Source organism: Eschrichtius robustus, chromosome 15 (assembly GCF_028021215.1).
Source record: "Eschrichtius robustus isolate mEscRob2 chromosome 15, mEscRob2.pri, whole genome shotgun sequence".
In the NCBI taxonomy this organism is placed as follows: Eukaryota; Metazoa; Chordata; class Mammalia; order Artiodactyla; family Eschrichtiidae; genus Eschrichtius; species Eschrichtius robustus.
In genome coordinates this window covers 15,976,046-16,048,134 of record NC_090838.1, presented here as the reverse complement: position 1 = coordinate 16,048,134, position 72,089 = coordinate 15,976,046, and the positions used below count along the sequence as shown (strand labels likewise).

Below are 72,089 nucleotides of genomic sequence, written 5' to 3'. Positions count from 1 at the left end.
TGACCAGTGGAAATCTAACATGACAATTTTAAAATATCCATTTAGTTTATGATGCTGTATTTCAAATATACATTTAAATGGTAATGGGAAAGATGATTAAAGTTGGCCCAGTGACATTTTTCAGATAGCTGAGAAATGAGAAATATAGTCTTCCCTTCACAGCTTTATGTTTCATTGGTATGAATTGATAGGTTCTTTTGCTGAAGAAGTGAGCCAGTGGTCCATGTACCAGAGCATTTATATTTTCAATTCTAAACCACTTCATTTTTCTAAACCCCAAAGAATTTTACTAGAGTGGAAGTTATATCTCATTACATACAAATCATACAAAAAGAATTAAAAAGTAGGCTCTGTTCTTTTGCTCAGAGTAGAACAGTGTTTTATAAAGTGTAGCGCTAGAAGGAATTTCACATGACACAAAGGAGGAATATTTTCTCACTCTGACCAAACAGATAGTAGAAATTGCTAAAAACCACCTATTGCACTAAGACAATGTGAGTTGAGTTTTTTCCTTGTTTATTCACTAAATGTTTTGAGGTTTGTGAACTTTTGCAAATGGTTGTGCAATAGAAATTATCTTTCTTAATCTTTTAAAATGCATGCCAGGTAAAAAGGAAACTTCTTGAAACACCAATGTCCTGTTCAAATCCAACTGTGCATCTAGGAAGCATTCCTATTAACAGTGTGCTGTAATTCAAACAATGATCTTTCCATGAACAATGGAAACTTCATTGGAGGTTTAAAAGTCTTATTTGTCACACTGTACAGGAAACTGAGGCTTGAGAAGGGAACAAGTTGTTAATGATAGATGAGAACTAATAGGTATGAATCTCCATCAATCAAGACATATGATTAAATATTTGCCACCAAAGGTGATGAAAATGCCCACACTTAAGATACAGAAGGTGAAAAAGATGTGTTCAACAAATTTATTCATTCAACAAACATGTCGTGTTTGAAATGTTTGTGGGATATCCAAGTGGAGATGTTTTGATGTGCCTGGCATTGAGATGACAAAAATGAAAACACAGGACCTCTGCCCTTAAAATGCTCAGAGTAATGAAGAGATGGGCGGACAAATGTTCAGTTACAACACAATCAGATATTACTATAATGGGAATACATACAAAGCACACAGGTAGCATTAAGAGCAGCAACTAAATTTCTTGGGGACATCAGGGAAGGCTGCAGAGAGGACTTTAAGTTTGTTTGTCAAACTAATGGGAGGAGAACATTCCAAGCAGAGAGAGTGGCATCTTCAAGGACTCAGAAAGATGAAAGACCTTGAAATATTCAGGGAACTACACGTTGAATTGTGTGGCTGTAACTAGGGTGCAAGAAGTCTATTGCAGTAGTACAGGCAAGACATGTCCAGATCAGTGGCAGCAGAGAATGGCAGGAGAAACAAGTGATGGAGATATTTAGAAAGTAGACTTGCCTAGGTTTTGTGAAGAGGGAGGAGGCTCTAATGACTCCTAGGGTTCTGGTTTGCACGCACGGAGGACACCGTTTACTAACATAGGGAATGTACGTGGCGAAGAGATTTAGATTCAAGGATGGGTGAGGTAATGTATTCATTTTTGAATATGTTGTATTTGAGATGCCTGCAGGACATCCAATTGGATGGCAATTATATATGTAGGTGAGGATCCCAAATAAGAAAACTGGGCTGAAAATACAAATGAGAAGCCATCAGCATATAGATAGAGGTTGAAGCCACAGGACAGGTGAGATAGAGAGTAATAAGAACAGAGCCCAAGAGAAGACAGACACTTAAAGAACAGATAAAGCAATAGTTGGGTAAAGTAGGTTGCAAAGATTATACGCAGGATAGGAGGAGAGCTAGCAGATTGTAATGACACGAAACTCATCAGGAGAGTAGGACTTCAAGAAAGAGGCAACACATATCAATATGGAAAGCTGAAGTTAAGTCAAGCAGAATAATGATTGAGATGCTGACACCGGATGTGTTAAATAAGTTTTGGCACCCTTAATAAAGCAGTTTTCATGGGTTTTAGTGGCGGAGAGGGTCTCCACCAGATTGCGTTGAGCTGAGACGTGAATTGGAAGTGAGAAAATGGAGGCAATGTTTATGTGAACTGCATTTTGGAAAAGCTGTGGGAAAATCAAGGAGGAATAGAGGGTGGTAGTTAGTGATTCAGTATCAAAAACATTTTTTAAGATAGTCAGGATTTGACAAGTTTTATATATGCAAACAACATAGCATGTTTTATATGCAGTTTTAATCATTTTAGATATGCATTCTTGGTTAATTCTCAGAATTCTGAGATGATAACAATAATATTTAACATTTATTGAGTGCTTCCTATGTTCCAATGTAGGATATGGACACTTTACATGTATTACCTCATTTAATCCTCATAACAACTCTTATGAGGTAACTGGTATTATCACCCCCATTTTGCAGATGAGAAAACTGAAGGACAGAGAAATAATGTATAGCTCCAGGCATACAGTTACAAAACAGCAAAGTCAAAATTGAACCAGAAGTCTAATCCCAAAGTCTGTGAAGTAATAAGATAGTTCTTATCACCCTTTTAAAGATGAGAATACTGAGTCTAAGAGGTTAAACAGTTTGCCTACTGTTAGGTCAATCGATGAGTTTCAAAGCAGGATGGGCACAGGATGCCTGATTCCAAAGCTTGGAACAACCATGTTGCTGATGGAGCAGAGTCTGGAGATAAGAGAGAGAGGGCACAACACGTGGAATAATTCTGACCCGGCGCAGCCAAATAAGTAAATAAATATTAAAAAAAAAAAGAACCTCAAAAAGCGGAAGAGGATAACCACACAGGTGAAGCAATTAGTCTGTTACCTGCAACATGTGAACAAATCCAGGAATGTACAAATCACAGGATTGGAAAGAAACTCTTTGAGGCCAACCCTGCTGCTTTCTTAATACACCACAAGCAAAGCCAGACAGGCAGATGTGTTGCTTGCCCAGGGAAGAAGGTCAAACACTTCTCTGTAGGCTCTCAAGGCACCAGCATAATATTTACTCCAGCATCCTCTTGGACATTTATCTCAGGGAAATGAAAACTTATGTTCCTGCAAAAACCCATACACAGTGCTTATAGAAGTTTTTTTCTTAATAACCAAAAACCTGGAAACCACCCAGATGTCCTGCGAAGGGTGAGTGGTTAAACATACTCTGATAAATCTTCACCATGGAATACTACGCAGCCATAAAAAGGAAAAATTATTGATACACACAATTTCTATAGATCTGTAGCTAATCATGAGGAGTGAAAAAAGAAACAATCTCAAATGTGTGTATACTGTCTTATTCCATTTATATAACATTCTTGAAATGACAAAATTATAGAAATGGAGAACAGATTAGTGGTTGCCAAGGGTTAAGGAGGGGGGGACTGAGCAGGAAGTAGTTGCAGTGATTAAAGGGTGCAAAGGAGTCTGTGAGGGAACAGATTTGTGTCTTGCCTGCGGGGGGTGCTCACACAAATCTACATACGTAATAAAATTGCACAGAACTATATGCACACACACCACACACAAATGCGTGCAAAACTGGTGAAAGCTGTACATCAGCGGATTGTAGCAATGTCATTTTCCTGGTTGTGATACTGTGCTATAGTTTTAAAAAATGTTCCTATTGGGGGAATCCAGGTGAAGGGTGTACAAGACCTCTCTGTATTATTTCTTACAACTGCATGTGAATATGCAATTATCTCAAAAATTGTTTAAAGCTACGTAAGTAAAAGCCTTAGAGATTGCTACGTAGGCTGTCTCTTTTTTTACTTGGATCACTCCAGAATAGGTCCTGGGGAAAAACTGTGTGGTACACTAACATAGGAATATAAAGTTATTTGGACTTTCTTAAAACTAAGACAAATACATGTTGATCCGTGTTTGTTGAATAAATGCAGGATGAATGAATAAAGACAGGACAAGTTTCTTTTATCATTTCCTGCCAACTTTTTAATAATGTTGGTTTCTAAATCAGTGACTCACCCATACTCTAGACTCAAAGTTCTGTAATCATCTCAACTCCAATGACCTTCACCTATATTCCATCAACCCACATCCATGGTCACACTCCAAACCGTCTCTCCCTCCAGAACCCCAGAATGATTCTCCTTCTGAAATCTTAAACTCAGAAAGCCAACATCTGACCCTAACTTCCAGTAAGCTCTCTTTTTACCCTCATCAAATCTTCAATCCCTTCACCCCCTTTCTAATCTGTCCATGCTTCACTATCTTTATGCCCTCTCATCTCTAGATTCCAGCTCATAGTGAATCCCTCCAAAGACTACCCTACCCCCCTTGGTTACCTGACTTTTTTGTTCTTCTTCACATCCCTCAGTCAATCCCAAATCCTGGCTTACTCTGGCTGTCCAGTATCTGTGTTTCAAGGCTGTGTATCTCTGCTGGAGAAAATTCCCACTGAGTTCTCAGGGTCATTTCAAACATTATTTCCAACTTCAATTAGACACTCAACTCTCCTTGAGAGTTTATCATCCTATTCTCAGTTTCTTTTCCCCACTGAGATATCTATTTTCAACCTTTACCACATCCCCTTCCCCCTCATTTCCCAACTCCTTTGGGAAAATACTCCGTCAGTTATTCTTTTTATACCATCGACTTTCTCCTTCATAACCTCAGAGCATATCCATGTTTCCATCTTGCCAAAATAAATTCTTCTCTGTGCTCTTCTCTTCAGATCACCCTTTTTTCGCTATAACCAAACTTTTCAAAAGAGTCTCCTCCTTTTTATCTCCCATTTACTTCCCAACTTGCTGTGATCTGGCTTTAGGCCTCACACTTTTTCCAGAAAACAAGATTTCAAATAATTTCCTAATTTCCACAACCAATGGACATTTTCCATCCTTTGATCCCATTGGACCTCTCTTTGAAGCATTGGACCCTTCTTAAAATCCTCACTTCTCTTGGCTTCTGTGAGGCCACTTGTCATAACATGGAAGATTAGGAGATTTCTAGGACCTCAGCCCCAGGATAATGTGGAGGGGGGCATTGAGGAGCCAAGAGTAAGCAGTGCCAGGACTTGAGGAGCTGACAAGGATATAGAGCCAGTCTCCAGAAAGGTCAAGATCGTAATTCACAATGTTAAGTGGTGGTTGTCTGACAAACAGATTTTATGCCAAGAGTGCTGCTTATTTTAGGTCAAACCATATGAAATTTTCAATATTCAGTTATTTGTGACCTACAAAAATGGCATGTCATACGTGGTTCAAACTAATAGTTAGATGCTAGTGTTTTAATAGGTGCTAGTATTTTATTTCCAGAGAAATTCCATCCTGGTTGAAGCAACAGAAGAGGGCAACAGAAGAGGGACTGGCAAGGGCTAGGCAGGGCATCCGCTGTGTAGTTTCCAGTAAGTGGAGATCCAGTGCAAACCGTGGTTTTGGCACACATAATAATTGTAACAATATATAAAGCTAATATTTGTATCATACTGCTGCCTACTTTTGTCAGATGCTGTTTACCTATATTAATACATTTAATCCTTATAACAACAGCAACCTTATAAGGTAGGGCTGTGGTTATCGCCATTTTCATAGTAAGGAAACCAAAGCATAAGAAACTCAAATGACTTGTTTAAGGTCGTACAACTGATAAAGTGCCAGAGTATGGTTCAAACTGGGCAAGCTAGCCTTGAATGCCACATGCTTAACCGCTGTGCTACACTGCTGCTCTGACACAGAGGTGTAGCTTAGGGCATGGGTTCCAGGGGCACAGTGGAACCAGGACAGCAAGACCCGCTTCTAACTTGATCGACTAGTGGGGAGGAGGCGCCTCCTGGGCAGGTCACATGAGCGCTGGGCCAGATGAAGCAGAGCCTGCACATGAGCCTGCAGTGCCCACATTTACCTGCGAAGGGTGTGAGCAGGCAGGGGCAGGCACCAGTGCTCTCTTCTGTGTCTCTTCTTACTCCTCTGAGCTCTTTTTTCTGTTTCCTTTTCCCTGTTCATTCTTTAAATGTTCTTATTTCTGCTGGATCCATATCTATATGTAAAATCCCTCACTGAATCTTCTTTGTTTTATAGGGAGTCTAGAACCTTTAGCCTATCTTACAAAAGCCTTGGCAGTCAACAAATACATGTCAAAAAGCATATATGTAGGTTGAAATGAGTCCCTGTAATGGACATTTTTTAAATGATGTATTAGCGTGGGTTTGAAAAGGTAGTGACTTTCAAAAAATAATTAACGTAAAGTTACAGAGGATGAGAGCAGAGGGAATAAATAACCATAGAATAAGATTATTTAGTTAAACTCCTGTGATTTGGGGATGAGGTAAGAAGAAGATCCTTAGAGACTCAGAGACTTGGGCAAGGTCTGAAAGTCCATTTTTCTTCTCTTTTTTTCTTCATGGCTGTATCTGGGAGAGTCACAGCCTTAAGCAGCTTTGGGACAACCGATTAGATTAGTGGAGAGTTAGATGCATTTTATCCTCTAGTATTAACCTTTCATGAAACTAAAATTTTGGAGAATATCTCTCTACGTAACAAATCACAAAATTACGAATCCCAATTCTGAATTCTTCAACATAAGAATATCCCTTATCAGACTTCAGTGCGAGGGTTTACTTTCCACCCCTGACTGGAGACCAGAGACCTGGGCACCCCATCCACTCCCACCCTGTTCAGAAGTTTCTAAGACAACTCAACTTTCAGCCTAACCATGGATATTTTAATTGTGTTACAAACTTTATAATGATACTTACGATGATATTTTTACAAATTGTGTGGGAAAAGAATTACTTGTTTTTCATAAATGTTAAAGCTAGATGAAGGAACTGCCTACCCAAAAATAATTTGAGAGTTTCCAGATTTCTGAGAATCTCCACTAAAAGTATAAAGATACCAAATAAGAAGCTGAAACTCAGTTTACAAAATGAGAAGTTAAGTGTTGCTACTTCAAATGAAAAGATAAATCCCACCTAATAAAGAAAATACCATGGACATATTTAATAAAACATAAATATCACAAAAATGTCAGTTGGCCATTCAGCTGGCATCCAAAGGAACTTATTGCAAAATTCCTCAAAGGTTTGGATCTTTCATCATAGCACTTTATCTCCCTTAACCACCTCCTGTGACCCCAGTGGTTGCTCCACCTCTTCTAGGGCAATAATATTTGGTCTCATAGTCTGGCTATTCTTGTAGGTCTTACTTCCTCTATAAGAGTGTAAACTAGCAGAAAAACTTCTTATTCATCTTGGGAAAATATCTGAAGTAGACGTTATGTGTGCACATCAGTAGATCACAGACAGTTGGGAGAAGAAAGGGAACTGAATATGAAAGGATATATTGACAGACCGATGACAGTAACTGATATTTATGGACTATTTACCATGCACAAGAACTGTGCCTAGTACCTTATCGGTATTAACTCATTTAATAATCGTAAAATCTTATCAGGTAGGAACAGTCTATTATGTATTATGATCCCCTTTTTACAGATAAGGAAACAGAGGCACAAGAGATTAAATAACATGCCCCCAGTCACATAACCCATAAGTGACAGAGCTGTAGTGTAAGCCCAGACCTCTGGCTTCAGAATGTGTGCTCTTAACCATTCTGCTAATGCACTTCCTAAAAAGAAGAGATACATGAGCAAAGGAAGCATCTGGTCCACAGCTCTGAAAAAAAATGGTGGGTTTCTGGGTCTGCTGGAATCAGCTTGTTCTACAAGAAAAAGTTGCTCAGTAGATCATCCAACCTGGAAGCCCAGCTTCCTTGTTGTTGGTTATCTAGAACAAAGTCTGGCTAACCAGATGAATTAATTGAACACATAAAGATCTTTATAAAGGGAAGTTACAAATACTTCAGCATGTCATCATGAGCCCATACAAACTGATTTCATACATGATGCAAATACCCAGTTTTCTTAACTAGATCCGTATCTTCTTTCTTTCACCACCCAGTATAGGATTGAGAGTGCTGAAAATAATCAATAAATGCTCTTTTGCTGATTAATTGATTTACTGACTGACTGATAGGAGGAAGCCTTATTCTTTTTGTTTTTGAGTCCCAGCTTCATTTATAGTCAGGTGCTTCAGCACCCCACTCTCAGCAGCTCATAGAACTAATAAACAAAATCAGCAAGAATATAGAAGAACTCATCAACCAACAGGATCTAATTAACATTTATAGAAAACTACAGCCAGCTCAGTAGAATACACATTTTTTCAAATGATCATTGAAACATTCACTGATATAGACCATATTCTGGGACATAAACCTCAACAAATTTAAAATAATTGAAATCCTACAGAGTACATTCTCTGACCATAAGGAAATCAAATTTCCTTTGGGTTCAGTCAAGCTACTCAACTAAATAATATAATGTTATATTTGCCTTATTTTTGTCATGTTAACCAAATGTGCTATTACTGTGCCTTTCTTCACAGGCTGGTTGATGTTAATGGTGTCACTTTAAAAATCTCATAAATATTTCTTCCAGCATTTTTTTGAGAAGCCTGGTATTTCACATAAATGAGTCTTTTCTAATTTGTAGACTTTTGCACCTATTTTTTCCTTGCAAGAGACGCTTTTATTTCTCCGTTCTCCACCCAAAGCATTCGCAGTATTAAAGCATTAATCTGCCCTACCTAATCAGACCAAGGTCGCTGGCTGCACTGCTCCTGAGCTAAGGGGATTGCTGGCCCACAGGTACAAGGGACTCCATAGTTCTTTGGGAGACTGTCTTTAATCCCCTAGAGATGAGTTTATTCTGCTAGGAGAAAAATAGCCCCTAAAGAACAAAAGTCAATAAGCTTTATTACTCGTCTTCTGAATTATTTTGCTGCTGTTGATAGGCTGTCTTAATTTTCCCAGACCAATTGTTTTCTGGATTTGTCCTACCCTTGGAATTACCACAGGATTTCCTGGCTGCCCAAAGGTATGTTCTAGGGGCATTATTATCCAGCGATATCCTTCTACTGCAGTAATCCCATGGCCAAAAGCCATCTCAGGACTCTGAGCCATTAACTCAGTGAGGCAGTTCCAAGACCATGTGGACCATAGCCCCTAGTCGGCTACTCAGCTAACAGGGTCTTCTTGAAGCTTTCCAGCGTCCCTCTCAGGAATCACAAGGGTCCATATCACTGTCAATTGTAAGGAAATCATGTACTTTTGTTTACAGAACCCATTCAGACTATTATGGACTCAAGTGTATCCCCCCAAAATTCATGTGTTGCTATGAACAAAATTGTGTTCCCCCCAAATTCGTATGTTGAAGCCCTAATCCCCATTGTGATAGTATTTGGAAACAGGGCTTTTGGAGGTAATAGGTTTAGACAAGGTCATGAAGGTAGGGCCTTCATGGTGGGATTAGTTCCCTTATAAGAAGAGACACCAAAGAGCTACCCCCTTCTCTCTTTCACTCTCGCTCTCACTCTCGTTGTTTTTCCCTCTCTGTCTCCCCCCCTACCTCCTACTCCCGCTCCCCTGCCATGTGAGGACACAGGGAGTAGGCAACCATCTGCAATCCAGGAAGAAAGCTCTCACCAGAACCCGACCGTGAGGGCACTCTGATCTCAGACTTCCAGCTTCCAGACTGTGAGAAAATTAATTTCTATTGTTTAAGCACCCCAGTCTATGGTATTTTGCTACAGCAATCTGAGCAGACTAAAGCATACTTTGAAGTCCTAACTTCCAGTATCTCAGAACATGACTGTATTTGGAGATAGGGCTCTTCAAGGGGTTATTAAGTAAAATGAGACCATTAGGGTGAGCCCTAATCCACTAGGACTGGTGTCCTTACAAATAAGAAGAGGAAATTAGGACACAGACAGGCACAGAGGGAAAACCATGTGAAGACACAGGGAAGAGGAGGTGGCTGTCCACAGCCAAGGGGAGAGGCCTCAAAAGAAACCAACCTTGCCAGCACCTTGATCTTGGACTTCTAGCCTCCAGAGCTGTGAGAAAATTAATTTCTGTTGTTGTAAGTCACCCAGCCTGTGGTGCTGTGTTATGGTAGCCCGAGCAAACTAATGCACAGGCTATATTGGGAGTCATTACAGCATATTCACTTATATGCCAGCATCTCAGTCCATAAAGTAACTCAAAATATAAATCAATTCAGAGATAATGAGGTACTAAAATGGTGGCGAAGATAAAGCACACATGAAAGAGGAGGAAGAATAGGACAGACAACCTTCATAGAGAAAATGGAGATTAGGGCTGAGGTTTGGTGACCAGGGCGGGAGAGAGAGTTCACTGAGGGAGTGAGAGCAGGAGTGAGAAGGAGCAAAGTGAGGTGAGGGGGTGGGAGGAGAAGCAGGTCACATACAGAAGCGCTTCCTCTCCCTCCGTGGGAGGATTTTAGGGAGGGGCGTATTAGAGGGGGGAAAGCAGGGCAGCTGCTGCTCTGCCCTAAAGGTGGTGGTGTGTTTATCCATGGGGTGGCCTTGGAAGCTGCTTGCGTTATCTGACTCTTCCACCCCTGTACCTCCCTCCTGTCAGGAAGGTTCTAGCTTCTGTGCGCAGTAAGGGTGTACATAGCTCCTCTGCCCTCTAACGAGGAGACACAGTTCTGTTATTAATGAAGTGAGAATGAAGTAATTATCTGGATAATTCAGACATCCATCACCGTATTCAACTAAGAAGTCCAGGTAAAAAAGGTGTAAGAGTCAAGAGGAATATATTGATTTGAATTAATTGCCTCAATTTACCATTTTGTATAGGACTTGTCCAAATTAAGTTACATCGATGGCCTTTAGCTTTGCCTGTGGGTCAGCCAGTGATAGAGAATGCTGTCAGCCAGTGTTCTGCCAGGGGCTCCAGTCCCAAGAGCTGGTCCGTAATAAGAAGACAGACATATCATTTCATGCTGACTCATTCTCAGAGATACTTCCTGGTTGTGATAACAGTGTCTCACATTCCAGAGTGTTAATCCATAGGAATAATCGTGCAAGGCCATTATGTGCAAGATAAGTATGGAAAAAGAACTGAGGTGTCTGAGCCAGCTTCTTGTTTATCTACTTAGTACAAATGCATGAAGGCATTTAGAAGGGGAAAATTGCAATAAACAGTATTTACATTAAGAACACATCCAAGGAGCAGCGACCACAGGTGTTTCACCACGTCTTTGCTTCTTCCCTAAGTACATTTCATCAGAAATCAGGATGTTATCAAAGGCAGCCCCTCGGAAATGCCGCCAAGCCCCATCTCCTTCTCTGGCAGTGGTTTGCTACAGTATTTCTATGTTGCCTCTCTGAGTGTCCTCTCTGGGAGCCAGCTAAGGCTCAGAACCCCCATGCCTATTTCTCTACCAAATTCCCTAAAAAGTCCTGGGTTCCCTAATCCTCTCATTAAGATTCAGGATGGTGGAGTATGAGCTCCTTGGGATATGAAATCAGAACACCTGATTTTGAGTTCTAGCTCAGCTAGTTACATGCCAGGTGATCCCAGAAAGTCATTTAACTCCAAGGAGCCTCAGGTTCCTCACCTGTGATATCTAATATAAAACTCACAGGGTTATTAGAAAGATGAAAAGAAATAATGGATACCAAAGCCTTTAACAAACCTTAAAGCAACATGCAATTGCAGCTCTTGTTAATAAGACACTAGCTTATTTCCCCAGATAAAGGGCAACTTAAGTGTATGTGCCCGGGGTCACTGAGATGAACCTTATGCTGCTCATTTGATCCTCTTATACATTCATAGTTGCCTCTTCTAGGGATCACAAGGAAGACATTGCATAACTTATGTAGACTTTAGCCCTTGCTTCCTTATTTGTAGGAATGAGGGTTAAAAATACCTATTTTGCAGGTTTTATCTTTTGAATATTAAATCAGATAATTTATGAAAGTTAACTGTAACAATGATTAGTACATTTTGAGTTCTTGATAAATGTTAATGTTTTTTAACATTTATAATGATAGGACTGTTGTTCTGTTACCACTCAGGAGGGGACATGACTATCTCCCCTCCTCAGCATCTGGCACACTGTTACGGGTCTACAAGAGCCCCTGTCTCAGTTTGTTGGTTTATTTGTTTGTTTTCCATCCTAACTAACTCCCCATCCCCACCCTCCAACTCCTGATCTTCTCCCCTTCCTCCCCAAAGCAACCATTCCAATGTGTTTGATGTCACTTTATTTTATTTATTTATTTGTTTGTTTGTTTCTAGTTCTGTATATTTCCTTGTAAAACATGTGAGCTGTTTTGGGTGCAGAAAAGCCTCATTTCTCTAACCACTGGATACTTTCTGAAGGAAAAAGGAAGCATGGTTATCAGAGGATTGTGGACTTGAAAAGGAGCTTTTGGGATTTTAGCTTCAGAGACCAAAAACATCATTTGTCCTTCTGAGAAGACAAGGGCTCAGGGCCTGTCCCCTCGGTGACTGTGGCTCTCGGTCACTGGTGACCGGTCACTGCCTGGAAAGCACCAGGGAGGAGCAGCGCCCAATAAGGGACTGATCCGCTCATTGAGCAAGAGGACTGACATCATCCTCGTCAGGAACGGGTTACGCCCTGTTAGCAGAGAGGTGGGAGAGGTTACTCAGAGTCAGGTACAGGCTCACAGAACCTAGAAACTTCCGGGAGCAAGGCTTAGAAGGTAACTTCTATATACAAAATTTAACTCTAAATAGATCAGAGACATAAATATAGCACCCAATACTATAAACCTCCTTGAAGAAAATATAGAAGTAAATTTTCTTGGCCTTGTTTTAGGCAGTGTTTCTTAGCTATGACACCAAAAGAACACGTAACAAAAATAAATAAACAAAGTGGACTTTATCAAAGGAGATGTGGGGATATATGTATATGTATAGCTGATTCACTTTGTTATAAAGCAGAAACTAACACACCATTGTAAAACAATTATACTCCAATAAAGATGTTAAAAATAAATAAATAATGAAAAAAAATTAAAAGTGTACTTCAAAGGACATCATCAAAAGAGTGAAAAGACGACCCACAGAATGAGAGAAAATATTTGCAAATCCTATATCTAATAAAAGGCTTGTATCTAGAATATGTAAAGAGCTCTTACAACTTAATAATATAAAGTCAAAATAACTCAATTAAAAAGTGTAAAACCCAAAGGATTTGAATAGACATTTCTCCAAAGGAGATATACAAATTTCCAATAAGAGCACAAAAATATGCTCGATATCCTAGCCATCATGGAAGTGCCAATCAAAACCACAGTGAGATACTGCTTCACACCCACTAGGATGGCTGTAATCAAAAAAACATACAGTAACAAGTGTTGGCCAGGATACAGAGAGATTGCACTACTGATGGGAACATAAAATGGTGCAGGCACTTTGGAAAAGTCTGGCTGTTCCTCAAATGATTAAACATAGAATTACCATATGACCCAGCAATTTCACTATTAGGGCATATACTTAGGAGAAATGAAAACATATGTCCACACAAAAACTTGTACACAAATGTTCATAGCAGCATTATTCATAATAGCCACTAAGTGGAAGCAACACAAATGTCCATCAGTTGATGAATAGATAAATAAAATAAACTGGTAAATCCAAACAATGGAATATTATTTGGCAATAAAAAAGAATGAAATGCTACAGCCTGGGTGACCCTTGAAAATGTTATGCTAGGTAAAAAAAACCTGTCGCAAAACACCACACATTGTATGATCCCATTATATGAAATGTCTAGAATAGGCAATTTGTGGCTGCCTAGGGATGAGGGAATGGGGAATTTAGGGGGTGCTGGCTAATTGGCACAGGATTTCTTTTTGAGGTGTTAAAATTTTTCTAAAAATCGGTTGTGGTATTGGTTGTACAATTCTCTGAATACACGAAAAAACATTGAATTATATACTTGAAATGGGTGTATTTTATGGTATGAATTTTATCTCAATAAAGCTGATAAAAAAGAAGTCCTTTTCCAAGGTAGATCTCAAAACAGCTGAAGGTGGCCATTATTTTTTAAAATAATTATTAAAAGCTAAGTGCCACTATTAAAAAGAAGACAGAGATACTAAACAGCACATTTCTATCCACTTTCTGCTTTGAATACCAAGACACCAAACCAGATTGGGTTCTGGGGATGGCCTGACTCCTCCCCCCATGCTAATAGGAAAAAAAGGATGTACAGATGAAAATAACATCAGCCAATCTGGCAGTTATTTGCTCTTGACTTCAAAATACAGATAAAGACAGTATCCGAGAAACTTCCATCCCCAAACTGGCACCTTTCTCAGCTTTCCCTGTGATGGATGGTCTGACCTGGACAGAGGACAGAAATAGAATAAACCTGAGATATGACCACAAGGCATTGCTGTCCATACACAGGATCCATCTGGTCCTCTGCAGATAAACAGGCTGGAGGAGTGTCCCTTTTAAGGACTTTTAATTGCTATGCTGACTAGGGCATCGTGTAATTTCACAAAATTCCACCATTTAGGCAGCTTGCTAATGGGTGCCCAGGTATTCTCAGTCTGATGAGATCCCCGTATTAGGAGATGAGTTGGATGCAGTGACTTTAATGGCCCTTTGAAACCCTGAATCTCTGCAATTCTATGTAATTAGTAACATAACAATGTTTATTCTGAATACAAACCCACAAAAAAATCAATTGGTTTTCACTTTTAATGAGCAATAGATTATAAGGAAATGCACTGATATCAAAGATTCATTTTCAGTAAAGCAATCTCCAAGCGATTTTATGTAGTCAACGTAGATTTAGTGCAATTGGAGTATAATGAATATTCTAAATTATAAACTAGGGGACCCACGTTCTTGCTCTACATTTGCCCTTGTTTGGGAAAAACAACAAGAACAAAAAAGAACCTCAGGCTGTCGAGACCTCAGTTTCTCTGTCCATAAAGTAAGAATATTGTCTAGAGTCTGCCTCTAAGACCTTCAGTATGGGACTTCCCTGGTAGCACAGTGGTTGAGAATCCGCCTGCCGATGCAGGGGATACGGGTTCTATCCCTGGTCCGGGAAGATCCCACATGCCGCGGAGCAACTAAGCCCGTGCGCCACAACTACTGAGCCTGCACTCTAGAGCTTGTGCTCCGCAACAAGAAAAGCTACCGCCAATGAGAAGCCCGTGCACCACAACTACTGAGCCTGCACTCTAGAACTTGTGCTCCGCAACAAGAAAAGCTACTGCCAATGGGAAGCCTGTGCACCACAACGAAGAGTAGCCCCTGCTCGCTGCAACTACAGAAAGCCCGTGTGCAGCAACAAAGACCCAACGCAGCCAATTAATTAATTATTTTTAAAAAGACCTTCTGTTTGTCTGACACTCTGGGAATCCCTGTTCCTCCATTTCCCTTCACAGCTCTGGACAAGGAGAATCCAGCCCAATAATCATAGCCTTGTATACTAGCTAGAGTTTCAATGCCATATGTTCCCTATTTAATGCCAAGTGTCCAATGTGCAGTTTACACAGTAACTCACAGTTAAATCAAAGACTGAATTAGCCAGCAAGCTCTCTGTCCTGAGCACAGCAAAGTGTGCTCCCTGCTGACCCCCATCCTGCTTTTCCCCGGCCTTCTCCATGGACTCAGCTGGCCGGCTGGGTTACAGACTGTCAGGTGCGTCAGACGGTGTCAGCTCCCTGCCGTTGCCCTTTCAGTGGTGCCACTCAGTGCAGTTACCCAAATCCTGCCCATCACCCACCCAAGATCCACGCAAGTCCCACCTCCTCCAGGACCTCTGAGACCCACGTCGGACCACTGAAGTCTGGCTGTGCAGACCCCGCTCTGGACGCTTTATCTTTTCATTTTTTTATTAGCTGTGATGTGTATTCAGGCCCTTCTCCTCACCTGTAAGCTCTCAGAAGACAGAGTGCTCAGAGGCTCCCTAAATACCTGAAGAGAATCAGCAGTCACGTGGGGATGGCGAGGCTTGTCTAGCTAGCCAGCCCTCTGTTTATCATCAGCGCCAGTCAGCCCTTCGAGGCTAGTGCATCCTGAGCCTTAGTCCATGAGAAGACAAAGGAAACTTAGAAAATAAAAAATCAGCGAAGAGCAGCTGACCAAAACCAGCAAAAAGTCTTTCAAAGGAAAAGCTAAGGCATACCTAAGGAAGGCCAGGCAAGGATGAAGCCTAAAGTTAGACATGAGGAAGGACTTCCTGAGAGTCCCCAGTATCCCCAGGAGGGCATGACCTCTCTTTATTTGGAAATCTGTTTAAAATGGGTGAAGGGTTATATTTCTTGCACAGTATTATGAGTGCAGGTCTTTGAGGTAGGTGGCCTTCTAGAAATCCATCCTGCTCAATGATTCCAAATCCTTAGCCACAGCTTCTCATCATAGTGAGGTCCGAGCACAGGATAATTTATGTGCTGTTTTCTTTAAGTTCCAAAGTCTTCACAGAATCAAAGTAGTCAGAGCTGCAGTGGGTTTAAAAGGTCACCTAGTCCTGTCCACTCATCACACAGGTGAGGGACCACACTCAGAGAGTCTGAGACTGTCCCGTGATCCCAGCTCCGAGATCCTGCCTCTCTCGTGCTGATTCAGATTCACCATGCAGTCTAAATTAAGATATAAGCATATGCAGCGGCACCCGAGAGTAAAACTGAGTTGCAGGTATGAAAAAAACCTGTCTCACAAGGACCGTCTCACATTATAATCACAGCGTTTACTCCTTTGCTACCATCTGCCTTGCCTAGTGCGAGGTGCTGGTGAGGGAGAGGGAAGAGGAGTACAAAGGTGAAAACGACGCACACTTCTCATCCTCCAAGCTTCTCTCTCTGGTTGGCAAGATAACATGTAAACACATGAAAAATTAGATAATATCACCAGAGACAAATATAAGTTCAGGGCAACAGCAGGTCTGTATGAAGGCCCTTCAGGATCACTTGCCCTGTGAAGAAACTGACTGATGAGAGACCAGGGTCAGACGCCATGAGGTCTTACTGGACTGGAGCCAGAGAAAGGTTCCTCAAAGGAGGTGGGGCTGGAGCAGGCCCTGGCAGGGTGGAGGGATGGGACCTTCATGGTCAAGGAAGTGATAGCTGCACACACATAGAACCCGACTGCACGCTGAACGGTGCTGACTTCGGACTTTTCTCCCCAGTAAGAACCGCTGCTCAACATTCTGACCTTATCTCTTGGATAGCAGAATAACCAAGTAGGAAAGTTTCTTTTTGCTTCCTCACTGGAGGTTAATCATCCATCAGTAATGTCTTCATCTGGTTGACACTGGGCCCATCCCACCATCTTCCACTTGTACCACTCACCTCAATGCACTCTTTTTTCCTTGACATTTATCATTTGTGTATGTGTTTGTATATATGTCTGTGTGCACTTGTTATTAGCATGCACAGACCACACTGGGCATGACTCCATCTACAATTCTTGAAGTTTACTTTCCAGCATCTGGGCATCATTTGCAATTATAATGCTGTCATAGGCAGAAAAGAGATAGGCTGATTAGTCATTGTCAGTACTGGTCCTTATTTGCCAGATGAGTTATTTGAACAGTATAGCTGGGAATAATTTGCATCAGATTGTATTTCCTTGTTTTATGTCACTGTAAAGATTTATTTAGCATCATGGTCACTGTACATAAATATCCTGGAAGCAGTGGGGTATAACTGAATGGCGTAGATTCGTTTGTATTCAGCAAATATATATTGAACACCTATTTCAGTATATGAACTACACTGAACTCAGGATATTGGGCTGCTGAGGGGCTTTTAACAGTTTCCATAGGTCCCTGAACTTGACCAGGACCCTTCTGGTCACCTGCAAATAAACAGAATGCGTAGTTTCACTTCTAGAGACTGTTAACTGAAATACTCGGCATTATCTAATTCCTTGAAATTCCATTAATCAGGTGACTTTCTAATGGGTACGCAGAGCTTAGTGATTACTCAGACTGATGGTTCACTTGATGGGACTTTGCATTCACAAACTGTTAAGTCATAGCCACTAGCTGAGATTAATCTTTGTGATAACAGAACGTGTCTCTGCTAGAGTCACTAGTCTGCTTGCTGTAGGAAGGCCTCCATTCACCCCCAGAAAGGACAGTGATTTCAAATCCCCAGAAAAGTTAGGAATCATCAGAGACAAATGGATGTTCTATCTCCCCTATGCGCAGCCCTCAAGGATGCCCTATCTTGTTTCTGCTCTCTTTCCCTAATGCGATTTCCTGTTTTTGTTCTGTTAATCTCTGTCTCTATATCCGTTGTGGTTAGCTAGCTCAATAGCTACCCTCCAAATATACTTCCACTCCAACGCACACACATAATAAATGATAATTTATCATTCACTGTCTTTTTTGCCAGGCATCATGCTATCAATGCAATTATTTACATCATTGTTTCACTTAATTCTCACAAAAATTCCTATGAGGAAGGTTGCTGTTTTTAATCCGGTTTTAGGGATGGCTAAACAGAAGCTTAGGAAAGTGAAGTCACCCAAGGTTACAAGCCCCACAAGAAACCCAGCTAGGACACAATCCCAGGTCTTCTTGAGTCTAACACTCATACTGCTTTCCCTTACATCAGCTGACCTCGTTCGACCTGGGTTTTCTCTGTTCAATGAATACCTTATACTAGAAGATTTCCTGACTCCTGACACCATTTGATGTCTCTGTGAAGACAGGTCACTGTCCTTTGAAACTTTGAATGTGTTTAGGAGAGGGAACTGAGAAATGTTCTTCTTAAAGGCAAAGAGATGAAGGGTGATATCTGTGTTCACAAATAATGCTGTGTTTTAAAATAGCTTTTGACAAAAGATCTAAGTGGATTTAGTAATGTAAGAAAAGTCTACGCACTAATCCTTAACAGTATTTCTGTAAGTGTACCCAAGTCAACTCCACGATCCAACACTTCCTCTGTGGTGCTTCTGTACCTGACCTTGTCAGAGGATGAGTACTGCTGGCTGCTACCCAGCACTGGGGTGACTTTTCAGAGGAAATCAGGGGAAGAAAGAGAAGCTGAGCCCGATGCTTCCAAGTCTCCGTTTAGAGATGGTGACAGTCAGCTCAGGGGCATCTAAGCAACCCACAAGTTTTCCCTGCATCCAAGTTAGCAGATTCATTTTTTGATTCCCAAATCATAAAAATGATGTTCTCTATTTTTTTACATCATAATAATTCAATATTTGTGTACATTGTGAAATGATCACAATACCAACATCTGACACTATACATCCCCCCGCACAATTTTTTCTTTTCTTGTGATAAAGACTTTTAAGATCTACTCTCTTAGCAACTTGCAAATACACAGAATAGTGCTATGAACTATGTTCATCATGCTGTACATTACATCCCCAAGTCTTATTTAATGTTCTCTACTGACACTGACTATAGGACAGTGGCTTCATTTGTCATCCAACAGAGAAATCCTGGCCTTGTGCTTATAAATTGAAGTTAACCATCTCGTTTCAGTTTCTTTATACCTAAATATTTTTACCCACATGCATGGGAGCATGACCATTTCCTGATGTACTAGCAGCAGCTCCTCCCGTGGAAAGACAGTCCACATAAAATAGTTCAAATAAAGTATTCAGAGAAATGGGGTTTGGGGGCAGTTACTTTTTCCAGACCTTTTTGAATTCAGTGGTGTAGGTATGAGCAGCCTTGGGTTGAAACCTCTGTAATATCCACTTTTAACAATATTAATATACCTTGGATGCAAAGCAGCTGATCACTGAAGGGAGTTTAGCTGCCCACAGGGAGTTCCTGGCTAAGGAAACTACATGAATTGAGAAGTGTGGCGACCCAGGTGCCAGGAACAAGGCAAACATCCTCCTGCAAGTCTCTGCTAAGGTAATGGGGGGTTCTTATACACTGTTACTGTCTCAGAACGTGACCCTTCTGACCATCAGTCTCGGCACCAGAAGATTTAAATGACTTCACAAGTTTGTTACATCTGGATACATCTCATAAGTAACAAATTATAACAACAAATACTGACTTCTGCCTCCGGTGCTTCGTGTCCCCATCAGTCCATAGCCCCTCTTCATTGCTCCAGGGTCCCCCCTCCCACTCCTCCCTTTGCTCTCCTCCAGCAATTATACCCCACACAGTTTAGCATTGCTTTCAGCCTACCTTCATTGCTCACCAGCAGTTTCCTGTCTACACACTTTGTCTACCCAACCAGATTGGAGGTGCCTTGTGGACATGGCCAGTCCCAGACATTTGTCCATCCCATCACAGCACCATCCCATCATTCACCCTTTATAATCGCTTCTGGGTCAGTAAGTCAGTGTTGCCTTGGCAAAAGTTTCCTGTGGAAAATGGACAGTACCTAGAAAAGAAGGGAAGGATTCATGGAGACGTTTCCGGGATATTTAGGAGGAACATTATGCATCCCCCCACTACTCTACTTCTCCTTGCTGCCCTCCCCCATCCGTGAGGAAACCCAGAAGCAGTTCACGTAGGGAAAAGCCTCCTCTCCTCAATTTCTGAAGAAGAAATTGGGCCACTGGGGGGAAGACAGGGGAGGCTGGTCTTCTCCAAAGGCCACACCTTACTGGGGTTTCTAGAAGATTTAGGCTCCTGGATTTCTGCTTTGACTGAGACGTGGTCCCTCAGGTCGAGTGGGGGTCAGTCCCTCACCAGACCTCCCTCCTTCCCCTTGCTGTCTGCTCCCTCCAGATGGGCTGAATCCAGGGCAGGTGACCCAGAGCCACAGGTGCTGATCCGGGTTACAGGCCCCCATGCAAACTCAGAGTCCACTAAAGGCGGAAGGAAGGGGTGGGAAGATGTCTCCACCAAGACGCTGTGAAGGACTGGCTCCCCAGTGGTTACAAAGCGCAGGGAGCAGGGGCGAGTTTGGTTCCCGTGCTTGGTCATCTCCCGGAGGCACCCCTAGCGCAGGGCAGGCGCCTCGGGTGCTGAGCCCACTGGCCCGGGGCCCTGAGACCCCGGGGAAAGGACAGGCGAGAGGCAAGGCCCCAGTGGCCCTGGCTGAGTCCAGGCTGAGCCCCCTCGCCGCCCCTCCTCGGTCCTCAGAGCCGGGCCTGGTGCGGAAAAGCAAACAGGCCCCGGACGCTGCCCTTTGGACCTTTTGCAATTCGCCCGGCGCTCTTTCAGCTGCAGCCCTGGGCGGGCGGCCTCGTATAAATCGGGCCCGGGCGCCGGCCCCGCATTCCTCCCGCGGGTGCGAGTGCGGAGCGGGTGCGGGTGCGGAGCTGCTGCCTGTGGGCGCCGGTCCCTAAGGAGCCAGCGAGCAGCGCGGAGGCCAGGCCCAGCCAGCGGGCGGGAGGGAGCCGCCGCTCAGGTCGGCCATGGGCCCCCCGAGGCCGGCGCTGCTGCCGCTGCCGCTGCTGCTGCCGCTGCTGCTGCTTGCCGCCAGCGCCCGGGCCAGTGAGTGAGGCCCACCGGCCGCTGGGGCGCCAGGCCGGGGCTGGGGGGCGGGAGCCAGGGCACGAGCGGGGGCTGGGGCAGCTCGGGCCTGGGTCAGAGGGAGGACGGCCACAGGGTCGGGAGACAGGGGCACAGGACCAGCTGGGTGGCTCCTCCAGACTCAGGTAACGGGAGGGGCTGGGGATTGGGTTCTTCAAAACCTGCTTCCCTCCAAGATGCTAAAAGTCCTCTGCACTTGTCGTCCCTGTCAGACGCTGGGACCCATCTGGAAGAACGGGAAAACCCACAGTTGTCGTTCTCCCTTTCTTACAGGAGACACCGTGCCGGAAAATGTCAGCCCGAGCTGTCCAAGTAAGGCATTTCCCGCTGGGGCAAGGAAGGGCACCCCCCCACCCCTCCCCCTGCACCTCAGGCCACTTAAATGCTGTGATGCTGTGATTGGTGTACCCTGCTCTGGGCCCAAGAAGCCAGTTCCTTGAGCCTCTGACCCCCTGCAAGGGGTCTCCGCTGTCTTCTACCCGCCCTTCCCATCTGTCCTAAAAGTTCAGCCTGGGAGTAGGGTGGGGAAGGGACCGTCAACTGTTGGTCCATAGACACTTTAAAGAGACATCCGTCCTGTTTGTCAGAGGCTAATCATTAATTTGAAGCGCAGGAAGGTGAGGAAATGCTGACTTTAACCTTTGTGCAGAAATCCAGATGCCCACCCTTTTGTATTTACCTGACCCCTAGGGGTCAAAGGAGCTGGCCTTGCAGTGGTACCCTGTGTTCTCCCAAGAGCCGGAGGCTGCCCTCTGATGGAGCAGCACTGCCATCTCGTGGGCGTCTGGCATCACTGCATCTGGGCTCATGACCCAAATGTTCTTTTTCTTAAATTGTTCAGAAAATGCCTCTCACGCACTGTGGAAACCTCCGGAAATTCCTTCTTGGGGGTTTCTTAAATCAGCCGGATACCCTTAACGCTTAATGAACTTAACCTCAGATGTTTGGTAGAATCAAAAAAGAGCCACAGAATTATGGTATTTTCAAGCTGAAAAGGCAATGAGAGATATTTGCTTTTATGCTATCAACTCAATTTTCCAGGGAGTCTTTCCTATAGACTTTCTGAGCCCCATTACTTGACACTTCCTGCCTTGTGCCTCAGATTATATATTCAAAGATTACCAGCTAATTTAAATATTAGCCTCAGCAAAATCATAATGCAGAAGCTAAATCTATAAAGGAAAATTAAGTATAAGGCAAAATCAATTAAAAATAATTTGAGTTTAATTACCATTTTTTATTATCTTTGCCACTATCCCTCTCTGCCCAGGATTGACTGTCCTCGGGCAAGTTATTTCTGCTATGTAGCTGACTTATTTCTCCTCATTGCAGAAGATGCAACGCGATTCAAGCACCTCAGGAAATATGTATACAACTATGAGGCTGAGAGTTCCAGTGGAGTCCCCGGGACTGCTGATTCAAGAAGCTCCACCAAGATCAACTGCAAGGTATGAGGGGAGATAGAGGGCCACTGGAGGACCCTGGAGCCCAGGGCTGAGCAAACCCGGCTTGTGCCAGGACTGTCGTAATCTCCAAGTGCTGGACTGGCCCTCAGTTTGAAAGTCAGCCACTTTGCTGAGAAGTTGTCTGCCACAGAAAACAAATTTTACCCACCAGGTTTATTTTCCCATTAGCTTCCAAGATGTAATTAGAATATGTGATCTAGAATATCAAGATTGAGACCAGAAGATTTAATATGTTGAGAGATGTCCAGCGGGTGGGCCAAGGGAGGTGAGCATCCCAGGAAAGCATTCTGGAGTGTGGTTTTTATCATCTAAGTCAAATAGTATCTGCTACTAAAGACAAAACGGAAAAAAGAAAAATTTTTATGTGCAATTTGTTCTCAAATAAAACTTTACTTATTGTTGAGACTGACTGTACCATGTTCCTGTGGAACAGATCTAAGGGCCACTATTGGGGTTCGTGTGGGAAAGAGAAGTCAGGCTGGGCCACCCTCTTCTTTCTAGGGTCCCAGCGTCTGTGCTGTCAGATAAGGTAGCCATTAGCCACGTGTGGCTATTTAAATTGAATGAAAGTAAAAATTCAGATTCTTAGTCACACTAGCCACATTTCAAATGCCCAATAGGCACCCATACCTAGTGGCTCCCATATTGGATAGTGAGAATATAGAACATTTCCAGCACTGCAGAAAGTTCTTTAAACAGTGCTGGATAACAACTAGGGATCTGTTTAAACTCCAGCTGCATGCAAAGCTCTGAATAGGCCCTGATAGGTACAATGGTCTTGAATTTTTGGTTTTTCTATTTACATTAAGGAAACATTTGCTGTTGAAAGCAATGATAGCTCTCCTCCTGCCTCCTGGTTTTCTTCCAAACCCTCACTCCTAGGCTGCATTTCTTCTAGCCAGTTGTACGTCTTTAAAGGGAGTACATTTAGAACCAATAAAAAGATATCATCCTTTGCATGCATAGGGGAAAACTTCAGAAGCATGGTACCCTAGGACATGGAAAAGGCCGGAAAGCCCTGGGCTGAGGGGGGATCTTGTGTTCTTGATGGAGATTCTTAATGTGCTGTTACCCTCTGTTGTCAGGTTGAGCTGGAGGTCCCCCAACTCTGCAACTTCATCCTGAAGACGAGCCACTGCACCCTGAAAGAGGTGTATGGCTTCAACCCTGAGGGCAAGGCCTTGCTGAAGAAGGCCAAGAACTCTGAGGAGTTTGCTGCCGCCATGTCCAAGTAAGACGTGGGCCTGTGCATTTAAATTTCTGAGCTCTGAGTGCCACTGCACGTGTTGTGCATGAGCGTGTGTGTGTGTCCACTGAGGCATGAATGTGTATGTTTATGTTGGGCATGTATGTGAGTATAAGTATTGGTATTCTCTATTCACCATGGATCAGGGAATTGCTGAGTTTTCCCAACAATCAAAAAGAGGGAAGCAGTATTTACCCTCCCCTACTGAAGTTCCCCTAATTATCATTTAAATGTGGTTCTAAAAGATCTCACGCTTTAAAACTCCTTGAGACAGTAAAGCTGAGATGGTTTGTTTAAACAAGTGAATTCACGTTTAAAGAATGAAACAAGACTACGCCTCCTAGTCTTCAGACAGGGTCCCGGCAGGACTTGCTGTGGCCAAACATGGCAGTGCAGGGCCTGCTCAGCAGAGGACACCAGCTTCAAGGGGTCCAGGGAGAGCTGAGGCCTGAGCTGGTCTCCCTCCAGGGCTGGCATTTTGCCAGTGCGCACTGACCGGGCCATTCCTGTCGTTTATGACCGGCATCACTTCTGACTGATCAGTGCTCACGTTGTACTGGTTGTTAGATTTTTTGAACATTATCCCTGCCTCATCTCCAGATCACAGTCTGTAGTGTCCTGAGTGTGTGCAAATACGGACAGTCATGGATTTGTTGATTTGGTAACATCGGAAACTCCCCCCGTGCCCTTCTTTCAGTTTGTTTAACATTAGACTCGGAAGCCAGAATAGGCCTTGATGCTTCTGTCTCTTACCAATACATCTTATTTTATCCAAGACTTAGATGAATCTGAGGGAGTGGGGTGCAGTGACAGAAGGGAGTCATAGTTCCTTTTTGGTCCTTACCCTCCTGCAAAAAAGGACTCCTGCTTTTGGCCACCTCAAGGCTTTCCTGTGAGCCTGCATCAGTGTCTGGAATTTTCTGAGAGGATGGACAGCTGTGGGAAACATGCCTGGTCTCCTTTTCTTTATTCTGACTTAACTAGAGCAGGTGCTGCCAGGCCGTGTGAAACCCCCTAAGGAAGTCCCCAAAGAAAGGTCCCTTAGATCCGAGTTGACCCAGGCTTTAGACATAGCCTGAGATCATATAAAAGAGTGAATGAATGTCCAACAAATGTATGGAAAGAAGCTCCAATTCGCCAGGGGTCAGGAAATGCAATTAATGTAACAACGAGATATTTATCACCTTATACCCATAAGACTACAGAAATTGAAAACAGCTATAGCACTTGTTGCTAACAAGCCTATGAGGAAAAGTGTACCCTCGTGCACTGCTGGTGAGAATGAGTGCCATTAGTCAATATCTACTATAATTAAAAATACTTGTAGCATTTGACACAGCAATTTCAAATGCTGGGACTCTAGCCTATGAAAAGAAAAGTAGTAATGTGTGACAATAGATGCATAAAAATGTTTATTTCAGTGTTGTTCGTGCGGCAAAAAAAAAAACCTAAAAAATCCAGGAAGAGAAAGTGAATGCCATCAAACAGGGGACTATGAATAAAGTATATATAACCATAGAATGGAATGTTATACAACTTTCTAAAAAGAATCTGTTAGAGCGCTACCAAATGACTCAGAAGGATTTTCATGGAGTATAAATTAAATGAGAAAAACAAGAGAAAGACAAGTATGCATAATACCATCCCATTTGGATAAAACAAGGACCAACAAACTCTTTCTATGCAGGTGTTTTCACTCCCACGCTTCTATACCGGGTTGTCTGAGTGTGGAGATACAAATGGGATGCCCAGTAGGTTGTTCTGTGGGGGAGTGTGGCTGCAGAGACCCGATGTGGGTAGAAAAGAGAGAGAGGATGAGTGAGCCAAGCAAAAAAGGAAAAGAAATGAAAGAATACCAAAAGCATACACATATTTGTATGCTCTTGAAAAAATATATATAGATGTGTGTTGCTATGTATGAAGAAAAAATGTAAAAAGAAAATAAGTAAAAAGGAGGCTACAAAGCCACCCAGCTTATGTCCATCAGGCTCATGGTGGAGGAAGGACACTCAGTGACCACACTCTCTCTGGGACAGGTACGATCTCAGGCTGGCTGTTCCTGAAGGGAAGCAAGTTTTACTTTACCCAGAGAAAGAAGAGCCTAAACACATCCTGAACATCAAGAGGGGCATCATTTCTGCCCTCCTGCTTCCCCTGGAGACGGAAGAGGCTAAACAAGTGTTATTTCTGGTGAGAATTCAGAAAGCTGATAACAGTGGCCCTTTGAACGCATCTTCACATATTGGAGCCGGGTCCCACTTGTACATCAGGTGGATCGTTGACTCAGCTGCATGGCTAGTTACACGGGAGGCCCGATACTGGTGTGAAGCACAGTGCCCAGGGCTCGCCCCAGCCTCTGGGCTCATTGAGGGCTCAGCCCACGCAGCCTGAGCAGGTTGGGTCTAATTTTATAGCAGTTTCTGGGGAGTCCCGACCACCCTACTCCTTTGTTTGATTTTGTTCTGTTTCCACAAGGTATAGCCTCTGTGTTGTTTTAAACGCAGAAAATAATTGAATCTACTTGCCAGCCTCTCTTAAGAATTTCAGGTTTTGATCGGAGAGAGAATTCAATTTACTTCAGTCCCACGAACACTTTTGAGCCCTTACTATGTTCTGAGTTCCATACTGCGCTACTCGCGGAGAACTCACTGCTGCATCCTGCAGAGGCCTCTCCTCAGGGAGTTCCCAGGACCTGGGGTGAGAACCAAGACGCACAGAACACAAGGCAGATTGGAATACGAGCCATAAATGAACAGTTGAGAAAATGCTCTGCGAGCACAGAATATAAAACCAGCACTGGCTAGGTCCTAGGAGGGCCAGCAGGTATGCCTCAGAACCAGGATCACCCGTAAGTGGTTTTCTCACTCCGGCTCTGGCCGCCCTTGGAACCAGCAATGCCCACGCTCTGTCAAAGAGGATGAAGCTTTCTCCCAAAGCCACGTTGCATCCGCCTTTTCTCCCTGGCTCCTTTCCCAGCCCCACCCCAAGAACCTAAACATGTTTCCCCATGTTGAATACACCATTTGTATCTTTTGCTCCCATAGGACACCGTGTATGGAAACTGCTCCAGTGACGTTACCGTTAAAACAAGGAAGGGAAATGTGGCAACAGAAATATCCATCGAAAGAAACCTGGAGAGCTGTGATCGCTTCCAGCCCATTAGCACGGGAGTTAGCCCCCTGGCTTTGATCAAAGGCATGGTAAGTTTCACATCAGCATTGCTATTCACACGCCAGCAGCCTCTTTATTATTAAAATGATGGAATGTTAGAGCTATACGGGATCTCAGAGGAAAACTTGTAGGCAAAGAAAACATAAGAAGCAGTAGCAGCTGTGAAGTGTTTATGTTTGGTGGGGCAGACAGGCGTGTGTAGGGTACCAGGTTGTATATACTTTGTGCAGGATCATAGGTCCACTGGGGTAGAATAAGAAGAGTCTATAGCTTGACTCAGCTTTGGGTCTGGCGAGTTGTTGCATCCCCTTGTCAAAATGTCAAGTACCAAGCTCTCTTCTCTAACTGAATGTATCTAGTGGTACAGAACCCCCGTTCCCCCCACCTTCTTCCCTGAAGGTAAATACCTATGGCCGAAGACTCTGGTTCAAGCCCCAGGGACTGATGAAAATGCTTCTCCCCTGATTTCATTCACAGACCCGCCCCTTGTCAACGCTGATTGGCAGCAGCCAGTCCTGCCAGTACACCCTGGACCCTAAGAAGAAGCACGTGTCAGAAGCCATCTGCAAGGAGCAACACCTGTTCCTGCCTTTCTCCTATAAGTAGGTCACCCTCTGCAGCCTTGATTCATTATTTATGGGGCCAGTAGGAGCTGAATGCTTCTCAGGAGCCCTCTTGCAGGCTAGGCTGTGCCTGGGAGGGGGTTGTGAAGAGGTACAAAGCAGAGCCCATCCCTGTCCTCCTGTCTCAAGCTAACAGGCAATTTGGTAGGAAAGTCTTAGGCATGCAAAACAATTTGGAGCCAACAAAAGATATCTGAGACCCAGACTTTAAGGGCTATAGATCAGGAAAAACTGGGGATCATTACAGCCTGCCCTGGTTATAAAGGCTTTGCAGAAGATTTGGGAATTGGCATAGAGATTTGTGTATCCAAATCCATTCTGAAAACTGGTCAGTCAACTAATGTATATTGAGTAATTGCTATAGTCTTGGCACTGTGCTGTGGGAGGTGCAAAGGACTTTTCAAAGCACAATGTTAGTCCATTCCCTCTGGGCCCTCCAGAATGGTGGAGGGTGTAAGGTACATATGTCCTTCTGGTGGAAGGACAGCCAACGTGACCAGAAGGAGGTGGTACTGTTCACCAGGGGGATCAAGGACAGTTCGCTTTTTTTTTTAATTGGATTATAGTTGCTTTACAGTGTTGCGTTAGTTTCTGCTGTACAGCAAAGTGAATCAGCTATGCATATACATATATCCCCTCTTTTTTGGATTTCCTTCCCGTTTAGGTCACCACAGGGCACTGAGTAGAGTTCCCTGTGCTATACAGTAGGTTCTCATTAGTTATCTATTTTATACATATTAGTGTATATATGTCAATCCCAATGCCCCAGTTCATCCCACCCCCCCTCCCCCCTTGGTATCTATCTGTTTGTTCTCTACACCCGTGAAGGACAGTTGGCTATAACTATGGGTTGAAAGGTGAGCAGAATTTGGGTAGAAGCAGAGGTGGGGGAAACATTTAACATGAAAAGAACAGAATGGTCTGGGGAGCTGGCCATCGATGACATGATGTGCCTCCTTTGTTACCAGGAATAAGTATGGGATGATGGCACAGGTTACACAGACTTTGAAACTTGAAGACACACCTAAGATCAACAGCCGCTTCTTTGATGAAGGTAAGACTTTATGTGCACGTGGTTGCCAGGGCTGGGAAATCTGCCCACGATGTACCAACCATGGCTTAGCTCCTTGCTGGGCCCGATGAAATGTCCGCTGGTGATGAGGTCATGGGCTCTAGTGTTCTGGCTGTGGGCCATTCTACTGAGAAAGCACATTCACTTCAGAATGTCAGGTGGCAATGGGATAAAGGAAAGGGAAGAGTTCCCCAAAGCTACCTGGGGTTTTGTAAGTAGGAAACTGGTTTCCTAAGTCAACCTTTGGTAGATCTGACAGCCTCATACACCCCATGATAAGGCCTGGGGCCTGGACAAGGTGGGGCAAGTGAGAGAGACCCTCAGGGTCAGGGATCAGTCTTTAGAGCTGAAAGGAACTATAGAGACCTCTGGTCCAACCCCAGCCCTGCATGTGTCTTGTATGTGAAGCTGTCGTGTGCCTTACCTCGTTGTTCTCAGCAACCTGTGATGTCAGGTGGTAGCAACGTGTGCTTTTATACCCATCAGAGGTGAAAGGGACCCAGAGAGAGGCTTAGTGATGTGTTCACAGTCACAGACTATTAGAGGTGGTGAAAAATAGGCCTCCAGGTCTACTCTAAGTGGACTCCTTCCACTGCACCATATTTCCATGCTGATTCACCTGCCTCCCTGGCACAGGTGAGAGCAGGGTGATGGAGGGGACACAAAATCGTCTTCCCCTCCCCCACAAACTGCCAGTAGATCCCGCTGGAAGAAAGGGTGGGTGAGCAGCAGTGAGTCAGCTTCAGCTGTTGCCACATCAGCAGCAGTACCTCCTCACCAGGTCTTTTAGGCAGAAAGGTTATCCGATACCAGAGTCACAAAAGCCTGGATTCAGTTCCAGCTCTGCCTCTCACACCCAGAAAGGTCTTGGGCAAGGTGAGTGGCTTGCCTCTGGGTCTTAGTTCCCTTATCTTTATTTTTTTATTTTTTATAAGTTTATTAATTCTATTTATTTATTTTTGGCTGCATTGGGTCTTCGTTGCGGTGCGCGGGCTTCTCATTGAGGTGGCTTCTCTTGTTGTGCAGCACAGGCTCTAGGCGTGCGGGCTTCAGTAGTTGCAGCGTGTGGGCTCAGTAGTTGTGGCTCGCGGGCTCTAGGGCGCAGGCTCAGTAGTTGTGGCGCACGGGCTTAGTTGCTCCGCGGCATGTGGAATCTTCCCAGACCAGGGCTCAAACCCGTGTCCCCTGCATTGGCAGGCGGATTCTTAACCACTGCGCCACCAGGGAAGTCCCCCCTTATCTTTAAATTGAGGAATAATACTACCCTCAGGGAGAGTGTGATGAGTCAATGAAAACACTGATGTCAGACCCCTAGCACAGAGCCAGATAGATACGTAATGGGCATCAAGTACAGTACCGGATAGTTTTCTTTTCTTTTCCCCTTTGCTGACCCCTCCTTGACCTCCAGTTTCCAATAGAAAGATGAGGGTGAGAAGCAGAGGTAAGCCAGAATCCCTCTGACACATTCCTCCTTCCAGGTGCCGAGGCGGTGGGTCTTGCCTTTGAGAGCACCAAGTCCACGTCACCTCCAAAGCAGGCCGAGGCCATCGTGAAGACCCTCCAGGAGCTGCAGAAACTGCATGTCTCCGAGCAGAATGCCCAGAGAGCTAACCTCTTCCATAAACTGGTGACTGAGCTGCGAGCCCTCAGCAATGAGGCAGTCACATCCCTCTTGCCAAAGCTGATCGAGGTGTCCAGGTATTTCTTGAATAGTCGCAGCTCAGTCTTTCATAGATTATACACCTGTGGTAGCTGGCTGAGACCTCGGCCAAACAGAGAATCTCAGGGACCATTGAAATTTCAACCCAGTTAATCAATCAGTCAGTCAGTTAATGTTTACTGGATAGAGAAATATCAGCTAAGGTGTCTGGAGTTCCATGGGCAATACACACATACACACATTGCATCCAAGGTAGATACATACTTGTGTATTAAGACAGGAGGGAAATATTTCCCACATTTTGATGTGTATCTTCTAATTCCTAGTTCTGTAATGGGTACCCTGGAGTGTTTGAGAGAAAAAGAAGTCTGTGCCTTCTGGAAGCCTATAGGCTAGAGGAGAGAGAACTCAGGCAAACAAAATAATACCGTGCCTTCTCTTTACTCCAATGCACTCACTGTTAGTGCTGTGAAGATCAGAGAAGGGACTGAGGACTGGACGAGTGTTTGCCTGGCATGTTCTGTGTTCTGACCAAAGGATGACAGACCTCTCTGGATGTTGAGTCCAGGGGGTCCTTCTTCAGACTTTGCTCCGTGGTGCTTCTCCGGTGGATAATGCTTATAGGGAAGGCTTTCTGGTTCTAGGGATCTGAGTGAGATTTTGGAAGATGGTTGGATTTGGATTGTGAATAAGGGGAATAAGGGCATTCCTGACAGAGGGAACACCACGAGCCAAGGATATTTTAGCTGCCTAGAAGGTGATGTTTATAACTTTCTCTGCCCTTTTCTTCTCAGCCCCATCACTTTACAAGCCTTGATTCAATGCGGACAGCCCCAGTGTTACACTCACATCCTCCAGTGGCTGAAAAGTGAGAAAGCCAACCCCCTTCTGATAGATGTTGTGACCTACCTGGTGGCCTTGATTCCAAAGCCCTCTGCCGAGAGGCTGCGGGCAGTCTTTAACATGGCAAAGGAGCAGCAGAGCCGGGCCACGTTTTATGCTCTGAGTCACGTGATCAACAAGTGAGTATTACACTGGTTCTCCTCGTAGGAGCTAAGGAAGACCCCGCTTCTCTGTATTAAGTTTGTACCCTCCCTCCACTTTCAAATTATGATGCTTACTCTTTTGTTTTTCTACTGCTCATTTTGAGAGTAATGATTTGAAAAAAGAAATCAGCAAATATAAGTGTATTATTTTAAGATAAATCTGGCTATGCTCGCTGAATCCTACCTCTTATTCTGTAGCTATCATAAGACAAACCCTACGGGGACACAGGACCTGCTGGAAATTGCTGATTACCTGTCGGAACAGATTCGCAATGACTGCACTGGGAACGAAGATCACACCTACTTGATTCTGAGGGTATTTTCAGTTTTTTGTATGATGTGCAGCTTTCCTGTACACCCCTCACTTCTTCTGTGCCCTGATTCCCTCTTGTTTCTTTTCAATGCAGGTCATTGGAAATATTGGTAGAACCATGGAGCAACTAACCCCAAAACTCCCATCTTCAGTCCTGAAATGCATCAAAAGTAGACAGCCATCACTGCTGATTCAGAAGGCTGCCATCCAGGCCCTGCGGAAAATGGAGCTTAGAGATGAGGTAAAGTCCACAGAAGAGGACTGAAAGTGAAAAGTTTATTCAGACTGACAAGGATTTGGAATGAGATTCTAAATCTCCTCATTCTAGTGACTTTATTCTACTGCTTTTTAATTGCAACTTTCAACACACCTGGTGACTGCCTAGCAGTAATGTGGACGTGAGAGAAATATTTGCGCTTGTTGCTACTCCAGCAGGTGGAGTGTGAGATGTTCACTATAGGCTGTCCTCCCGCCAGACTGACCATCGCTCCCATCTTGGGAAAACATGTCTGATTTTTCCCCAGTTTCCCTAGACTAGGATAGTCAAACTGGCCCCAGAAGGTGGCAGTGACTCCAGAGCTTTGCGGACAACCTGACTTACTTATTAGCACCAAATTCTCACTGTCCCTTCCCACCTTTATTCCCATATTAAGATAATTTATGTTAAAACAACTTTATCTTCAGTTAGTGGCAGATCTCCGACAAGTTGTAACTTGTTCAAAACTTGTGTATTTTAATGCAGTTGAATTCAACACGCATTTGATAGGTGTCTTCTGAGAACCCTTCCTTGAGCTGGTTGCTCTGGGGGGAACACGGGCAAGAAGGTTCAGTACCAGCATTTGAAGGATTCTTAGAGAGAAATTCAGCTTGCGCGTAAGACGAGGCACGTTTGCCAGGCGTGTTCTGTGTTCTGACAGTGACAACAGTCTCTTTTGGCTACAGGTCCGGGAGGTCCTACTTCAGACTTTCCTCGATGACACCTCTCCAGGGGATAAGCGACTGGCTGCCTATCTCATGCTGATGGGCAGCCCTTCCCAGTCAGATATTAACAAAATCACCCAACTCCTCCCACGGGAACAGAATGAGCAAGTGAAGAACTTTGTGGCTTCCCACATCGCCAACATCTTAAACTCAGAAGAGCTGTATGTCCAGGAGTGAGTGAATTCGTCCCCATCTGCCACAGGGGACTGAAATTCCAAACCTCAATTCTGATTTAGCTGCTGCCTGCCCTTCATACATTGTTCTCTCTTCTGGAACAAACATCTGGGTGAAAGGGTGGCAGATCTGAGCCAAGCTCTTGGGGCAGATGAAACCCAAATAGTTTGGTAGCGATTGGAAATCCATATTTACTTGGGGGTGGAAGAGTAACGTGATGTGTGTCGGCTCACAATATCCTCCTCCTCTTCATCTAGGTTGAAAAAGTTAGTGGAAGAAGCTCTGAAAAAATCTCAACTTCCAACTGTCATGGACTTCAAAAAGTTTTCCCGGAACTATCACCTTTCCAAATCTATTTCTCTTCCATCACTTGACCCAGTCTCAGGCAGAATCGAAGGGAATCTTATATTTGATCCAAGTAATTACCTTCCTAAAGAAAGCATGCTGAAAATGACCCTCTCAGTCTTCGGATTAGCTCCAGCTGACCTCTTTGAGGTATGTGTGAGATTGAAGCAGAGTCTTATGTTTTCTAGGCCATTCTGTTCTACATCATAAACATAAAGTCAAGTCAAGGGAGCCGTGAGCCAGCTACGGAGGAACAAGAATCATCAGGCAGTGGTACCATCACTTCTTTCCCTCCTCCCTCACCTTCCTGCCTCCCCACTAGGGGCCATCTGAAGCATGACTCCTTATACGAATGGAAATGCAGATGTCTCAGAGAAGCCCTTAGACCCCAAATCCAAGGAAGTGCATGGGCTGCGCAGTCAGACGGCTCTGGTTCAAACCCCAAGTCCACTCCCAACTCTGAATCTTTGGTTTAACTATTTATGCTCTCTGAACCTTAGCTGCCTCTTCCAGAAAACAGGCATGTGATAAGTTCTGCCTGTCAAGATTCTGTTGAGATTTAAATAAGAAAACTCACGTGGAGTGCTAAGCTCAGCTCCTGCCCTGTAGTAGTCACCGAAGACTCGTTTAATGAATTGGGCGTAAAGAGGGGAATGGAAGGCTGACAGGCAACAGAGAAACATGATGGCATTTTCTTGCCTGATTTTCTTTCTCAGATTGGTTTGCAAGGAAAAGGCTTTGAGCCAACATTGGAAGCTCTTTTTGGGAAGCAAGGATTTTTCCCAGACAGTGTCAACAAGGCTTTGTATTGGGTTGATGGTCAAGTTCCTGATCGTGTCTCCAAGGTCTTGGTGGATCACTTTGGCTACAACAAAGATGATAAACGTGAGCAGGTATGTTTCTGTTAAGTATCCTCTCAAGGAAAGCTTTGGGTTTCAATGCGAAAACATTCTTAATCTAAGCCTGGAAGTCACCAAGGTACTATCTAACTGAAGTGACAACTATGGCAATTATTAACCAGTCCAGTGAGGATAAGAGCCAGTATCCTCTGTAGGTATGGGCCTCCTGGAGATTCAGTCTACCCACATCCAGACCCATTAGAGGCCTCTCTAACATAATTAGAGGCTCTCTAACATTAGAGGCTCTCTAACATAGAGTTCATAATAGTGTGAACTCTGGGGCATGGGTTTGAAATCTAACCTCACTCTCTTCAAGCTCTGCATACCTGGGCAAGTTGCTTGATGTTATGTCTGTTTCCACATCCCCAGATTGCTAATAATAATCCATACCCTTCACGAGGATATTTAAAGACTAAATGAACTGAAGTATGTAAAAAGCGGAGCAAAGTACCTGACTCTTGTATTGATTATTCAAGAAGCAGATAGTATTATACTCTTTAATTTCATATTTTCATTATTAATAACTACTTTCTTTGGCTCTCACCCACACCAGTGCACTAGCTTATGGGAGCAAAATCCTCTTTGAAGCTAGCATAAGCCTCCACTTAAGGAGTAGAAAATAGATTGTATGATCTGGAGCTTCTTATGCTTTAGCTTTTTGCTACCCGAAGTGTGGTTGTCATTGGCATCACATCAGAGCTTGTTAGAAATGCAGGTTCTCAGGCCCTACTGGGCTCTGCTGAATCAGAACCTGCATTATAACGAGACTGCCAAGAAACTGGTGTGCACATTTCAGTTTGAGAAGCAGGGCCATAATTTACTCCTCCATGCTCGCAAATGGTCCCACCTCCGTCTTCTATTACTTACCTCCGCTTGAGGCTGAGGGTCTTTGATCTGTTTGGAGCCTTTCAATCAATCACTCTTTTCTTCCTCAATGCCTAAGCATCAGTCTATGGAATTCTTATCTCTAAGAACTTACCTAGATAAGAACTTACCTAGACCAGGTGTTTTTCAAGATTTGGCCAATGTATATAGCAGCTATGCTTTCCCAAGAAACCCCTAGTGTTTTTGCCTTGTCAAAGGAGAGAGGGAGTAAGCAGGGGAGGGGTTGGCAGACAGAGGGTCTTCTAATCTTGGGGAGCTGTTGGGATCCTGGTGTCCTGGAGAGCAGAGGTGCCCCTTACTATGCCTACATCATTCAAGTTAAGAACAGAGTGGAAGCGCCGTTGTCCCTGAGTGTTCTTCGTCTCAGTCTGGAGGAGCTATCTACCTTTTGATAAAAGGTGGGAGCCTGATTTCAGTGTCTTCCCTGTGCCCCCGCCTTGAGCATTTGTGTTTAGGCCCACCACGGCTGCAGCAGGTAGGTCCCACATCTGAATCTACGGGTGTTTGTTTGACAACACTCACACCTCACTAGATATTTTGTTGTTAAAATCCCAGGACATGGTCAACGGAATTATGCTCAATGCTGAGAAGCTGATCAAAGATTTGAAATCCAAAGACTTCCCAGAAGCCAGAGCCTACCTCCACATCTTGGGAGAAGAGCTTGGCTTTGTCAAGCTCCAGGACCTCCAGCTCCTGGGGAGGCTGCTGCTGAACGGTGTCCGTACCCTGCAGGGGGTCCCTCAGATGGTAAGCGGGCCAGGCCCCGTCATAGGGTGACGAGATTAGCCTGGGCTCCTTTTAGATCTCCCAGGCTCCCTTAAGATCCCAGCCACACAAACCAGAGAAAGTGCTTGTACTTCCTTCAAAGAGGCAGGTTTGTCTTGAATTTCAGTGAAGAAGATTCTTGGATCCTAAGGAATTGATAACATTTAGAAATTAAGCTATTCATCATGTTAGATGTATCTTTTAACAGCGTTCATTTGTTCATCCGGAAAACAATGTTAAGTGTGTCTCCCTCTACCTATGCTACAGGTTCCTTTTAATATTGAAATGATGCAGTGATTATGAAACAACATATGTAGAAAACTGTAATCCACTATCTAAATATGACCTATAGTTTTTTTTTTTTTTTTTTTTTGACTGCGTTGGGTCTTAGTTGTGGCATGCGGGCTCTTCGTTGTGGCGCGCGGGCTTCTCTCTTCGTTGTGGCACATGGGCTTCTCTCTAGTTGTGGCGTGCAGGCTCCAGAGCGCGTGGGCTCTGTAGTTGTGGCACGTCGGTCCCAGAGCGCATGGGCTCTGTAGTTTGCGGCACGCAGGCTCTCTAGTTGAGGTGCATGAGCTCAGTAGTTGCGGTGCGTGGGCTTAGTTGCCCCACAGCATATGGGATCTTAGTTCCCTAACCAGGGATTGAACCCACGTCCCCTGCATTGTAAGGCAGATTCTCTACCACTGGACCACCAGGGAAGTCCCTATAGTTTTTTATAATTATTAATTTATTAAAAAGGGAGAAAATATCCAAGTATACTCCATAGGATATAATGAATAATAATGTGGCTTTAATAAAAGAGATCTCAAGTTATTTTACAGATGTGTTATAAAGAACAAAGAACAATGCATACTGATATGTACATCATCTAAATAGCTCATCAGTTTTGTTTTTTTAATTATTTTTTAAAATATTTATTTATTTATTTATCTGGCTGTGCTGGGTCTTAGTTGCGGCCTGCGGGATCTTCATTGCGGCATGCAGGATCTTTTAGTTGCAGCATGCACACTCTTAGTTGCGGCATGTGGATCTAGTTCCCTGACCAGGGATCGAACCCAGGCCCCCTGCATTGGGAGCACGGAGTCTTAGCCACTGGACCACCAGGGAAGTCCCAGCCCATCACTGTTTAAAAATTGGTTTTACCATAATATATCATGCTGCAAGTAAACCCTCATTTACATTTAGACTCCAAAAAATCAGAATTAAGCCATGCTATGCAGTGATACTTAAAGTTCATAAATCTCAGAGGCCCAGAAATATTCTGAAATGCCTTCTAAATCACCAGTTGAAAACAACATGATATTTACACAGGGCAATTTTTTGTATCCCAATTTGTTGGAATCAGTAATCATTCATCTTTACTTATTAAACTATTCAGCTAATTAAAATATGCTGGTCCCGGGCTTCCCTGGTGGCGCAGTGGTTGAGAATCTGCCTGCCAATACAGGGGACACGGGTTCGTGCCCTGGTCTGGGAAGATCCCACATGCCGTGGAGTAACTGGGCCCGTGAGCCGCAACTACTGAGCCTGCGCGTCTGGAGCCTGTGCTCCGCAACGGGAGAGGCCGCGATAGTGAGAGGCCCGCGCACCGCGATGAAGAGGGGCCCCCGCTTGCCACAACTAGAGAAAGCCCTCGCACAGAAACGAAGACCTAACACAGCCATAAATAAATAAAAATAAATTAAAAAAAAAAATGCTGGTCCCTTCCTTTCTGGATAAAGAAGAAGAACCATTGTCTAATGGGGTGGGGGGGGGGAGGTCGCATTTCACAAAGCCCACTTCGATGAAGCGTACTTTTCCTCTCCCCTGTCGGATCTACAGGTTAAAGAGCTCGTAAGGAAAGGTTCAAAGGGTGACTTGTTTCTTCACTACATCTTCATGGACAATGCCTTTGAACTCCCCACCGGACTTGGATTACAACTGCAGGTGTCCTCCTCCGGAGTCATCACTCCTGGAATCAAGGCTGGAGTGAAACTGGAAGTAGCCAATGTAAGACCCCGTCCACTTTTTCCTTCCTTAGGTTGTTCTTTTCCTCCAGGGTGGGTGTCTTGTGCAATTTAAAAAATGTGTTTCCAGTTCAAGACGAAGTGCATCACCATTGGAATCACCTCATTAACTTTTATGACAAACGTTAGGCTTCCACTAGGATGCACCACCCCGCTAGCTCTGCTCGGGCACAGCAGCAGCATGAGAACTCAGCTGTTTCTGTCGTCTTTGTATCTTGTTATGCTTCAAGTTAACTTGGGCACTTCCTAGTCCTCGGTATCGGTCTGGCCCTGGAGGACTGAGAACTTGGCTTTTCCTCCTACAAACGAATCTCAGTAATGTTTCCTCTGGTGTGAGCCATCCAGAGATATTTGCCCAGGGGTGGGAAGGGTGGTTGATCTGACTACAGGGGACTGAGGTTATTTAACAAAGCTGAATAGGTTGTTTTGTGACTTACAGATACAGGCAGAACTGGTGACAAAGCCGTCTGTGTCTGTGGAGTTTGTGACAAATATGGGCATCATCATTCCGGACTTTGCTAGGAGTGGGGTCCAGATGAACACCAACTTCTTCCATGAGACAGGCCTGGAGGCGAGAGTAGCCCTGAAAGCTGGGCAGCTGGAGTTCATCGTTCCTTCTCCTAAGAGGCCAGTCAGGCTGTTCAGTGGCAGGTAATTCTTTCAGTAAGATCTGATCAGCCAGTTTGAAAGAAGGAATTATGACTGCAGGGTTTGGCCAGGCTAGACAGCTGATTGAGATAATTCAGGCCCCAGTGGATCTGGGGGGTGATGGAGAGAGAGAAGGTACTGGATTACCTATTTTTAACCTGACTTAGACTCAGTATATAATTACAGTTTCCTTGACTTTTCACATTTTACTAAGATGAGACTTAAGACCTACTGATTAATGAGTTGCTGTTAGGTTGTGTTTTCTTGTTGTTTGTTTTGAGAATGAAGAAGCACTAGCTATAGAGAAATCATCTTTGGGAAATGGGTATTTTTCCCAGGAAAACCACCAAAGGACATACTGATTTGCAGTGGCTAGTTCAGTGCATAAAGCATGGAAGTCCTACTCTCCTGATTATGGGATGCAGCCTCCTATTGAGAGCTCCGTTTTCAATGAAATCTTCAAACGCTGATTTACCTTAGTTTCCATATTTTGGACACATTAATTTGTCAATTCAAATATAGTGAGTCAAGCAGTGACTATCAAGTGAGGGCTCGGTTAGAGGAAGCAGGAGATGACCATGAAATTACGTATCACGGAGCCTGTGGCAGTTAAGGAAAACCTTCTGAAGAGAGCCACACTTGAGCTGATCCCTGGAAGCTGTGTCGGAGTTATGCAGACAAAAGAGAAAGGAATGAGTGTTCCCAGGCAAAGAGAAAAGCACATGCAATGGCCTGAAGGAAAAATGATACGGTTTGGGAACTACAAGAAATTCCGTGAGGTCAAGTACACGGGGAACACGGTGAGAGAGGAAGTGAGAGGCTGGCAAGGATCAGCCTTGTGAGCTGTCTTAGGGAGATTGGGCTCTTCTGAAGGCAAAAGGGTTTAAAGTGGGAGCATAAGTAAAATAAGGTCGGTGCTTTAGAAAACTCTGACTCCAGAGCGGGAAATGGGTGAAAAGGGGGCATGACTGGCAACAGGGAGACCAGTCAGGAGCCTGTTACAATCACATACAGGAGGGGGATGACAGTGGCCACACCCGATAAGGGCCAGGTGGACAGACGAGTGAGCCAACCCCAGAAATCCTTAGGACGTAGAAACACAAGTACCTGGTTATTGACTGACTGAATATGGTGGGCGGGGTGGGGGCGGAGAAAGAGGCAAGAGGAGTCAGGGGTGCCCTTCATTGAAATAAGGACTAAAGAGGAAGAGCAGCTGGTGTGGGGGACAGTGACGAATTCTGTTTTCAACACGCTGCACTGGAAGTCCTGTGAGACAGCCGATGGGAACATCCAGCTGTCAACGGACCAGTGGGTCTGAGCTCAGTGAAGAGGTTTGAGCTATAAGTACAGATCTGGGCATCACTGGCACATAGCGGTTGTTGAAGTCCAACAGTGATTAGTATAGAGTAAGGCATGAGGGACTAGGACGGAAACAGGCAGAAGAGACACATGTGAAGAGGAGAGGAATAAGCAGCAACGAGTGAGAAGGGGTGACCAAAGCCGTAAAGGGGCACAGAAGCCCAGGCGTGGCCACGGGGTGGATCACCCCATAGACAGGCCAACGCTGGCACTTAGGGTTCCAGCCCACCAGCAAACGTTGGTCTTAGGGCACCCCCTAAGATGAGGAAACAATACTGAGAAAAGAACATGATATGTCAAAGATCCTTTCATCCTTGGATGAAATCAGGACATTGTTGAACTTTCTGGCACTTACTAATTTTTTAAGTACATACTTGGGAGGAGGATACCATAATCTTTTCAGGGGTTTTGGACTCAAAAGTCTTAATCTGGCCATAAGTGAGCAACTCTACTGAATGCTTCCAAGAGATCAAGGAAGACGAAGCCTCCAAATGTCCTTTGGAGCTGATTGGAGCTGCTGATGAAAGCAGTTCCAGAAGCACCATGGGGGTGACAGTCAGATCCCTGTTCAGTGAGATGGGTGTTGAAAGAAAGTGGAGACTGCAAAGGCAGACAAATTTCTTGATTGTGAGGGAGACAAGAGGGGGCTAGAAGGGAAGGAAAGGTGTGTGTGTGTGTGTGTGTGTGTGTGTGTGTGTGTACACACAGTGGGAGAAGAGACTTGAGCATGTTTAATACTGGTGGAAAGAAGCCAGTAGAGAGAGATTGCAGATGAAAGAGAAGCAGGACACCTCTTATCCACACTTTAGGAAGGAAGGGGCAGCCCTGAGGTCAGATCCCCGTGATCGTTACTGACCCCTCGGAGCCTCTTTCCTCTGTAAAAGGAGACTCTTAATGCCCACTGTTGTGGAAATTACAGAGAACAAATGTGATGAACTTAGTGCAATGTCTAAGTGCAGGTTGTTTCGGGAAACATAAGAGTCACCGTGATTGTTAGCCTTGTTGATGTTCTTCTTACTATTCTTTGTTTCTGAGTAAATCAAAGAATTTGAGGTGGGTGTGGACAGAGGGGAGACAGAGCGCAGGATAAGGGGGCATTTGCGCTGGGAGAATCAGTGATGTTCATTTCGGTCCATGACTTGAAGATAACTCAGGTTTTTTCTTCCTTCACCAGTAACACATTGCATCTGGTGTCTACCACCAAAACGGAAGTGATCCCACCTCTTGTTGAGAACAGGCAGTCCTGGTCTACTTGCAAGCCTTTCTTTATTGGCCTGAACTACTGCACCGCGGTCGCTTATTCCAACGCCAGCTCCACAGACTCTTCTTCCTACTACCCGCTGACTGGGGACACCAGGTCAGAGATGCTCAGTGTCCCCATCCAGCGTGTGCTTACCTCCTACCTTATGGCGACCGAGCAGGGCCAAGAAAAAATGCTGTGTGTTGTAGATGTCGCGTCACCAGCCTCAGAAATTTGCACTGTCCTTTGGTTATTTAGAACAGTGGTCCTTTGCCCAACACACCTGAAGGGTACCTACCTAACCTTTGAGTCTAGGGCTGGGCGTCTTCATAGGTGGGTAGGAGTGGGGCGGTGCTGGAAGGTGAGGCGTCATGACCCCTAAGGGAGGTCTTCGCTCAAAAAATAAACAACAAGGGACTTCCCTGGTGGTCCAGTGGTTAAGACTCCACGCTTCCACTTCAGGGGGCACAGGTTCGATCCCTGGTCGGGGAACTAAGATCCCACATGCAGCACGGTGCAGCCAAAAAATAAAATAAAATAAATTAAAATAAGACTTATAGGACAAGTCTTATCCTTGTTCTCAGCTTTGCTGACACAACCAACCAACTCCTGCTTGTCCAAAAACCCCAGGCACCCTGGGATCTGCCCTTGCCTTGGGCTTTTGGAGGGACTGAAAGGGATCATAAAGATCATCATTAGTTAAGGACAAGAGACAATGTTGAATAAGGACCAGATTTTTGTTGCAATTGAGGCTGACTTGTTTTGGGGACGTCGTCATCATCATGAAAGCTCTAACGTTATGCATCACACGCATTGTAACATCTTTAGATTTGAACTGGAACTGAAGCCAACAGGAGAAGTAGAGCAGTATTCTGCCAGGGCATTCTACGAACTCCAGAGAGATGGTGAAGCTTTGGTGGACATGCTGAAGTTTGTAACTCAGGCAAAAGGCAAGTGCCCAGAAAAGGGTCCCTCCATCTCTGCCCTCGGTCTCAGGTCCAGGACTCACAAGCAGAATATATTTAATGTATTTAACAAATATTTACTGAGTGCCAGATAAGTGTCAGGCGTGTTCTGAGAGCTGAGGCTAGAATAGTAAACAATGGAGATAAAGTCCCCATCCTTGTGGAGTTTATAGTAAACAACCAAACAAGTAAATATTCAGAAAGTCAGATTAGTGCTGGGGAGAAGAATAGAGCACAGAGGGGTCTAGGGAATGTCAGGAGTGACAGCAAGGAGGAAGGATAGGGGAAGCCAGTGCCATTTGGAATGATAAGGGAAACCCTCACTGGTAAAGGGAGCATAAAAAAGAGACCTGAAGGAGGGAAGGGGATAAGCCATGTGGAAAGAGCGTTACAGGCTGAGGGGCAAGCTGGTGCAGAGGCCCTGAGGCAGGCGCATGGCTACTGTGTTTGAGGAAAAGGAGGGAAGCCAGTATGGCTGAAGCAGGGAGATCAGGGAGGAAAATGGTAGATGAGGTCAGAGATGTAGGGGGTTGTGAGGGAAGGATGGTCTTCTAGGCTGTGTAAGGATGTTAGTTTTTACGATGAGTGAAGTAAGAAGCTACTATTTTTTTTAATTGAAGTATGCTTGATTTAAAATGTTGTGTTACTTTCAGGTGTACAGCAAAGTGATTCAGTTGTACATACATACATATTCTTTTTCAGATTCTTTTCCATTATAGATTATTACAAGATATTGACTATAGTTTCCTGTGCTATACAGTAGATCCTTGTTTATCTCTTTTATATATAGTACTGTGTATCTGTTCATCTCAAACTTCTAGTTTACCCATCCACCCCCTTTCCCCTTTAGTAACCATGTTTGTTTTCTATGTCTGTGAGTCTGTTTTGTAAATAAGTTCATTTGTATCATTTTTTTAAAGATTCCACATGTAAGTGATAGCATATGAAATTTGTCTTTCTCTGTCTGATTTACTTCACTTAGCACGATAATCTCTAGGTCCATCCATGTTGCTACAAATAGCAGTGTTTCATTCTTTTTTATGGCTGAGTTGTATTTCGTTGTATGTATATACCAGATCTTCTTTATCCATTCATCTGTTGATGGACACTTAACGTTTCTTCCGTTTCTTCCATGTGTTGACTATTACAGATAGTGTTGCTGTGAACATTAGGGTTCATGTATCTTTTCAAATTAGAGTTTTTGTCTAATTTGGATATATGCCCAGGAGTGGGATTGCTACATCGTATGGTAAGTCTCTTTTTAGTTTTTTAGGAAACCTCCATACTGTTCTCCATAGTGGCTGCACCAATTTACATTCCCACCAACAGTGCAGGAGGGTTCCCTTTCCTCCACACCCTCTCCAGCATTTGTTACTTTTAGACTTTTTGATCACGGCCATTCTGACTGGTGTGAGGTGATACCTCATTGTAGTTTTGATTCGTGTTTCTCTAATAATTAGCGATGCTGAGCATCTTTTCACGTGCTTGTTTGCCGTGTGTATGTCTGTTTAGTTCTTCTGACCGTTTTTTGATTGGGTTGTTTTTTTTTTGATATTGAGCCGTATAAGCTGTTTGTATATTTGGAAATTAAGCCATTGTTGGCTGCATTGTTTGCAAATATTTTCTCCCAGTCTGTAGGTTGTCTTTCTGTTTTGTTTATGGTTTCCTTTGCTGTGGTTATAAGTTTGATTATGTCCTATTTGTTTATTTTTGAAGAAGCTACTGTTTGATTTATGTTTATGTTGAAGAGAGACTTTAGGGAGACAAGAGCAGAGAAACTAGTATGTAGGCCATCACAGTAATCCAGGCCAGAGACGGTGGTGCTTTGGGTTGGAGTGGTGATGGCAAAGGTGGTTGGACTCGGCCATGTTTTGAAGACTGGGAAGACAAAATCTGCTGACACAGTAGATGTTCAGGGTAAGAGAAAAAAGGCAATCAGGATGACTCGAAGTTTTTGGCCTGAGCAGCTGGAGAACAGGGTTGCCACGTCCTGAGATGGAAGAGCAGGTTTTAGGGGTTGGAGAAGCTTAAATGTTCGCTTTGGAAGATGTTTTATGTAGGAATAACATGTCGCAAAATTAAACTAGGAAAACAAAACCCACAGGAAAGGGGGGGCACGCAGGGGGCACGTACTGATAAAAAGTGTCAAGTAACGATTTTACAAGAGATATAAAATGGGTACACCTGTGAATTGAAGGAAACCTGGAAATCTTGTGACAAAGAAAGGAGGAGCTGGGGAGAGGGGAAGGCAGGGCAGGGTGGCAACGAACCAGGAAGGGTGTCGTAGGCCGACGATCATACAGAGATGTCACGTGTGCCTGACACAGAAGGACTCCGAGCCCGTACTGGTCCCTGAACACGCTGAGTTTTTCTCATATCCGGACGTTTGCCTTTCCGATTCCCTCTGCCTGGAAGGCTCTCCCTGCAGGATGCAGTGTGGCTCAGCCTCTCTTCATTCAGGTCTCTGCCCACATATCCTCTTGTCAGAACTTCTCTGACCACCACACATGAAATAGCGCCTCTTCTATCCCTTTCTCTCCTTTATCATCTTACGCGGTTTTACTTTTCTTCTTAACAAACATGTATTGCCACCTGACATAAATAACGTACTTGCTTATTGTCTGTACCCCTCCCATTAGAATGTCAGTTCCATGAGGGCAGGGGCTTCCAGTGCCAAGAGCAGTGCCTGCCTAGCACGCGATAAGCGATCAATAAATACTTACAGATTGAACAAATGTGCAAGTACCACTGAGTTAAAAATTTAAGGTAAAATCCTGAACTGTGTCCTCATTTGAGCACATTAAGTACTTGAGGTTTCTCTGCCTTTTTCTCTCTTTCCTTCCTAAACATATCTTCTGAATAGACATCTTGATTCTCTTGTACACTCTTCCAGGTGTGAAGCAGACCGAGGCGACTATGATGTTCACATATAACCGGCAGAGTAAGACTTTGTCCAGTGAAATCCAGATTCCAGATTTTGACGTTGACCTTGGGACAGTCCTCAGAGTTCATGATAAATCTGCTAAGGAAGAAAAGTCTTACAAGCTCACCCTGGACATTCAGAATAAGAAAATCACTGAGGTCACCCTCACCGGCCATGTGAGGTAAGGAAGGCTCAAGGGGGGGTCTGACCTGAGCTGTGGGCCTTTGTGGCTCTTTCCTTTCTTCCTTTTCAGCTTTAAAGCTGACCAAGGGGTCTGCACTTCAAGGGGTAGACAGAGCCCTCAACACTGTGACCCTCTGCATGTGTCCAGTTGGATCTGCCTACCGTTCATTGGGTACTTACTATTCATTAGGCACTATACTGGGTACTTTAAAGAAATTATCTCAGCCCTCATGAGAAACTGCAGATAGGTATGAGTTTCCCTGTTTTATAGATAAGGAAATGGTAGCTTGGAGGGGTTAAATAATTTGGCCAAGGCAGTAGAGCTAGTAAATGGTAGAGCAGGATTCAGTTTTCGAAAACCTCTCTCCCATACCTCCCTGGAGTGTCCTGAATTTGTAGTGAGTTAGCTTTAGAAGTTAAGGAGTTGCATCTCTGGTCATTTCTCTGGGCCATTCATATATCTTGTTTTCATCGCCACAAATGGAACTTGCATTGAACCCTGCCTGTCTCTTTGGGATGAATGGAGTCACTGAAGTCAACTTTTTCTTTTTCAATAGTTATGACAGGAAGGAAGAAGGCAAAATCAGAGGTGTTATCTCCATACCCCGTTTGCAAGCAGAAGCCAGAAGTGAGATCCTCACCCAGTGGTCTCCCTCAAAACTGCTCCTGCAGATGGACTCATCTGCTACAGCTTATGGCTCAACAGTTTCCAAGAAGGTGGCGTGGCGTTATGGTAAGCACGTCCTCCCCACGTGAGCACTTCCAAGAGCATGGTGTACTCGATGGCAGTGTTGACAGCCACAGATAGGAGCTGACCTGGCACTATTGACAACTATGTCACGTGTGTGTTTTCAGATGAAGAGAAGATTGAATTTGAATGGAACACAGGCACCAACGTGGATACCAAAAAAGCAGCTTCCAGTTTCCCTGTGGATCTCTCTGATTATCCTAAAAGTTTGCATATGTATGCCAGTAGTCTCCTGGATCACAGAGTTCCTCAAACAGGCATGACTTTCCGGCACATGGGTTCCAAATTAGTAGTTGTAAGTACATATCAGCCAGTCAATAAATACACGGTTATAAGTGCTAATCACATAGTCAACTCTGAGTTAGGTGAAAGAGTATCCAAAGATGGATAAGGCATGCTTCCTACCCCCAGGGAATTCCTGGGGAGAAAAAGAAACACGTATGCATAGTTACCCAGTTACACAAGGCTATATTTTTCAATACCAAATGAATACTACTAAGCAGAAGAGTTGCCTGTGCCTAAGATATCACAGGGAGCTTCAGGACACTGACTAGGAGTTTGACTATGCTACGTATTCCTTTCATAAAATACAGGAAGAGATTAATTACTGACAACCAAAATTCATAATTTTTATTTTTTAACTTTGAGTATACCGTCCTGCTTAACGATCAAGCTGTCAAATACGGATTATCACCTGACGTTAACTGTGTTTGATGCCCATCCATGCCCGTTGCTTTGAAAACTCCTATTATTTTGTAGGCAACAAGCACATGGCTTCAGGAGGCATCGAGGAATCTTCCTTATGCCCAGAATTTACAAGATCATCTCAGTGGCCTACAAGAGTTGTACCTCCAGGAAATGCAATTGCCAGACTTCCACATCCCAGAAAACCTCTTCTTAAAAAGGTAAAAAGAGGAACCAGAAAAATTCCTTGAACCATGAAAGGTAAATGGAAGATTTTACTTAGCATGATTTAGACTTTTTTTTAATTTACATTTTTAAGGGAAACAAGGTAAGCATTTTAAGGAGATTAGTAACTCACATAAACATTGTGGCATTTTTGCATTATTAAATATGAGGTCAGAACGTGAATGCCAACCCAGTCAAAAAAAAAAAAAAAAAAAAAAACCTAAGAAAGTAATTAGGAGATTCTGGTACTTTCACCCTAAGATGTTTTATTCACTTAGTTTTAAAACTGAATTTGAAAGCCATTCAGTTTTCCTCTACTATAAGTGAATTCCCCTTATGCTCAGGATCAGGATATACTCATAATCGTGAAGAATTCAAGAGTGGCTGGCAGACTTGTCGACTACAGGCTTGCTGTTGAGCTCAGAGGGTCAGGACAGCCATTGGGCATGGAATGAAGGCACATTCTGAGAGCATATGTCACTTTAGCAAAATAGCATCATCCTTATGGGGAAGTCAGACTGTAAAATGCTTGGTCCCCTTCTGTACTTACAGAAATACGTGTGATGCTTTGATGTCTGTCATGAAAATTTAAAAATCAGAGCATGAGCTGAAAAGACTACAGTCTGTTCTGGATTGACTGTTCTCTCTCTTATCTTCAGGGTTTAGAAAACAAGTGGCTTGTGTCACATGGGCCTTTCCATAGTCTGTGTCTGGGCAGCAAAGTTTAATAGACCAGATAAGTGTGTGAAAGGGCTAAAATTCACCAAAGCACTCATATGGACAAAATATGAAGATAAGAGAAAAAAAGTGGCAGCTTCAGAGGACCCAGGAACCTCTTCCTTCACTCTTAGTGTTTCCAACCATCAGTCTTGTCTGTGCTGTGCTGAAAAAGCAGGACCACAGGACCTTAGAAATGGATGGGACCTTATCCAGCATGGGATCTTATCATGAATGCTGGGATCTGGATAGGCAGCATCCAGTCCTTGATGGAGTAATGCAATGAATAGTTGTTTGTTTACTACACTTACACTCTGCCATCCTACTTTCTTCTTGTGAGTTGTCAAAATAGTCCATTGTATGTGCATAGTACTGAAAAGATTGCAAAGTGCTTTTAGGTATCTTTTCTCATTTCATATCCAAGACTGGCTCTGTGAGATCAGCAGAAACGGTACTATTATCCTCACTACGCAGATAACATCACTGAGACTCAGAAAGGCGAATTCACTAGCATAGCTCCCACTGACTGATGGTACTAACATTATAACTCAAGATTACTGATGCCCATGCCTGTGCTCTTTCCACATGTCAAGATGCCTCAATTCAGTTGAGCAAATACGTATCAAGTATCCCCTGTGTGCAGTACTAGATTAGATTAGGTGCAGTGAGAAAATAAAAACTGGATAAGGTGTAATCCTTCCCCCCACAGGAAGACACCGTGTAGGCACTGACAAATGAACAAATAAGTGCTAGTTATATAAGCAGATTATGAAAAGATCTTTGAGATAGGTGGAAGCAACTGTGTCACTATAAGAACAAGAGAAATTGACTGTGACTTAGATGGGATGGTAGAAATAAGGACACAGCTCTTGGGAGGGATTTGAACGGATGTGAGCGTTTGTAGGTAGAGGTTAAAGCCAAGGGACGCCAGGCCCAGGGAGCAGCATGAGAAGTAGTGCGGTCCAGGATTGGAAATGAGACACGTGCACTATTGCTTAGAAGGTCAGGTGGCAGAGAACTTCGAGGGCTTGCTGTCTGACTGTAGGGACATTGTCTTTGCTCTTCATTTCAGTGACGGTCGGATCAAATACACCCTGAACAAGAACACTGTGAACATTGAGATCCCTTTGCCTTTTGGTGGCAAATCCTCCAAAGATCTAAAGATGTTAGAGACTATTCGGACACCGGCCCTCAACTTACACCCTGTGGGATTCCACCTGCCATCTCAAGAGTTCCAAGTCCCCGCTTTTACAATCCCCAAGTTGTATCAACTGCGGGTGCCTCTCTTGGGTGTTCTAGACCTCTCCACAAATACCTACAGTAACTTGTACAACTGGTCCGCCTCCTATACTGGCGGCAACACCAGCACAGACCCCTTGAGCCTCCAGGCTCAGTGCCATGTGAAGGCAGACGCCGTGGTCGACCTGCTCTCCTACCACGTGCAAGGTGAGCCCTGCCCGAGGGGAGGTCCACAGAGCGAATTTGCTGCAGGTTCCAATGGGCTAGCCTCCTCTAGGAAGGGAAAAACTTGGGCTTTCTTGCAGACATTGTTCTTGCTACTTGGAACCCTATTCTTTTTCCTTCCTCCCTTCCTTCCTCCTTCCCTTTCTTCCTTCGGAAATATTTATTAAACACCTATGTATTAAGTATTCTACTAGGCAGTAACAGAGAAAACAGATAAACTGGCAATTAGAAGTCAGTGTGAGAGGTGCTGTGATAGGGTATAGTGTGTAAGGTGCAGTGGAGGACAAGGGAACCCAGCAAGGCCTGTGGTGGTCAGGGAAGGCTTCCAGGAGGAATGCCTTTTGCTATCAGATTTTGTGCTCATGTTATAAATGGGGGAGACTGTTGCGCAACTGACCCAGACCAATGGGACTTTCTTATTGAAAGACTTTCAGCATAGAAATTGTTGTGGAGGTGCATGACTTCATTTAACCAATGTGTTTTGATTTTTATGCTAGGATCTGCAAAAACAACGTATGACCACAGGAATACACTCACGTTTTCAGGTGATGGGTCTCTACACCACAAATTCCTGGATTCACATGTCAAATTCAGTCACGTAGAGAAAATTGGAAACAATCCAGCCTCAAAAGGTTTTCTAACATTCGATGCATCGAGTGCCTGGGGACCACAGATATCTGCTTCAGTCCATTTGGACTCGAAAAAGAAACAGCATTTGTATGTCAAGGAAGTCACGATTGATGGGCAGTTCAGAGCCTCTTCATTCTATGCTAAAGGCGCATATGACCTGTCTTATCAGAGGGATCCTGCCACTGGCCAGCTAAATGGGGAATCCAACCTGAGGTTTAACTCCTCCTACGTCCAGGGCACCAACCAGATAACAGGAAGATATGAAGATGGAACAGTCTCTATTACGTCCACCTTGGATCTGCAAGGTGGCCTCATGAAAAATACCGCTTCCCTGAAATATGAGAACTATGAGCTGACTCTGAAATCTGACACTAATGGGAAGTATGAGGACTTTGCCACTTCGAACAAGATGGATCTGACCTTCTCTAAGCAAAGTGCATTGCTACGTTCTGAGTATCAGGCTGATTACAAGTCACTGAAGTTCTTCACCCTGCTTTCTGGATCACTAAACTCCCATGGTCTTGAGTTAAATGCTGACATCTTGGGCACTGACAGAATTAATAGTGGTGCTCACAAGGCAACACTAAGGATTGCCCAAGATGGAATGTCTACCAGTGCAATGACCAACTTGAAGTATAGTCCCCTAATGCTGGAGAATGAACTCAATGCCGCGCTTGGCCTCTCTGGGGCATCCCTGAAATTAACAACAAATGGCCGCTTCCGGGAACACCATGCAAAATTCAGTCTAGATGGAAGAGCTACCCTCACAGAGGTGTCACTGGGAAGTGCTTATCAGGCCGTGATTCTGGGTGTTGACAGCAAAAACATTTTCAACTTCAGAATCAACCAGGAAGGACTCAAGCTTTCAAATGACATGATGGGCTCATACGCTGAAATGAAACTTGACTACACAAACAATCTGAACATTGCAGGATTATCACTGGACTTCTCTTCCAAACTTGACAACATTTATAGCTCTGACAAGTTTTATAAGCAAAATTTTAATCTACAGTTACAGCCCTATTCCCTGGTAACTACTTTAAACAATGACTTGAAATTCAGTGCTCTGGATATGACCAACAATGGAAAATTACGGCTTGAACCTCTGAAGCTGAATGTGGGTGGGACCATAAAAGGAGCCTACCAAAATAATGAACTAAAACACATCTACACTCTTTCTTATGCTGACTTATCAGCAAGTTATAAAGCAGACACTGTAGCTAAGGTGCAGGGGACAGAGTTTAGCCATCGGCTCAACACTAACATCGCTGGGCTTGCTTCAACCGTTGACATCAGTACAAACTACAATTCGGACTCCCTGCATTTCAACAATGTTTTCCACTCTGCAATGGCCCCATTTACAATGACCGTCGACACGCATACAAATGGCAATGGGAAACTGGTTCTCTGGGGACAACACACTGGGCAGCTGTATAGCAAATTCCTGTTGAAAGCAGAACCTCTGGCCTTTACTTTCTCTCATGATTACAGAGGATCCACAAGTCACCATCTCGTGTCCAGGAGGAGCATCAGTACTGCTCTTGATCATAAAATCAGTGCCCTGCTCACTCTGGCCGAGCAGACAGGCACCTGGAAACTCAAGACCCAGTTGAACCAAAATGAATACAGCCAGGACTTCAGTGCTTACAACACTAAAGACAAAGTTGGTGTTGAGCTCAGTGGACGAGCCCTGGCTGACCTCACTGTGCTGGACTCCCCTATTACAGTGCCACTTTTACTCAGTGAGCCCATCAGTGTAATTGACGCTTTAGAGCTGAGGGACGCTGTTGACCAGCCCCAAGAATTCACTCTTGTTGCTTCTGTAAAATATGATAAGAGCCAAGATGTTCACACCATCAACCTCCCATTCTTTAAAATCCTGCCAGAATATTTTGAGAAGACTCGAGAGGTAGTTATAGGTGCACTGGAAGCTATACAGAAAGAATTGAAACACATCAATATTGATGAACGCATGAGGAAATACATAGCAGCCTTGGACAAACTCCCACAGCAAGTTAATGATTATCTGAATGCTTTCAACTGGGAGAAACAAGTTTTGAGTGCCAAGGAGAAACTAACTGCTTTCACAGAAAATTATAGAATTACAGAAAATGATCTGCAGATCGCATTAGACAATGCCAAAATCAACCTTAATGGAAAACTATCTCAGCTACAAACATATGTGATACAATTTGATCAGTATATTAAAGATAATTATGATTTACATGATTTTAAGGCAGCTATTGCTAAGATTATTGATCGAATCATTGAAAAATTGAAAACTCTTGATGAACATTATCATATCCGTGTAACTGTACAAAAAAAAATCCGTGATCTGTATTTTTTTATTGAAAATATTGATTTTAACAAAATTGGAAGTAGTACTGCATCTTGGATTCAAACTATGGATACTAAGTATCAAATCAGAATCCAGATACAAGAAAAATTGCAGCAGCTCAACGCACAGATTCAGAATGTAGACATCCAGCACCTTGCTGAAAAGCTCAAACAACAGGTTGAAGCTATTGATGTCAGGGTGCTTTTAGATCAGTTGAGAACTACAATCTCATTTCAAAGAATAAAGGAAATTATTGAGCATGTCAAATACTGTGTTACAAATCTTTTTGAAGATTTTGAAGTAATTGAGGAAATCAATGCTTTCAGAGTCATGGTCCATGAGTTCACTGAGATGTATAAAATAGACCACCACATCCAGGTTTTAATGGATAAATCAGTGCAGTTGGCCCACCAATATAAGCTGCAGGAGACTGTTCAGAAGCTAAGCAGTGTCCTACAACAAGTCAAGATGGCAGACCTTGTTGAGGAATTGATTGGGTTTACCGACCATGCTCTCAAGCAGCTTGAAGCATTGTCTTTTAAACAATTCATTGAAGAAATAAACAGATTCCTTGACATGCTGGTAAAGAAATTAAGGTCATTTGATTACCACCAGTTTGTAGATAAAACCAATAACAAAATTCGTGAGGTGACTCACAGAATCAATGGTGAAATTCAGGCTCTGGGACTTCCACAGAAAGCTAAAGCACTAAAACTGTTTACAGAGGACATCAAGGCCACAGTCTCAATTCATCTGGAAAACCTAAAGGCCACCAAAATAACCTTATTCTTTGATTGGTTACAGGAGGTTTCTGTAGTTCACATGAAAGCCAAATTCCAAGAGACCCTGGAAGATATACGAGACCGAGTGTATCAAATGGATATGCAGCAGGAAGTCCAGCGATACCTGTTCCTAGTTGGCCAGGTTTACAGCACACTTGTCACCTATATTTCTGATTGGTGGAATCTTGCTGCTAAGAACCTTACTGACTTTGCAGAACAGTATTCTATCCAAGACTGGGCCAAAAACCTGAAAACATTAGTAGAACAAGGGTTCACTGTTCCCAAAATCCAGACCACTTTCGGGACCATACCTGCCTTTGAAGTCAGTCTCCGTGCCCTTCAGGAGGCTACGTATCAGACTCCTGACTTCATTGTCCCCCTGACAGATCTGAAGATTCCGTCCGTTCAGATCAACTTCAAAAAGTTGAAAGATATAAAAATCCCATCCAGGTTTTCCACGCCAGAATTTACTGTCCTCAATACCTTCCACATCCCTTCCTTTACAGTTGACTTGGTAGAAATAAAAACAAAGATCATCAGAACCATTGACCAAATGCTGAACAGTGAGCTGCAGTGGCCAGTCCCAGAAGTGTACCTGAGGGATCTGAGCGGGATGGACACCATTCTTGCCAGAATCACTCTGCCAGACTTCCATTTACCAGAAATCACAATTCCAGAACTTGTCATCCCACATCTCAATGTTACAGATTTTCAAGTTTCTGACCTTCACATACCAGAATTCCAACTTCCCCACATCTCACACACACCTGAAGTACCTACTTTTGGCAAGCTGTATGGCGTTTTGAAAATCCAATCTCCCCTTCTCATATTAGATGCAAATGCTGACATTCAGAATGTAACTGCTTCAGCGAACCAGGCAGAGATTGAGGCTTCCGTCACTGCCAAAGGAGAATCCAAATTAGAAGTTCTCAATTTTTATTTTCAAGCAAATGCACAACTTTCAGACCCTAAGATTAATCCACTTGTTCTGAAGGAATCTATGAGGTTCTCCAGCAAGTACCTGAAAACAGAGCATGAGAGTGAAGTGCTATTTGTTGGAAATACTATTGAGGGAAAATCAAACACAGTGGCAGGTTTACACACAGAAAAAAATACACTGGAGCTTAGTAACGGTGTGCTCGTCAAGGTAAATAACCAGCTTACCCTGGACAGCAACACAAAGTACTTCCACAAATTGAACATCCCCAAACTGGACTTCTCCAGCCAGGCTGACCTGCGCAGTGAAATCAAGACCCTGTTGGAAGCTGGACACCTAGCATGGACTTCTTCTGGAACAGGGTCCTGGAAATTGGCCTGCCACAAATTCTCAGATGAGGGAACACATGAATCCCAAAGTAACTTTACTATGGAAGGACCCATCACGTCCTTTGGATTGTCTAATAAGATCAATAGCAAACACCTAAGAGTAAACCAAAATATAGTTTATGAATCTCGCTTCCTCAACTTTTCTAAATTTGAAATCCAGTCACAAGCTGAATGCCAGTACTTGGGCCACAGTGTTCTAACTGCTAAAGGTATGGCACTGCTTAGAGAAGGGAAGGCAGAGATAACTGGCAACCATGATGCGCATTTAAATGGAAAGGTTATTGGAACTTTGAAAAATTCTCTTTTCTTTTCAGCACAGCCACGTGCGCTTACCGCATCCACAAACAATGAAGGGAACTTGAGAGTTAGTTTTCCATTAAAATTGACAGGGAAGATAGACTTTCTGAATAATTATGCACTGTCTCTGAGTCCTAGTGCCCAGCAAGCAAGTTGGCAAGCAAGTGCCAGGTTCAATCATTATAAGTACAATCAAAATTTCTCTGCTGGAAACAATGAGAAAAGCATTGAGGCCCACATAGGAATAAATGGAGAAGCCAACCTGGATTTTTTAAACATTCCTTTAACAATCCCTGAAATGACTCTACCTTATACAAAGCTCACAACGCCCCAGGTGAAAGATATCTCCTTATGGGAAAAGACAGGCTTGAAGGAATTCTTGAAAACAACAAAGCAATCGTTCGATTTAAGTGTAAAGGCTCAGTATAAGAAAAACAAAGACAAGCATTCCATCCCAGTTCCTCTGGATGTATTTTATGCATTTATCAATCGTAACATCAATTCCTTCAACAGGCGTTTCGAGACAGTCAGAAACAAGGCATTAGATTTTTTTATCAAATCCTACAATGAAGCAAAAATTACATTTGATAAGTACAAGGTTGAAAAATCCCTCAATCAGCAACCCAGGATCTATAAAATTCCTGGATACACTATTCCAGTTACCAACATTGAAGTGTCTCCATTCACAGTGAAGATGTTGACATTCGGGTATGTGATCCCCAAAGAGATCAGCACCCCCAGCATCACCATGGTGGGTTCTGGCGTCTACGTGCCCTCATACACATTAGTCCTGCCATTCCTAGAGCTGCCAACCCTTCATGTCCCTAGGAATCTTCTTGAGCTTTCTCTTCCAGAGTTCAAGGTACTGAGTACCACAAACAAAATTTTAATTCCAGCCATGGGCAATATTACCTATGATTTTTCCTTTAAATCAAGTGTCATCACACTGAATACCAATGTTGGTCTTTATAACCAATCAGATATTGTGGCTCATTTTCTTACTTCCTCTTCTTCTGTCATTGATGCACTGCAGTACAAATTAGAGGGCACCTCAAGTTTGACGAGGAAAAGAGGGTTGAAGTTAGCCACAGCTTTGTCTCTGAGTAACAAACTCGTGGAGGGCAATCATGACAATACTATTAGCTTCACCAAGAAAAACATGGATGCATCCATGACAACAACCGCAAGAGTCCAAATTCCACTTTTGAGAATGAATTTCAAGCAAGAACTTAATGGAAATACCAAGTCAAAACCTACTGTCTCTTCATCCATGGAATTAAAGTATGATTTCAGTTGGCCCCATGTGTACACTACTGCTACAGGGGCGTTTGACCACAAGCTCAGCTTAGAATGTCTCACCTCTTACTTTTCCATTGATTCATCTACCAAAGGAGGTGTCAAGGCTTTTATCCTTTCAAAGGAATATTCAGGAACTCTTGCCAGTGAGGCCAGCACTTACTTGAATTCCAAGGGTACTCGATCTTCTGTGAAGCTGCTAGGAGCTTCCAAAGTAGATGGTATCTGGAATCTTGAAGTAAAAGAAAATTTTGCTGGAGAAACCACTCTCCAACGCATATATGCCATCTGGGAACAAAATACGAAAAACCATTTATGGCTAGGGGGCCTCTTTTTAACATCTGGAGAGCATACAAGCAAAGCCACCCTGGAACTTTCCCTATGGGAAGTATCAGCCCTTGTTCAGGTCCGTGCACGTCAGCCCAGTTCCCTTCTTAACATCAATTACCTTGGCCAGGAAGTGTCCCTGAATGCTAACACTGAGAACCAGAAAATCAGCTGGAAAAGTCAGGTCCAGGTTCATTCTGGGTCTCTCCAGAACAACATACAGCTTTCCAATGACCAAGAAGAGGCACGCCTTGACATGGCAGGCTCCTTAGAAGGGTACCTATGGTTCCTCAAAGATGTTGTCCTACCAGTTTATGACAAGAGCTTATGGGACCTCCTAAAGCTGGATGTAACCACCAACAACGATAGGAAACAGTATCTCCGTGCTTCAACTGCCCTTGTATATACCAAAAACCCCAATGGCTATCCTGTTTCTATCCCCGTGCGAGAATTGGCTGATAAATTCATTATTCCTGGACTGAAACTACATAACCTAAATTCCGTTAACGTCACACCTACATTCCACATACCCTTTACAGATCTTCAGGTCCCATCCTACATACTTGACTTCAGTGAAATAAAAATCTACAAGAAGCTAAGTACTTTGCCATTTGCCCTCAACATACCAACACTACCCAAAGTGAAATTCCCCAAAGTTGATGTGTTAGCGCAATATTCTAAACCAGAAGTCTCCTCAGTTCCCTTTTTTGAGATAACTGTGCCTGCATCTCAGTTAACTGTGTCCCACTTCACCCTTCCAAAAAGTATTTCAGTTGGCAGTGCCGTTTTGGATCTGAGTGTGGCCAGCAACATTGCAGACTTCGAGTTGTCAACCATCACCATGCCTGAGCAGACTATTGAGATTCCTTCCATGAAGTTCTCTGTACCTGCTGGAATTTTCATTCCTTCCTTTGGAACACTGACTGCACGTTTCGAGGTGGCCTCTCCCTTGTATAATGCCACTTGGAGTGCTGGTTTGAAAAACAAAGAAGATCACGTTGAAACCTTCCTGGATTCCACATGCAGCTCCACCATTCAGTTCCTGGAATATGACCTAAACGGTAAGGAAATTTCCTGCCTCCCCTACGTGCTTTATTTCTTCAGTGAGAGTTGTGAATAAATAATTCTGTATTTAGATATGACTCGAAGCAAAATTGCTCTCCATAGCAAAATTGAAAAGAGGCGGGAAGGAGACACATGTATACCCCACATATGAAAACCATCCTGTTGAAAACCTACTGAAATTGCAGAAGAATAGGGTCAGAGAAAATAGATTTTTCTGTAATCATTTTAGGACTAAAAAGGTCTCCTGTTTTTTTAAATGAGGACTGCATGTTTCAAACATATAAGACAGTTAAGATAGAATTCTCTGTTTTCACAATGAAAATGTTTATATCCTGCAGTTACTAATCTAATGAAATATAAAATCTTTCCCATACAGTTGTGGGAACACACAAAATTGAAGGTGGCATGTTAGTTTGTAAAACTAACGGATCATTTGCACACCGTGACTTCAGTGCAGAATATGAAGAAGATGGCAGATATCAAGGACTTGGGTACGGAGCTTCTATTTTCATCTCCTTTCCAGTCATTGTGATGTTTGCCATCTCCACATCCCTTTCGTGACAGGCCATCTGCTTTCTTTTGCTTTCAGGTACTGGAATGGAAAGGTCGACCTTAACATCACCAGCCCGACATTAACTGATGTCCGTCTGCGCTACCAAGAAAGCGAGAACCACCTCTCCTCCTCAGTAGCCTCCCCAGCCATAGGCACTGTGGTCATCGACGTGAAAAACATTAACGATGCCTTACTGAGATGGAACCTCTACTACCGCCCTCAGGTGAGTCCCATCTAGTGGGTTACACACCCCAAGAGCAAACAGAGAATATGGACAGGTAAACTGAAGTCCGTACAAAGTATTACCTAGGGGCTTTCCCAAACTAGGTGAAACACAGGCAATGAGCAGGTTGAACTTCTCTTCTGAGGAGCTCTTCTCCAGAAAGTATTAGGAGTCTTTTATTGATTGTATTAGATGCACACATGACCTCATATTACCACTATTATTTTATTACATTTGGGCAGTTCTAGAAAGATGAGAGTTTTGCCTCATCACCTAAATCATGGAAAAACTCTGCCATATGCTGAGTACATTTTTCAGACTGGGGCTTCTGGAGTATTTGAGGCTTCAAAATTCTTCCCCACAGTAGGATTGTTAGATATGCCAAGTTTCTCTCACGTACTTTACAAGCTCTGCCAGGGCCAAATCAAAGATGCCATTAGCAGAGGAGAAGAAATAATCAGGTTCTATCACTAAAGTTTATCACAGGCTTAGAGGATGGATGGCTCCTGATAGTGGTCTTCTAGGTCTCTGCTCGATGGGCCCTGGACTTTTTTCTTCTTTGTTACTTCTCCTTTCTCTGAATTAGTCTTTCCCTGTTTTTTTTTTCTCCCCGTTCTCTTCCTCCTCTTCCTTCTCCTCCCCCTCCTCCTCCTCTTCTGATCTTCAGGCCTAGAAAGGCCTGAATGTTGAATGTTACTGTGTAAATGCCTTACATAATTTTGTCCTTTCTGGGGCATGTGTTGAAGAGGAATTAACAAGAGTGTATTTGTTTAACCGTAAGACAAACACATGAACTGACATATGAAAGATAAATCCCCATCAGAATATGAAAGATCCTCTGACCTTTACTTTTAACTGCTAATGAAGTTTTAGTGTAGTATATTATGTAATCAAGATAATTGAAAACATGTTCTTTTCATCCTTTTTTGCTGGTTTTAGTCCTCTCCAGATAAAACACTCAACATAGTCAAAATTGAGATGAGGGTCCCGGAATTGGATGATGAAATTCAGATTAAAGCTAACTGGGAAGAAGAAGCAGTGTCTGAATTGCTAAGCTCTCTCAAAGACAATATGCCCAAGGCCACGGGGGCCTCTTATGACTATGTCAACAAGTACCACCAGGAGTATACGGGACTCGATCTGAGAGACGCTTCTTTAAAACTGAGAAGAGGTTTGCAGAACAGCGCTGAGCAGGTGTATCAAGGGGCCGTGAGGCAGATTGATGAAGTGGACGTGGGGCTCCGAAAGATAGCCAGAGGCACCACTAGAACCTACCAGCAGTGGAAGGACAAGGCCAAGAGTCTGTACCAGGAACTGTTGGCTCAGGAGGACCACAGTGGTTTCCAGAGACTCCAGAAGAAGGTGTTTGACAGCTTAATAGGAGTTACTCAGGAATACAGTGTGACAGTCAACCGTGTGATTGACTCGTTCATTGATTTCCTGAAGTCCACCAGATTCCAGCTCCCAGGAAGAGCCGGGAACTACACTGAAGACGAACTCTACACTATGGTCCTGAAGAAAGTAGGGGAGCTGCTGTCCCAGGTACATTCAAAGATCCATAGTGGGTTAGAAATACTGTTTTCCTATTTCCAAGACCTGATGGAGAAATCTGAATTAATCAAGGACCTAAAGAATAAATTTCCCTTTGATTCAGTGTACGATCAACTAATAGGTATAGGCTCAGAGTATGGAAAACTGTTGAAATCTTTATCACAAAAGGTCCAAAAGGCACTTAGTGACCTCCAGTCTGTCAAGACTACAGAGATGCTAAGTGATCTTAAGAAGTTTCTACATAGCATTTTCCAAGAGATAGAAGAAGACCTTAAACGTTTAAAGGAGAAGAAATTTACTGATCTCATTAATGATATCCAACATGACATCAGCACAACCTTCGACATATTCATTTCCTTTGTTTCTAGACTCCTGAAAGAAAACCTAGGTCGTAACTTTGGTGAGTTTAATGAACTTGTTCAAAACAAACTTCAGGAAGCTTCTCAAGAGCTACAGCAGCTCCATCAGTATGTGCAGGCTCTTCGCAAAGAATATTTTGATCCAAGTATGGTTGGCTGGACAGTGAAATATTATGAACTTGAAGAAAAGATCATCAACCTGATCAAGAACCTAGTAGATGCCCTTAAGGACTTCCATTCCAAATACACTGTCAGTGCTGCTGGCTTTGCTTCCCAACTCTCAAGTCAGGTTGAGCAACTGGTGCAGAAAGATTTTCAGGAATATCTGAGCATCCTTGCCGATGCAGATGGAAAAGGGAAAGAGAAGATTGCAGAGCTTTCTACCAGTGCTCAGGAAATAATTAAAAGCTGGGCTGTTACAGTGAAGGAAATCGTTTCTGATTACCACCAGCAGTTCACATATAAACTACAGGATTTTGCAGACCACCTCTCTGATTACTATGAAAAATTCACTGCTGAGTCCAAAAGATTGATTGACCTGTCCATTCAAAAATACCACATGTTTCTGAGACATATCATGGAGTTACTGAAAGAGCTACAATTGGCCACAGTCAATGGCATGAGCCCCTACATAAGGGTTGCTCCAGGAGAGTTTACTATCACCTTCTAATTTTTTATAGCAATTCTCATTTTTTCTTCTGCTCCAATTAAATTTCCACATAGTAGGGAAAATATTCAAACTGTATGTATTAATATAATCATCCACCAAGCCAGCCCTGTAGCAGGTAGCTGACTACATGCAGAAACACATATGAACTGGACCTGCATCGAAGCTGGCATCAGATCTCTGAAGGTCTCTGAACTCTGGGAAATGACATTTTTTGCAAGTTAAAGAAAACCAGGATCTGAGTTATTTTGCTAAACTTTGGGAGAGCGAGAACAAATAAATAAATTCTTTATTGTGTATCATACCACTCAATGTGACTCATTCATATTGAAAGATAGAGAAATGAGGTTACTTATTCAAATGTCTGGCATTTCAAAACCTCTAGAACACACACTGTTTTGAGTGATAGGGGAAAAGGAGAATTTAGGGAGGGAAATACTTTGCCACCTTGAAGAAAGTAACCGATCTCAGAGACTGTATTTGCCAAGTGAGAATGAAAAACTATTTGCAAAGACTTTCACATAATTTGACCCACAGGAGCATCTCATTATGTGCCACACAATCTTCCTCACCAACCAGTCTGCTTTTGCCAGGCAAGGCTCTCTGCTAGGCTCTGAGATAAACCATCAGGCCCTTTATTTGACTCGCCTGCCAGCAGTAGAAAAGGAATGGCTAAGAAAGAAGTCCTAACCGCAAGGGTTTCATGGCAGTAGGGATCCCAGAAGGCTCCCTGCAGCTCGGCCAGGATCCATTCGTGGCAGAGGAAGTAAGGGTAGGAGAGGAGACTTGGGACATGGGTTCCTAACATTTCTGGGACCAAGCATACATTAATGCTCTTGAATTTCTTTATTTCTCCAAACTTAATATCCAGTCATCCTAAGTGTAATCAAAACCCAAGCGTTTCCCCTACTACATCCACTCAACCTCAAACTCTGATTTTAAACACTGGCAACATCCAGTCAGAGCATCCAGGATGAGCTCTGGTGAGGGAAGGCTGCAGAGAAGCTGTGCAGCCCAGCTGTCACTAATGTCATTGGGAAGGTCAGCTATAACTTGCATTTCAGTGGCACTGGAGGACAAAGGAAGGGTGTGACCTTTGGGGAATAGGAAATTGGAGACCACCCCACCGCCAAGTCCTACATGAGACCTGTTTGGAAAAGGCCCTTTTTATCCCCAGATACCTTCAAGCTGCAACATTCTTTCATAAAGCCTTCAAATTCCCTTGGTAAAGGCCACTCTTAAAATACACAAGCATTACCTGGAAAAGAAAACACATTAGCCTCTTGGTACCTTAGCAGGATTCTTCTATCTAGAACTGAGGAGCCAGAAAGAGTCATAGGGAGGTGGAATATGTATGGATCTGGTACTCAAGGAAAGTCTTTTGGCTAATGAATCAATAGATGGATGGATGAGTGGATGAGTGGATGGGTAGATGGATGGACAGATAGTTGAGTGAATGAATGAGAGGGTAGATGAGGGGTCAGTTCCAAGCACGAGCTAAGGGGAGAAATTAGGCCCAGGTCCCACAGCAGCACATGAGCGGTTCCAGGCATAACTCTATGAGACTTTCCCTGACGAGCTGTGAGCAGCAAGGATCTACTGAGTGTTCAAATTGAAAGGAGGCCTGGGATTATGGCTTAATTCGGAGGGAAAGGAGGAGTCCAAGCTTCCTGGTGCTCACATGGCCATATCTGTGTCTGGGGCATGAGAGGAGGAAAAAACAGACACAAATTCAAAATGATCATAGAATCACACAGTGCCACCTGTTCAGTTCCCTGACTGGTATCCCTTATACGAGGTGCCCCTGGCTGGCTTAGAATATCTTTATCATGCTCAGTAAAGTTGGAAGAAGGGATCTTTGGCAGGGCTTGGACTTTTCTTGTCCTCTACCTTGGTCTTCCACTACATATCAGGATACTTCTCTGGGTTCAGTTAATGGCTACATTCCTTACTTGTTTGGAGCTTTGGGCATCTTATTTCCCCTCTGTGAGCTTCAGTTTTCTTATCTACAAAGTGAGGGTAATATCTATCCTACCTGCCTTGTAAGGCTGTCCCATGAAAATCAGTTGAAATAATAACGTGACAGAGTTTTGTAACCTTTAATGTTGTGTAGAAACGAAGTGCTATTATTATTAGATGATTATTTAAACAAGTTTATGGCAAGGAGAGAGAATGGAGACAAGGAGAACTGGCCAGTTTAGTGAACATTTATTAAATGCTTCTATGTGCTAAGCACAAAAGCTCTACAGAGGAGACAAAAATCAGTAAGACACAGTTCCTGGATGTCTGTCTGTCCATCTGTTTATCAAAGGTGGAATGTGTTGTCTCGTGATGGGTATAAACAAAGTACTATGAAGGTTTTATAACAGGAAAGGATAAGAATCAAGAAGTTTTCATGGAGACCACTGAAATGGATCTTGAAGTTACATAGACTTTAATAAGAGATAAGGGAGAAATGCCATTCTAGAAAAAGAACATAGCAAATAAAGATAGATGGGTGTGTTTGAAGGTGGCCAAAGCACAGGAAAAGTCAAGGGGAGACAGGATTGGAAAGGCAGCAGAGGTCTTGAAAGCTGGAGTGAAAGGTGGTACTCTCTTGGCTGGAGAGGGCATCCAATGAAGGTATTTGAACAGGAGGGTGTTATGGGTTGTGATTTAAGAAAACTGATAGGGCAGCTTTTGCAGGACGAATTGTAATGAGATGAATCTGGGTATGAGGCTGTTCCAAGGTCCAAGTAAAAGATGCTGAGCATCTCAGCCGAGTTATAGATGCTGCGGTTGGTGAGGACTGGTTGGATACAAGAAGCATCATGAAGACATAAGACAGAGCCAGGGGGCTGATTGTTTAGGACAGAAGGGATGGGTACAAAAGCTATTAGAACTGAGCTGCCTTGGAAACTCACTGGAACCAAAAATTGGAGGGGTTGCTGGAGTGACCTGCAGAACAAGGAAGAATGACTAAAGCAGACTTCAGAGTTACGAAATTTTGAACCTGCATAACTTGAAGACTTATGGGGCATCACTAGAAATAGGAGAAACGTGTTGAGGGTAGACTATTAATGTAAGGCATGGACCCACAGATGATCAGTGACAGCTGGAAAGGGAGTGTGGGATCGCATGGTAAGTTTCAAGTTGCAGTGGTATGTCCAAGCAGAAATATCTCCAATATTAAATTGGAGATGTGGGCTAGAGAAACAACATCCAAAGGAATGGGGACTAAGGAGAATTTTAACCAATTGTATTGATTTTATGTCCTTATACGTACCTTTAGAAACATAACAAGAAAACAAAGTTTGTCCCCTTGTACAATTACTTGGCCTATTGACCTGAGAGTGAGCCAACATGTACATGTCCTGAGAACATACTGTGAGATGACTCGGAAAGTACTACTATAAACACAGCTATTCCTCCCGTAAAACAAATATCCAAAGTTTAAAACCAAAGGAGAAATAAGATAATGGCGCCCAGCCCAGGTCCCTGGAACTCTGGAAGCATGATCAAGCTGCGTGCTTTGGTTCGACTCCCAGGTCCTGCCTTAGACTAGTGGTGCTGTCCCCAGAATAAACCTTGTAATCGTTGGGTCCATTGAGAGTGGGCACCACCAGGTGCATCTGGAGCCCCCTCAGTTCTCTTTGCTTTTCACCTGACGGCTGGTCAGTTGAGGAACCCAATTGCCCTCTATTGGTGAGATGAGCAAAACCCCCTCTGACTTCTTATTCTAGGTCCCTCTTCTGGCTCTAATTTATGACTTAGTCCCCATTCAGTCAGAGAAGGGGCCAAGCTGGCCCTCAAATGGGGCCTGTAACATGGGAGCCAGAGTGGACAAACAGATGTTCCCTCTAAAAGTGTCTAATAACCAGAGATAAATGTGCAGAAACAGACCCTACCTCTTAGCTCATCTCCTTGTCTTGCTGTTTCACATTAAGAGGTCAGCTGCACTCCCTTCAAGCACTCCATTTGTTGGTGGGATGGTTGGGTGGTCACTAACAAATAACATTCCAGGGCCTCGTAAAAGTTGGTGGAGTAGGTACACATGTTTCTAGGAGGAGAGGGCCCTGCCCTTCTCCTCCTGTACAAACTGGCTCACGCCTCCTCCGAGTCTGAGCAGTGCTCTGGGTCAGTGATACCCAGGCGCTAGGCACTAAGCTCTGACCTTTGTGTCAACTTTACCCCTCCACTGGCACCACCGAGGCCCAGTTTTAAGTGAGAGAGACAACGCAGGCCTTGGAGGTAGCCTGGTCCGTGAGCTGTAGGCCTGTGTCCCCACCCTTGTTTCTAAGCTGTGTCTGGGCCATAGCTGTGCAGCATGAGTACCACACAGAGCAGAGGCATCCACAGTTCAGACTCTAAGCTAGAGAGTAGCCTGAGGAAAGGGCAGTTCAGTCAGCAGCCCAGCTCCCCAGTTCTCCCTGGCCCCTCAGGTGGACTCTCCACTCCTTCTCTTCCCTTCCATCAAGCAGGTCCCACTCAGGCCGGCACCTAGGCCCCTATGGAGCAGTGAGGCCCAGGACAGCTCCAGGAGCCTTGTACCTGGGCTGGGCTAGATGGATTGGAGCTGAGGTCATTAGAACACTCCTGGAATTACATGATGCCTTGGAAGTTCACGGAAAGAACAGTAGAAAGAGGGCAGAGTCCTGCCTGTAATTCTGCTGAGCTGGGGCAGCCACTACTTCCCTCTTCTCAAAAGAAGGCTCAGCTCTGGAGCCAAATTCAGGCTTCACCATTCATGAGTTATATAACCTCGGGAAAGTTACTTGATTTTTCTAGTTTCATCTTTAAAATGGGAATAATGAAAGAATAGGCTGAAGCACTCTGAGCAGGAATAGAGGGTGGTTCCCTCTTACATTATAGGCTTGTAATGAAGGTGAAATGAAATACTGTATATGAAGTACCTGGCACACAGAAAGTGGATTAACTGAATGCATCATATTAACAGAAGTTAAAGCAAATGAAGTATAATTACAATTACACACAACCACGTAGAGGAATTTTACCAACATAAATGGAGTAAGAAGGTAAGTCCCAGAAGACTAAACACAGCATGATACCCTTTTAATAAAGTTAAAATCAACTAAAACCAAACAACTTATTTTCTGGAATTATAGTTTTAAAGGAAAGGAATGGTAGACTCAAGATTCAAAATAGGTTACATATGGTGGAGAGAGGCAGTGGAAAGTGTGGGTGTATTAGTCAGACTTCTCCTGAGAAACAGAATCAATAGTGTGTGTGTGTGTATGTATATATATATATATATATATATATATATATATATATATATATATATATATATATATATACACACACATACACACACACACACATATATATGTATATGTATGTATATATATGTGTGTGTGTGTAGATATATATATATATATACACACATATATACACATAGAAACAGATTTAACAGGAAATTTATTATAGGAATTGTCTAGAAAATGGAGGCCAAGAAGTCCCATGATCTACCATCTGCAACCTGGAGAACCGGGAAAGCCAGCGGTGTCTGGGTTTGAAGGCCTGAGAATCTGGGGGCCAATTGTGTAAGCCCTGGTCAGAGTCCAAAGGCCCAAGAACCAGGAGCACCAATGTCCAAGAGCAGGAGAAGATGGACGTCCCAGCTCAGGAAAGAGCAAATTCACCCTTCCTCTGCCTTTTGTTCTATCCAGGCCTCAACAGATTGGTTGGTGCCCATCAGTATTGTGACTGCTATCTGTTTTACTCAGTCTACCAATTCAAGTGCTAATCTCTTCTGCAAGCGACCTTACAGACACACCCAGAAATAATGTTTACCAGCTACTGGGTATCCCTTGGCTCAGTCAAGGTGACACATAAAATTAACTGTCACAATGGGTGAGGACACAAGGGTAGGTGTGAGTTATGTCATGCTTTCACTCTCATGCTGGATGATGAGTTTGGGGGCATTTATTATGTTATTAATTAATTTAAATATATTAATTATTTTTTTTTACTTTATTCAAAAATTTAAAGAGAGAAAAGAAAACCTGCAAGGGCCTGACAAATATTAAGTACTTAATTTAATTTGTGGTTCCCTTTCTTTATGGCATCAGCCTGGGATTTTTGGATGGACAAACTCCTCTTTCAAAAGAAAATTATTTCATATCTTCAGCAGCTATTCATTAAGCCCCTTCCCTAGGCCAGGCACTCTCCTAAGCATTCAGGACACAGAAATGAACAAGGCTCTGCAGTGGGAGGCTGGGGGAGGCCCAGATGGGAAGGACTCACAGGAACCCTAGGGTCCCAGGGGACAGTAGGGGCAGGGAGGGAGGGAGGGAAACTAGATGTGGGGTCCTGGGGGAGTCACTCTGCCTCTCAATCCTCAGTTTCTTCATCTGCAAAATGGGAACACAAAAGTCATGCACTCCAGATAAACTGAATTAGTCTTGGTCCTCTGCAGTATCTAAACTTTCTTAACTCCATGACTAATCCTTTTTAATTCACTCTAGGAAAATCCTTCAAGCCTCAGCAAAAATGGCTCTTACATACAGGTGGCCAGTAGGCACATGAAAAGATGCTCAACATCACTAATTATTAGAGAAAAGCAAAGCAAAACCACAACGAGCTACACCTCACACCGGTCAGAATGGCCATCGTTAAAAAGTCTACAAATAACAAATGCTGGAGAGGGTGTGGAGAAAAGGGAACCCTCCTACACTGTTGGTTTGCCATGTAAATTGGTGCAGCCACTATGGAGAACAGTATGGAGGTTTCTCAAAAAACTAAAAACAGAGTTGCCATATGATCCAGCAATTCCACTCCTGGGCATATATCCGGAATATAATTCAAAAAGATACGTGCACTCCTGTGTTCACAGCAGCACTATATATATACAATAGCCAAGACATGGAAACAAAAGTCCATCGACAGATGACCAGATAAAGAAAATGTGGTGTGTATATATACACACACACACACACACACACACAATGGAATATTACTCAGCCATAAAAAGGAATGAAATAATGCCATTTGCAGAAACATGGATGGACCTAGAGATTATCACACTAAGCAAAGTAAGTCAGACAGAGAAAGACAAATACCATATGATACCACCTTTATGTGGAGTCTAAAATATGACACAAATGAACTTGTCCATGAAACAGAAACAGACTCACAGATGGAAAGAACAGACCTGTGTCTGTCAAGGGGGAAGGGGGAAGGGGGAAGGATGGATTAGGAGGTTGGGATTAGCAGATGCAAACTGTTATATAGAGAATGGATAAACAACAAAGTCCTATTATATAGAACAGGGAACTATATTCCATATCCTGTAATAAACCATAATGGAAAAGAATATGAAAAAGGTTATATATGTGTGTGTGTATATATATATATATATATATATCTGAATCACTTTGCTGTACACCAGAAACTAATACAACAATACAACATTGTAAATCAACTATACTTCATTAAAAAATATATATATATATATATATATATAAAATATGAAAATAATGGCTCTTAGTCCTTGAAACCTTCTCTGGTCACCTATGATGCACAGCCAGGCCACATGCTTGCACTGACCCATGTTCTTTGCTGACCCATGCTGCTGCCCCAGACCAAATTCTGAAATCAACCAGGCCATTGCAATGGGCTTCCGCTAAGACTTCGTCCGTTTTCTTCTACGTTCCACCTTGTGGAACCTTCCCAGCCTCTTTTGAGGGTCCCCTGAGTTTGGTGAAACAATGATTCCCTTCTGTGAACTCCTCTGACAACCCACTCAGCCCTGCTGTGGGCTGTTTGTTGGCTGCCTGAGTGACCATTGCACTGAAGTGGTACTTGTAGACTTTTTCTCTCACGAAAGGGGTTGAATGGAAGAAGGAGGGGGCTGAAAACCCACAAGACTGATGTTGGCTCTTTGGGGAGAGACTATCCATGTCCTCCAAGGAGGCTGAGCTGCCAGGGGCTGCTCAGGGTGGTGGGAAGCGGAAGTGTCTCTTCTTTCCTCCACACCTGCTCCTAGCCCTGGAACTGCCCCTCCACACACCCACATCCCCCCCGTAAGAACTGGCCTCCTCCTCCTAACTCCAACCCCCTTCCAACCTACCTGCTGCCTTCCCAGCCTCCACCCAGCCACCACTACTTCCTCTGCTCCAAGATGACTGGGTGTGCATTTTAATTAATCAGGCCAGTTCCTTTGGTCCATTTTTAGTGGCACTTCCCATTGTACCTCCTTTCTCTAATGTCTTAGATCACTTTGTCTGCCTGCTTTATTACCTTGACCTCTGGTCAAGGCTCTTAACACCCCGGGTGATGGATAACAGAAGGCCACCTTCACTGACTGGAGCCTGATACTTTGGACTGCCTTCTTCCCTTCCCTCTGGGTGCTTGCTCCCATGCCAGATTCTGTGTTTTTACCTTTCAGCTTTATCCTCCCCAGCCCTGGCATCCCGCCTCCCCATTCACAGGTCTCCTAGGCCATGCAGGACTGACTCTTATTCTATAACAGGTACAGATGCAAACTCCCCTCAGATCTGTGTATGGGGCAAAGCCATGGGGCTAGGACAGAAGGCACATAAAGCCCCAACTCCCCAGTAACACCAGAGGCAGGGACACACCAAACATGGGACACACCAATCCCAACTCCTCCTTCTCTGACGGCTGCTCAGCTTCTCCATGCTCCCCACAGGGCCACCATGTCCTGGGAAACCCCAGTGGAAATCTGGCCTCCCGGGAGTCCTCCATCTGGCCAGTGGGGCAGTCTCCATCTGCAAGCGGGGCCTCTACTCGGAAGAGTCCCACCATGGCAGTCAGGAGGCCTGGCTCCATCTCTGCTGCAGACCTGACTGGCTCTGTGAAGCTGCGCAGGTCACCCTGCCTCCTTATGGTCCTCCCAGGACTGACAGCCTGGGGGTCCAGTATGACCACGGCATGCCCCCCTTTGAGCAAATCCAATGTACACAGAACACAAACCTAAAACGCACTATGCAACCAAGTGTTGGCTGCCTGGATGTGCCCACATTATGCAGCCTCCAAGGTCTCCCTCCTCTTTAATATCGGAATCAACCCATTGAGCTCCAGCCCACATACGTCCCCTCCCCGAGGTCCCCTAACACATGGCTGTCCTGTGAGCCAATGGCTCCCATCTCTCTCGGGCTCTCTCCTCCTCCCCCTTCAACTCTCCCCAGGTCCCCAAACCCTGCCTGCCCACCCAACAGAGGAAGACTCCTGTCACTGTGGAGGGCAGGAGGATTTGACTCTTCCTGTGGAGGCAGTGGGGCCTCCCGTTTTCCAACAAAGGCCCATCGACCTATTTTCCTTTAACACAAAACAAGCAGTCTTCTTACCAGGAAACATTTTACCTTCCTTTTAGGCCAACAGGCTCCAACTGCAGCCAGCTTTAAAATAATTTTTTCCTACCTTTCACAAATAAAATGGGGCAGTGATTCATCCTACCATGTTTTTAAAAGAATCTGTTTATCGAAAATTCTTCACGCAGTTTTCCTGGGACAAGGTAGATAGGTAACGAGAGGCCCCCATGTGTTTCTGCCTTCTCCCAAGAGGGTGAGATGAGAACCTTGCACGGGGAAACTTAGTCAAGGCTTTGGTTTTGTTGTGAGAGGTGGGTCCTGTGGATGCAGGTTCCTGATAGAATATTCTCTGTGGGGGCTTCCCTGGTGGCGCAGTGGTTAAGAATCCGCCTGCCAATGCAGCGGACACGGGTTCGAGCCCTGGTCCGGGAAGATCCCACATGCCGTGGAGCAACTAAGCCCGTGCGCCACAACTACTGAGCCTGCGTGCCACAACTACTGAGCCTGCGTGCCACAACTACTGAAGCCCACGCGCCTGGAGCCCGTGCTCCGCAACAAGAGAGGTCACTGCAGTGAGAGGCCCACGCACCGCAATGAAGAGTAGCCCCCGCTCACCACAACTCAACCACAGCAATGAAGACCCAATGCAGCCAAAAATAAATAAATAAAAAATAAATAATTTTTTAAAAAATTCTAAAAAAAAAAAGAATATTCTCTGCATTCCCTTTTGGTGTCTAAGGGAAGGAAACAGGTAGGAGAGAGTGGAGGATAGAATTTGCAGGCAATTTTTCTGCTGCAAAAAAGTCACTTACATTGGAAGGTGATTTCTAAGCCAATCACATCCCTGACTCACTTTACACATTTACTAGGTCCAAGAAAATGTGAGCGTTCACTTTGATAAATCAAAGAATATTTGAGGGACTTCCCTGGCGATCCAGTGGTTAAGACTCTGCATTTCCGCGGCAGGGGCACAGGTTCGATCCCACACGCTGCACGGCGCGGCCAAGTAAATAAATAAATAAAATAATGAAGGGAAAATAAAGGGAAAAAAGTAGTGTCTTTAAAATAACATTTCAGTAGCTGATGTTGCCAAAGAATATTTGAAATGTACAATATAAGAGAATCTGATGGGGAAGATTCTCGTAAAGCAGTTTACTCTTATCCTATGAAACGTTCTCCCTAAAATGAATGTTCTTCGCAGTTTTCAGAGTTTTATGGAGTTTTCTTCAATCAGGGTGGTACTCAGCCACGTCCTACTGAGGCCACTGGAAGGCACTGGAAGACAGTGTGCAGTAAATATACCAGGTTACATCAGGGAGGACTACAGAAATACTTCTAGGAAAAATCCAGTCGAGAAATCAGGCCGGTCACTTGGTTTGTACATATGGCGCATTTTCCTCACAGAGGCCCCAGTCTGACACGGAGGCAGGAGATGTTTCCTGCCACGTCATCGTCACTGGCACATACATGAGGGCAAGGTTACCCTGGGGAGTCAGTCAGCGGATCCAGGCTCCTCTCTCACCTCCAACGCGGGCACCTCCTGCCCCCTTGGCTACACAGGGCGCTTAGCCACCCACCCCCAGGCTTTGCTCACTTCCTTCCCCGAGCCTGGAACACCCTCCCCTGACTCTCTAAGGAACTCTTCAGGGTCCTCTCAAGTGCCATCTCCTCCAGGAAGCCTTCTAAGACCTGCCAGCCCTCTCCTGAGCTCCATAAGTCTTGACTATCTGTCTGCCCACAATGCAGCCCCACTGTCTCCATCGTATGATGCGCCCTCTGGGCCTGACACAGGCTGGTCTCGCTGTGACACCTCAGCAGTACCGGCCTGGGGCCCTCTTCTCAGAGTGGGGACGAGGTTCCCCACTCCCCTCAGCTCACTGTGGGGACAGAGTTTAGTTGTACCCCCCCAAGGGAAGGAATGACGGCACACCCCAGCCCTGGAAGTGGCCCTGCTTCCGGCCAGCCAGCAATTTCTTTGTGGTGGAAAGGGCAGGTCAGGTGGAAAGTAGACTGGACTTGGGGGTCAAGTGGTCTGGGTTCTGCTCCCAGCTCCTCCTCACTCGCACCTCTGACCTAAGTCTGGGAGGTCACGTAACCTCCCTGAGCCTCCATTTCTGCATCTTATAAAAATCCCTCTCACAGGAGCACGGAGACACCGGTGCCGGCTGAAGGCATGACACACTCAGCCTGCCCACTGCCTGGCACACAGGAGATGCTGAGTAACGTGTTGATGGGGTGAAGGATGGTCCAAGCTTTCCCGGAGGGCTGAGCCCTCCCCTGCCGGCTCTGACC

General features: G+C 44.1%; 1 protein-coding gene across 1 annotated transcript; it reads left to right on the top strand.

The window, feature by feature from the left end:
* Positions 1 to 21,166: 21,166 nt before the first annotated feature.
* On the top strand, positions 21,167 to 60,826 carry APOB (apolipoprotein B). The gene is made up of 29 exons (XM_068565048.1): positions 21,167 to 21,258; positions 21,571 to 21,609; positions 22,630 to 22,745; positions 23,849 to 23,994; positions 26,046 to 26,199; positions 27,054 to 27,209; positions 27,658 to 27,782; positions 28,772 to 28,857; positions 30,354 to 30,573; positions 31,330 to 31,557; positions 31,780 to 31,897; positions 31,989 to 32,135; positions 32,837 to 33,048; positions 33,307 to 33,544; positions 34,111 to 34,287; positions 35,734 to 35,925; positions 37,768 to 37,935; positions 38,392 to 38,603; positions 41,134 to 41,316; positions 42,028 to 42,149; positions 45,058 to 45,268; positions 45,828 to 46,003; positions 46,126 to 46,313; positions 46,778 to 46,923; positions 48,717 to 49,090; positions 49,606 to 57,165; positions 57,546 to 57,660; positions 57,759 to 57,945; positions 58,885 to 60,826. The coding sequence occupies exons 1-29, from the start codon at positions 21,180 to 21,182 to the stop codon at positions 60,523 to 60,525; spliced, it is 13,716 nt and encodes a 4,571-aa protein (XP_068421149.1). The 5' UTR covers positions 21,167 to 21,179; the 3' UTR covers positions 60,526 to 60,826.
* The last annotated feature ends 11,263 nt before the right edge of the window (positions 60,827 to 72,089 follow it).

Excerpts from the sequence above, each read along its gene's own strand:
- APOB (XM_068565048.1), top strand. The coding sequence starts at position 21,180 with ATGGGCCCCCCGAGGCCGGCGCTGCTGCCGCTGCCGCTGCTGCTGCCG. Across the intron at positions 21,610-22,629 it reads TGTCAGCCCGAGCTGTCCAA|AAGATGCAACGCGATTCAAG; the intron begins GTAAGGCATTTC and ends TCCTCATTGCAG. Across the intron at positions 28,858-30,353 it reads CAGCCGCTTCTTTGATGAAG|GTGCCGAGGCGGTGGGTCTT; the intron begins GTAAGACTTTAT and ends TCCTCCTTCCAG.